Here is a 60,948-nt window from a genome sequence, read left to right on the forward strand (position 1 = left end):
ATCATCTGAGGACTGTATTAAGAATTCTGAGGGCTGAAAAGTTGTATGCGAAACTGTCAAAATGCGAATTTTGGTTGAAACAGGTAGTGTTTTTGGGTCACATTATATCAGGAGATGGTATATCTGTTGATCCTAGTAAGGTTGAAGCCGTGATTAGTTGGCCGAGACCTACGTCTGTACCAGAAATTCGCAGTTTTATGGGTTTGGCAGGGTATTACCGACGCTTTATTCAAGATTTTTCGAGTATTGCCAAACCAATTACTCAGCTAACGCAGAAGAATGCTCCGTTTATTTGGTCAGAAGACTGTGAATCCAGTTTTCTGGAATTGAAAAGGAGATTGACCAGTGCGCCTGTGTTAACGATTCCTTCAGGTACTGGTGACTTTGTAGTTTATTGTGATGCATCTCACCGAGGATTGGGTTGTGTTTTGATGCAGCGGGGGACATGTGATTGCTTATGCCTCGAGACAGCTGAAACCCCATGAAACTCGTTACCCAATTCATGATCTTGAATTGGCAGCTATTGTCTTTGCCTTGAAGATATGGCGACATTATCTATACGGTGAGGAATTCGAAATATATTCTGATCATAAAAGTTTGAAATATATGTTTTCACAATCTGAATTGAATATGAGACAGCGAAGATGGCTAGATTTACTGAAAGATTTCGATTGTGAGATCAAATATTATCCAGGGAAATCTAATGCAGCAGCTGATGCACTAAGTCGAAAGATGTGTTCTTTATCGACGATTGTTGTATCAAATTTGATTGAAGATTGCTGCTTGTCTGGATTAGTATTTGAGACAAATCGTCAGCCTCTGAGATTGTGTGCTATTCGGGCTGAACCAGAAATACTTTTGAAAATTAAAGAAGCTCAGAAAGTTGATCAGAATTTACAGAATTCGATTGCGATGGTCAGAGCTGGACATCGATCCGAATATCGAGTTTGTGACGGTATTTTGTATGTAAATAATCGTATTGTTGTGCCAAATGTTTCAGAGTTGAAACAGCGAATATTGATAGAGGCGCACAACAGTCGTTTTAGCATTAATCCTGGTGGCAGAAAAATGTATAATGATTTAAAGACACAGTATTGGTGGAAACAAATGAAGTCTGATGTGACTAAATTTGTAGCCAAGTGTCTGAATTGCCAACAGGTGCAAGCTGAAAGAAAAAAATCAGGAGGATTGTTGCGGAGTTTGTCCATTCCTGAATGGAAATGGGATCACATTTCCATGGATTTTGTGACGCAGTTACCAAGATCCTCCAAAGGTTGTGATGTGATTTGGGTCGTGATTGATCGATTGAACAAATCCGCATGTTTTATTCCATACAAAATGACATACAGATATGATCAGATGGCCAATGTCTATGTTAAGGAAGTGGTTAGACTGCACAGAGTGACGAAGTCGATTGTTTCAGATCGTGATCCTCGATTCACTTCGCACTTCTGGCAGAGTTTGCAAGCAAGCTCTAGGTACGAAGTTGCATCTTAGTACCGCATATCATCCACAGACTGACGGACAGTCAGAGCGGACGATTCAGACATTGGAAGATATGCTAAGAGCAGTAGTGCTTGATTTCAGCACTAATTGGCAAGATGCATTGCCTCTTTGTGAATTTTCGTACAACAACAACTATCAGACAAGTATTGAGATGGCCCCATTCGAAGCGTTGTACGGAAAGAAATGCAGATCCCCTCTGTATTGGGATGATATCTCTGAAGTTCCTGAGACTGGACCTGATATGATCAGAGATATGACTGAGAAAGTGAAATTAATTCAGAAGAAAATGAAGGCAGCTCAGGACCGACAAGCCAAATATGCCAACCTCAGACGACGACCGTTGGTATTTGAGGCTGGAGATCGAGTATTCCTGAAGATTTCTCCTTTCAGAGGTGTTGTCCGATTTGGCAAGAAAGGAAAATTATCTCCAAGATATGTGGGTCCTTATGAGATTCTCGAGAAGATAGGAGATCGTGCCTATCGACTTGCCTTGCCGCCTTCATTATCAGGAATACATGATGTTTTTCATGTATCTATGCTGCGGAAATATCTCCCCGATGATTCTCACGTGATTCCGACAGACGAGACCGAGCTGGATGAGACATTGAGTTATGTCGAGAAACCGATTCGGATTATCGATCGTAAAGAAAAACAGCTCAGAGCAAAAATGATTCCACTTGTGAAAGTGCAATGGACTCGTCATGGTGTAGAAGAAGCCACCTGGGAGACTGAATCTGATATGAGACAGGAATTCCCAGCATTATTCCACTGATGCGAGTTTCTTATTTCAGTTGCTGTTATTTTTTATATGACTGCTTGAGATTTCGAGGACGAAATCATGTCTCAGAGGGGGAGAGTTGTAAGGCCCGAGATTATATCATTTTAATTCGAGATTATTTAATTTACGAATTTTGGAATGATAAATTCGATTCCACGGTTTTTGTAATTAATTAGGATTGAAATGGGAGTAAAAAGAGTTGTGAGGACCAAATCGCAAATAGTGAAGATTTCAGGGGCTAAAGTGCAATTAGCACTTGAGTGACACTTGCCACACCATGCAATTGATATATATATACAATTGCAATTCACGAATTCAGAGCAACAACCGAGATTCCAGAGAAGATTTCCTCAAATTCTTGTGATCTTAGATTTGTGATTCCGTGTGAACCGTCTATCAGAATTTAAATCCGAACACGGTACCGAGCTCCTCTTGACACGAGCTACAACTGGACGTAAGTTTTGTTACGTTTTGACATGCTTTGAAATTATGCAATGGTCAGAATTTAATAGGATTCATATATGATGTTCTTGACATGTTAGACATCGTAGAATCGAAGTCAGATTGAGAAACGGACTGATTATGGAATGGTTATGGATTTTTAGGGTATATTGAGTTATACCGGACAGATTTGAATTATGACGGGATTACGGATTGTATTGGATATGAGTTATAGATTGTAATTGTTATCTGGTGAATTGGTATTGACGGGGATATTGAAATTATACCGTTATACCGTTAATTTGAATTAAATCCAGATTGATCAGATTGTTATGATATTGACTGGTATATTGATATGAGATTATTGATATTGTCAGTACCAGACAGATTGTGAGTTCAGGACTTCGACTGAGCCAAAAACCGACGAAGGAAAGGTATAAGTCAATGTGGTATTGGGAGATGGACTTGAGTCGGTTTAGACTTGGGTTTCCCTAAATCACATACTTTACTTTATTGCATTGATATTTGCATTGATTGATTGATATACTTGTTTTCTTGAGTTATAGATTACAGGTATTAGAAGAGTAATCTTATGACAGAAGTGCCGTTAGTGGTGGGATCACCACGGGCACATTGCACGATGTCATAAGATGGTGTATTGGCGGATGTGCCAAAGACTGTCACTGGATGTTTGGCTATCGATGTGGATAGGATGGTGGCTTTTTCTATTACTGTTAATCAGTATTGTATCGATGTGGATAGATTAGTAGCTCTTCTATTACTGTTAATCGATGTCATATCGATGTGGATAGAATTAGAGTTGCTTCTATTACTGTTAATCGGTACTATATTGATGTGGATAGAATAATAGCTTCCTCTATTACTGGTAATCGATACCGTATCGATGTGAATAGAACTGGAGTCTTTTCTATTACTGTTGATCGATACCATATCGGCGTGGATAGAACTGAAGTCTTTTCTATTACTGTTAGTCGATATATGCATGCCAACTTCTGGAATCGGGATCCCTAGACTAGGATTGAGTCTAGTCTGAATGATGTAGCTACGAGTATTGTTGACAGTTTGATAATGATTATGTTTCAGACTTTGTTACATATATCTGTTACCTGATTACATGCTTCATATTGTTTATATGATTGCATGTTTCGTTGATTTATACTGGGAGTATATTCTCACCGGTTTATCCGGCTGTTGTCTTGTCTGTATGTGTACTTGACAACAGGTGGGACAGGTTCAGGGTCGAGAAGATGAAGAGAGAGATCGTGATTAGAGTGGTGGCACCGGACTTGGATTAGAGATAGGATTGAACACTTGATAGTAGTTGTCAAACCCCAGTTTGAATAAATGTTTATGATACAGGACTTGTATTTTATATACTGATATGTATATATGTCTTGATTTCACTACGTTCCGCAATTTAAAAATAAAAATTTTTAGACCCTGTTTTATAATTGATTAATTAGTCCCAATGATGATTAAGAACTTGATTAGCGTCCGGGTCCCCACAACAGGTGGTATCAGAGCGATAGATCCCTTAGACTGAGATAGAAGCTAGTGAGCGGGGTAGATTGATTTTCTTTCCTGCTTTTGATTGCTAGCATGAATTCCTGTTTTAATACATATTTGCCTGAATATCTGATTTTGATATGGTATTGTATATTATTGGAATGGATCAGCTGTAAGATGATCCGAGGAGGCTTGAAACAGGATTATTGTTAGAATTGCTAACCCTTTTGGTTATCAAATATGCCTCCGAGAAGAATGCCAGAAGAAGGGAGTACCTCAAATCCTCCCATGGATGTGACACCTACAGCAATGGAGAAATTGCTGAAAAGATTTCAGTCATTCCATCCACCGACTTTGAAAGGAACGGAGAATTCCGTGGAATGTGAAAGTTGGTTGGACGATATTGAATCGTTGTTCGAATCTTTGGAATATACTGAGGAAAAGAGGGTGAAACTGATCGGACACCAGTTGCATGATGTTGCTAAACACTGGTGGAACACGACAAAACGGGCTTTGGAATTACGAGGTACGGCCATTACCTGGAATGTGTTTAAGACTGAATTTTATCTACGGTTCTTTCCAGTTTCATATAGGAAGGACAAGGGAGCCGAGTTTGCAAACTTGAGACAGGGCCAGTTAAACATTGAGGATTATGTGGCTAAGTTCTCTACTCTGCTCCGATTTGCCCCGCATGTGGCTGGGAGTGATGAGGCCGTTGCAGACCAGTTCATAAATGGTCTAAATCCTGAAATTTTTACCTTGGTGAATACCGGAAGGCCAAACAATTTCACTGATGCTCTGAACCGAGCTAAGAGAGCCGAAGCCGGACTGATAAGACAGAAAGAGGCTTCGTTTGTGCCTTCAGTACCGAGTTCACAGCTGCCTCCACCATTTCCTCGATTTGAAAGTGGTAGTGGAAGTGGGAAGAAAGACTTCCTGAAAGTTAAGGGGAAGAAATTTAAGAAAGCTGGAATGTAGTTCATCCAGTTCGAGTGGCTCTAGACAGACTGGTCAGGGCCAGAGTTACACAGGACCATACTGTAGCACCTGTGGAGGGAGGCATTCCACAGAGCAGTGCAAAGGAGTGTTCGGCAACTGCCGCATTTGTAAACAGCATGGACACTTTGCCCGAGTGTGTCCACAGCGTGGTGCCCAGGGATCTCAGGCTGCTGAGTCGTCTGGATCAGCGGCTCAGACAGGAAGACGATCTTCTGCCGTTCATTCCTTTCAGCCAGCACTGTCTATTCAGTCACAGCAGAGGCCGGGAGGGAGCCAGACAGCGAACCAGCCTCCTCGACAGCAGGCCCGACTATTTGCGTTGACTGAGGAGCAAGCACAGGATGCACCTGATGATGTCGTGGCAGGTAACTGTTTTATTTCTGGTTATCCTGCATATGTGCTGATTGACACTGGTGCATCGCATACTTTTATTTCCGAGAGATTTGCATTGAGTCATGCAATACCTATTGAGTCATTGTCTGCGGTAGTGTCTGTTTCTTCTCCGTTAGGAATAGGTTTGATATCAGTGAAATCTGTGAAACCTTGTAGACTGCAGTACGATGGACATACGATTGAGCTAGACTGTATTGTGCTTGGTTTATCTGATTTTGATTGCATTATCGGTATCGATATGTTGGCCAAGTATCGAGCTACAGTCAATTGTTTCCACTAGATTGTTCGATTCAGACCTGAAATAGCTGAGGAGTGGAAATTTTATGGTAAGGGTTCTCGTTCTAGAATTCCTTTGATATCTGCAATGAATATGAGCGGATGGATTCCTGGTATATTCAGTTGACTTACTGAAATCGAGCCCATCATTGGCGGATTTGCCAGTGGTGTGTGAGTTTGCTGATATCTTTCCAGATGAGATTCCTGGATTGCCTCCGATTCGAGAGATAGACTTCAGCATTGAGTTAATGCCAGGAACAGTTCCGATTTCGAGAACTCCATACCGGATGGCACCGATCGAGTTAAAAGAGTTGAAAGAAGAGTTGGAGGATTTACTGGCCAAGGGTTACATTAGACCTAGTGTATCTCCTTGGGGTGCTCCAGTATTGTTCATAAGGAAGAAAGATGGGTCGATGAGACTTTGTATCGACTACAGGCAATTGAACAAAGAAACAATAAAGAATAAATATCCGTTGCCACGGATTGACGATTTGTTTGATCAATTGCAAGGTTCATCTGTGTATTCCAAGATTGACTTGAGATCGGGATACCATCAATTGAGAGTCAGGGAGTCTGATATCTCAAAGACTGCATTTAGAACCAGGTATGGACATTATGAATTTATTGTCATGCCTTTCGGTTTGACTAATGAACCGGCGGTATTTATGGGATTGATGAACCGCGTCTTTCAGAAATACTTGGATGATTTTGTTATCATATTCATTGATGATATATTGATTTATTCGAAGAATATGATTGAGCATGTTGATCATCTGAGGACTGTATTAAGAATTCTGAGGGCTGAAAAGTTGTATGCGAAACTGTCAAAATGCGAATTTTGGTTGAAACAGGTAGTGTTTTTGGGTCACATTATATCAGGAGATGGTATATCTGTTGATCCTAGTAAGGTTGAAGCCGTGATTAGTTGGCCGAGACCTACGTCTGTACCAGAAATTCGCAGTTTTATGGGTTTGGCAGGGTATTACCGACGCTTTATTCAAGATTTTTCGAGTATTGCCAAACCAATTACTCAGCTAACGCAGAAGAATGCTCCGTTTATTTGGTCAGAAGACTGTGAATCCAGTTTTCTGGAATTGAAAAGGAGATTGACCAGTGCGCCTGTGTTAACGATTCCTTCAGGTACTGGTGACTTTGTAGTTTATTGTGATGCATCTCACCGAGGATTGGGTTGTGTTTTGATGCAGCGGGGGCATGTGATTGCTTATGCCTCGAGACAGCTGAAACCCCATGAAACTCGTTACCCAATTCATGATCTTGAATTGGCAGCTATTGTCTTTGCCTTGAAGATATGGCGACATTATCTATACGGTGAGGAATTCGAAATATATTCTGATCATAAAAGTTTGAAATATATGTTTTCACAATCTGAATTGAATATGAGACAGCGAAGATGGCTAGATTTACTGAAAGATTTCGATTGTGAGATCAAATATTATCCAGGGAAATCTAATGCAGCAGCTGATGCACTAAGTCGAAAGATGTGTTCTTTATCGACGATTGTTGTATCAAATTTGATTGAAGATTGCTGCTTGTCTGGATTAGTATTTGAGACAAATCGTCAGCCTCTGAGATTGTGTGCTATTCGGGCTGAACCAGAAATACTTTTGAAAATTAAAGAAGCTCAGAAAGTTGATCTGAATTTACAGAATTCGATTGCGATGGTCAGAGCTGGACATCGATCCGAATATCGAGTTTGTGACGGTATTTTGTATGTAAATAATCGTATTGTTGTGCCAAATGTTTCAGAGTTGAAACAGCGAATATTGATAGAGGCGCACAACAGTCGTTTTAGCATTAATCCTGGTGGCAGAAAAATGTATAATGATTTAAAGACACAGTATTGGTGGAAACAAATGAAGTCTGATGTGACTAAATTTGTAGCCAAGTGTCTGAATTGCCAACAGGTGCAAGCTGAAAGAAAAAAATCAGGAGGATTGTTGCGGAGTTTGTCCATTCCTGAATGGAAATGGGATCACATTTCCATGGATTTTGTGACGCAGTTACCAAGATCCTCCAAAGGTTGTGATGTGATTTGGGTCGTGATTGATCGATTGAACAAATCCGCATGTTTTATTCCATACAAAATGACATACAGATATGATCAGATGGCCAATGTCTATGTTAAGGAAGTGGTTAGACTGCACAGAGTGACGAAGTCGATTGTTTCAGATCGTGATCCTCGATTCACTTCGCACTTCTGGCAGAGTTTGCAGCAATCTCTAGGTACGAAGTTGCATCTTAGTACCGCATATCATCCACAGACTGACGGACAGTCAGAGCGGACGATTCAGACATTGGAAGATATGCTAAGAGCAGTAGTGCTTGATTTCAGCACTAATTGGCAAGATGCATTGCCTCTTTGTGAATTTTCGTACAACAACAACTATCAGACAAGTATTGAGATGGCCCCATTCGAAGCGTTGTACGGAAAGAAATGCAGATCCCCTCTGTATTGGGATGATATCTCTGAAGTTCCTGAGACTGGACCTGATATGATCAGAGATATGACTGAGAAAGTGAAATTAATTCAGAAGAAAATGAAGGCAGCTCAGGACCGACAAGCCAAATATGCCAACCTCAGACGACGACCGTTGGTATTTGAGGCTGGAGATCGAGTATTCCTGAAGATTTCTCCTTTCAGAGGTGTTGTCCGATTTGGCAAGAAAGGAAAATTATCTCCAAGATATGTGGGTCCTTATGAGATTCTCGAGAAGATAGGAGATCGTGCCTATCGACTTGCCTTGCCGCCTTCATTATCAGGAATACATGATGTTTTTCATGTATCTATGCTGCGGAAATATCTCCCCGATGATTCTCACGTGATTACGACAGACGAGACCGAGCTGGATGAGACATTGAGTTATGTCGAGAAACCGATTCGGATTATCGATCGTAAAGAAAAACAGCTCAGAGCAAAAATGATTCCACTTGTGAAAGTGCAATGGACTCGTCATGGTGTAGAAGAAGCCACCTGGGAGACTGAATCTGATATGAGACAGGAATTCCCAGCATTATTCCACTGATGCGAGTTTCTTATTTCAGTTGCTGTTATTTTTTATATGACTGCTTGAGATTTCGAGGACGAAATCATGTCTCAGAGGGGGAGAGTTGTAAGGCCCGAGATTATATCATTTTAATTCGAGATTATTTAATTTACGAATTTTGGAATGATAAATTCGATTCCACGGTTTTTGTAATTAATTAGGATTGAAATGGGAGTAAAAAGAGTTGTGAGGACCAAATCGCAAATAGTGAAGATTTCAGGGGCTAAAGTGCAATTAGCACTTGAGTGACACTTGCCACACCATGCAATTGATATATATATACAATTGCAATTCACGAATTCAGAGCAACAACCGAGATTCCAGAGAAGATTTCCTCAAATTCTTGTGATCTTAGATTTGTGATTCCGTGTGAACCGTCTATCAGAATTTAAATCCGAACACGGTACCGAGCTCCTCTTGACACGAGCTACAACTGGACGTAAGTTTTGTTACGTTTTGACATGCTTTGAAATTATGCAATGGTCAGAATTTAATAGGATTCATATATGATGTTCTTGACATGTTAGACATCGTAGAATCGAAGTCAGATTGAGAAACGGACTGATTATGGAATGGTTATGGATTTTTAGGGTATATTGAGTTATACCGGACAGATTTGAATTATGACGAGATTACGGATTGTATTGGATATGAGTTATAGATTGTAATTGTTATCTGGTGAATTGGTATTGACGGGGATATTGAAATTATACCGTTATACCGTTAATTTGAATTAAATCCAGATTGATCAGATTGTTATGATATTGACTGGTATATTGATATGAGATTATTGATATTGTCAGTACCAGACAGATTGTGAGTTCAGGACTTCGACTGAGCCAGAAACCGACGAAGGAAAGGTATAAGTCAATGTGGTATTGGGAGATGGACTTGAGTCGATTTAGACTTGGGTTTCCCTAAATCACATACTTTACTTTATTGCATTGATATTTGCATTGATTGATTGATATACTTGTTTTCTTGAGTTATAGATTACAGGTATTAGAAGAGTAATCTTATGACAGAAGTGCCGTTAGTGGTGGGATCACCACGGGCACATTGCACGATGTCATAAGATGGTGTATTGGCAGATGTGCCAAAGACTGTCACTGGATGTTTGGCTATCGATGTGGATAGGATGGTGGCTTTTTCTATTACTGTTAATCAGTATTGTATCGATGTGGATAGATTAGTAGCTCTTCTATTACTGTTAATCGATGTCATATCGATGTGGATAGAATTAGAGTTGCTTCTATTACTGTTAATCGGTACTATATTGATGTGGATAGAATAATAGCTTCCTCTATTACTGGTAATCGATACCGTATCGATGTGAATAGAACTGGAGTCTTTTCTATTACTGTTGATCGATACCATATCGGCGTGGATAGAACTGAAGTCTTTTCTATTACTGTTAGTCGATATATGCATGCCAACTTCTGGAATCGGGATCCCTATACTAGGATTGAGTCTAGTCTGAATGATGTAGCTACGAGTATTGTTGACAGTTTGATAATGATTATGTTTCAGACTTTGTTACATATATCTGTTACCTGATTACATGCTTCATATTGTTTATATGATTGCATGTTTCGTTGATTTATACTGGGAGTATATTCTCACCGGTTTATCCGGCTGTTGTCTTGTCTGTATGTGTACTTGACAACAGGTGGGACAGGTTCAGGGTCGAGAAGATGAAGAGAGAGATCGTGATTAGAGTGGTGGCACCGGACTTGGATTAGAGATAGGATTGAACACTTGATAGTAGTTGTCAAACCCCAGTTTGAATAAATGTTTATGATACAGGACTTGTATTTTATATACTGATATGTATATATGTCTTGATTTCACTACGTTCCGCAATTTAAAAATAAAAATTTTTAGACCCTGTTTTATAATTGATTAATTAGTCCCAATGATGATTAAGAACTTGATTAGCGTCCGGGTCCCCACAAAATCCATTAAGAAGTGTAGTGTTTTTTTCTAAATTTGTTCCTAGTCGATTCAGTTGTAAAAAACAAGGATAAAAGTCATTTGAACTCGAGACTAGCATTTATGATGTTAACGTTACGTTTCATTGGTATGAGCATGAAGATGTCCAATCATACAAGTAGGTGAACATATGATGATTGCATTAGACTAACCTCCATCAATAATTTACGTATGTCTTTGGAAACTCGATTGACATGATGTATATTTCTTATGTTATCTTTGAAATTTTTTTTATTCTATATTAGATATGATATTTGAAAACATATTTGAATTATTTCAATACACTATAATGATTCGAGTTAGAAATAAAAAATTCCAATGTTTGATTTGATTTGATTTGATTTGATATTCTCCTGATGTGGTGGGATACAATAACTGTCTATTAGGCCTCGTCCCTTAAATGAATAACATATTGGAGACTGATCAGTAAACCACAAAAAATGTTATGATTTTTAGTGTTATGTTTGTATTTTTCGTATTAGATTCAACATGCTTATAAACAAAATTCTAATTTTGTATATGTATATGTATCCTCGGTATTTGTTGTGCACGATCAGTCCTCATTTGCCGAATGTTTCCCAAAACACTCACTCTTTACTCTTTGTCCCTAGATAAGTATGAAGATCAGTTAAATGAGGAAGAGCAAGTCATGTTTTGGGGCTTGTGATAAAGGATTAGTTCAAGATCAAGCCTATTTAAATTATGTTATGTTGAGTTATAATTTGATTCTATATTTATGTATATTCATTGTAAAGATAATGGTTTATATTATGAAATAGACTAGTTTTGGCAAGATTTTTACTACAAAGCTTGTTATTTCAATGTGGAATTGATAAAAAAAGAAATGCCTATGTTCTACGCCTCGGTCTTGGAGCTTGGCATTAAGTGGTATAAAAGCCTTTCAGGTTTATAATCAGGTTGGAGAAATAGCTATAGGAAATTTGACAAATTTTGGCAAACTCCCAGTTATTCTTATTCCCATCTACCAACAATTTTGTAATCCTTACTCGTACTTCAATCTAAATAACGATCCCCTGATTTTCCATCCTTGGAAATTTAAACTTCATTTTATCTTCATATTACCATCTTTAAGTTGAAGACTACTAATTGTTTGATATTATTTAGTGATTCACATATTTTCATTTTTTAATATTCTAAGTTTTTTGATACGATCGGTTGAAAAGTTGAAATGTGTTTAGAAGGGAAGTTGAATAAACACACACGATTTTTGTAATATTTTCGAATGAAGTGTCAGTTCTGTGACAAACTGATACTAGGAATCTTGTCAGTCGATAACAATCAGTTTAACTGAATATAGTTGAGAAAATAAACTGACTGAAAGATAGAATAACTAACTGAACGAATAACACGAAGATTTATGGATGTTCGGAGATTAAATAACTCATACGTCGCCCTTCTATCACAAAGATAGGATATTCACTAAAATACTTTGATCAATACAAAAACTTGTACAGACCCACTTCAGTTTGGACTTAACACTGTCAAAACTGAAACTCTTAGTTTAATAACTTTTTCATAGTTCTCAACTGGACTTAGCACAACTGATCTAGTTAAGATCAAATACGTAATACAATGATTTGTACTAGTAAGCTCAAAAGGTAGCCCCAAATGCTATAGATAAATCGAATCAGAGTGAGCTTTTGATTCATTAGTGAGAGCTATAATTTTAGCAGGGTAACAGCAATCTTGAGAATATATATATCACTTAGTTGTTCAAGAGTTGTTTCTCAACTGCTCTCCTCACCTATTTATAGGTTTATCTTCAACGGTAGCATTAAATAATATTAGAATCTTTATATCCGTTGATTGCCACGTCAATATTCTTCTAACATTCGTACACTGTAAACTCTGAAATGCGGCGTTCCACTACGAGTAGTAGTCTGCTTAGTACTGTTGTCGGTTGAATGTCCTTTTCAACTGATGATGTGTACAGCTGATATGAAGACGCTGGTAAGCACTCACTGAAATATCAACTGATCAGTTTCCAACTGATCAGTAAGTTGACTCTGTAAATTCAGTTCTGTCCCAATCTCCTTCTTGACTTTTAAAAGTGCTCAGGAGATAATTACAGTTTTGGCTTTGGTAGCTGGACAATTTTGGCATTGAAAATCTTCATCTTTGATGACTTTTCCGAGTCATCAGTCACCATTCCTTTAACCTTCAGCACGTGGCTGAGCTGCACCGCAAAGTCCTTTGACTGCTTTGATGACTGAAACATATTCCTTAGAATTTTTAAGATTATGTTCCTCCAGTTCATCTTCTTCTCAGCTATGATTGCAGTCATAGCTTGAAACTTCTCAAGAGTGAGGGCAGCAAATGATCCTGTCTTTTCCTAGTGGCCCTTGGCTACAATATTAGCCAACAGTTGTAACTCTGGCTTCAGTTCTTCTTTGGATCAGAAACTTTGATCTTCTGACCAGCAGCAGAGAGGGTAGTTTGCATCTCCTCAATATTGGATGCCTTCACCTCAGAAAGATTAGCTAGCCCATCAGCAGGCAGTTGGAAGAGATTGCAGAAGAACTCTTCCTCAATGATCAGCAACTGACCATTTACAGTCGATGCAATACTGCCTTCTTGAGTGACATAGCCGCTGGCATAGAGTTCTTGAACCTCTTTAACATAAATTTCTTGGGAAGATAATCCCAGAAATTTCTTTATATCCTCACCTATTTATAGGTTTATCTTCAACGATAGCATTAAATAATATTAGAATCTTTATATCCGTTGATTGCCACGTCAATATTCTTCTGACATTCGTACACTGTAAACTCTGAAATGCGGCGTTCCACTACGAGTAGTAGTCTGCTTTGTACTGTTGTCGGTTGAATGTCCTTTTCAACTGATGATGTGTACAGCTGATATGAAGACGCTGGTAAGCACTCAACTGAATATATCAACTGATCAGTTTCCAACTGATTAGTAAGTTGACTCTGTAAATTCAGTTCGGCTGGTTTCAGATGGCTTTAATAAACTGCGCATTTAATTTTCAGTTAGGCAACTGTCAGTTCGTGATCAGTTAGTCCATTAAATTAGTCTCTTAGTTTGTCAAACCACCGAAATTAAGTTTCCAACAATTTCACCCTTTTTGGTGTTTGACAAAACTTGTAAAGAATGAACTGATCAACTAAACTTAAAATAATCTTCGATTTCATTTTATGTAAAATAACTCTTCTAATGTACAGATTCATACAAAGAATGAGGTAAGTATCTAATCCTATGTTCAGATTCTTACAAAGAATAAAGGAAAAAGAATCTTCAAATTTTCAACTATTAAACTGAAGTCAATTGATCTTCATACATTCTTCTTCTTTCCTTTGTCTTCTTCTGTCTCTGTAATAATTTCTCCCTTTTTGTCAAGCACATCCACTTTCCTTGTTAACATGCGGACATCTGCTGCAATATCTGATACTGCATTCATCAAAATGTTCTGTAGCAAATCAATCCTTTTAGTGACTTTTTCTTCAAGAAAGTCAAATCGCCTGCCGACTAATGCTTGATTTTGGAAGTGGGATTTAGTCGACAGTCTATCTTTCTTGATTTCTTCAGTTTGGAGATAGAGAGTAGTCACACTCTTGTTAAGTTGATTCAGTCTGTCCGTTGTAAACCCATAGTTCGAGTTGAGCTTCAAAGTATGTGCAAGCTGAGTAGACTATATAGCAGAAATAACAGTCATCATATTGGCAAGGTTCGTCTGAACGGTCTGAAGTTATTCAAATAGGGCATCAGTGTCTGAAATTCCAGGAGACATGGCTTCGGAAGTTTCTGGAATCTGTTCCCTTTCTTCTTGAGTAAATACAACCGTCGCACCGTCAGTTGGTTCTGTTTCATGCACTACTATTTCTGAGATACCTTCAGTTGTAGGTTCCTGGGGAGGAGACGAGACAGATGGGAGAGCAGAAGTAGAAGAAGGTTCTTCGGTTGATTCGACAACTGTTTCTTCAGTTGTTTCAACATCTGCTTCTTCAGTTGGTTCAACAACTGGTTCTTCAGTTGGTTGAGAGACTGCCTGTATAGTTTGGTCCAAAACTGCCTGTTCAATCATAACTTCTGAATGAACTGGCTCTTCAGGTTGTTCAAAAATGGGCTCCTCAGCTGGTTCTTCAAAAATGACAGCTTGAACAGCTGGTTCTTCAGTCATAATCACATCTTCAACTGATTTAGAACTGTCCAGCTGAATATCAGCTGTTACTGATTTGATGACCTCATCTAGATTTGCCAATGATAATTCATCTGCATTATATGGCGTTGGATCATCATTTGAAGATTGAGGTGCTGAAGAAGGAGATATTTGAGCAACTGATGTGGGATGATCAGTTGCCTTTTGATTAGCTTCAGCAGCTGAGTCTTTGGGTGGCTCTTGAACTGACTGTTCAGCTTGCTCTTCTTCAGATGATGAGTCTTGGGGAGCAGCTGAAATGATCAGTTCTTGATCCATTTCCCAGTTCTAGATTTCCATCTGTAAAGAGAAGAGATTCGAGTCCACCTGGTCATGCACAATTGTATCATTAAAAGCAGTTGTACTGGTAGGATCAAAATTCTCTCTCAATTCAGCAACTATCTTCTGAAGTTTCTTGGCTCTCAGCTGATTGAAGAAATAATTCTTGCGCTCTAGAGCCTGAACAACTGTTGATGCCTTGACTACCCTCATAACAACAGACTCCAGTTTAATAAATTTCTGCAGTTTAGATTTCTTCTGAAGATGTTTGGCGAAGAATTCTATTCTAAACTTCACCCATTCAGTGTAGGCCTTGAGCTTATTTGTTGCAAATTCATTGATCTCTTGCCAAATGAGATCAATGTGCGTTTGGATGGAATTAGTTGGCCTAGGCTCTTCTTGCATCTTTCCTTTGCATTTAGAATCAGTTAGGGCATGAGGAATGCTTAGCCCTGAGGTAGTCGCATCAATATTCTCTCTGATCACTATTCCCTTAGATCTTGCAGTAGGAAGGGAAGTGTATTCAGCAATAGTGATTAGTGGAGCTTTAACTCTAGCAAGCTTCTTCTTGTCACTAGATTCAATGACTTTCTTCTTTGGCAGGATGGCAGATAATGGCAATTGATCATCAGTTGAGGGTTCAGTTAGAATAGCCTTCAGCGGGATAGTCGATAGGCTGTTCAGCTCCTGACTGCATCAGTCGATCAGTTGGGATTTTTCCAACTGCAGCAGCAGGCTTGGTCTTCAAAGTTCGTGGCTTCTACACAACTTTGGGAGAAGGAGTCTTCTCAGAATCGGTTTCGCTGACAATCAGCTTGCGCTTGATTGTCTTCTTCTGAATAGTCTTCTTCTTTGAACTGAATTGGGATCCTCTTCTGTCCCAATCTCCTTCTTGACTTTTAAAAAGTGCTCAGGAGATAATTACAGTTTTGGCTTTGGTAGCTGGACAATTTTGGCATTGAAAATCTTCATCTTTGATGACTTTTCCGGGTCATCAGTCACCATTCCTTTAACCTTCAGCATGTGGCTGAGCTGCACCGCAAAGTCCTTTGACTGCTTTGATGACTGAAACATATTCCTTAGAATTTTTAAGATTATGTTCCTCCAGTTCATCTTCTTCTCAGCTATGATTGCAGTCATAGCTTGAAACTTCTCATGAGTGAGGGCAGCAAATGATCCTGTCTTTTCCTAGTGGCCCTTGGCTACAATATCAGCCAACAGTTGTAACTCTGGCTTCAGTTCCTTCTTTGGATCAGAAACTTTGATCTTCTGACCAGCAGCAGAGAGGGTAGTTTGCATCTCCTCAATATTGGATGCCTTCACCTCAGAAAGATTAGCTAGCCCATCAGCAGGCAGTTGGAAGAGATTGCAGAAGAACTCTTCCTCAATGATCAGCAACTGACCATTTACAGTCGATGCAATACTGCCTTCTTGAGTGACATAGCCGCTGGCATAGAGTTCTTGAACCTCTTTAACATAAATTTCTTGGGAAGATAATCCCAAAAATTTCTTCAAACCGGCTGCTTCCAGTTTCAGTATACAGTCCGGACTGAGACGAAGTCGATTGCCATAGTGTTCATGAGGTGAGCTGGAATCTGATTTGACATTTGATTGAGGAAAATCTGCTAAAAGGAGTATGTTGTGGATAGAATTTGCTTTGAATGCTTGAATGTGCGCGTAAGAAGAAAAACTGAATTGAATCGGGTATGGTACTAATGTAGATGACTGTTCAAATTATTGGAAACGTGTCAGTCCAGGAAAATTTGAATAGTAAACTGTGTGTACGTGTGGTAAAAACCTGTGTAAAATAATCTCTTCCGAAATACTATTCAATGGAAGAGAACATTTAATGCTTAGACAAACAGTCACATCATTTAATATAGAATATTAGTCAAATTATCAGTTAACATATTTGAAAATATTAGTTAGATCAGCAGCTGAATGACCAGTTGGGAACTCAGTCAGTTCAGTTGAAGACCAACTGACTATTGTCTTCTCAGTTAACTTTTCGAATTGAAATTCCCCCTTAATAAATGCATATAATTTAGAGAAAGGGTAATAAAAACTCAGTCTGAGAGAGTCAAACGACGGTTCGGTTGACTTGAGTCTCTTCATCTTCTTCAATATTAAATGAGGCATGTTTCTAAGTAAAATTAAAACAATATTAGATAATAACAGTTCAATATGTCGAGTGTATCTGGTTTGTCTAGTGAATCTGATTCGATCATCTCAGATGCCTACAGCAGCAATCATCACATATTGGAAATTTCACGTATTCACATCAATTATGACAGTGGAAGCCACAAATTTTTGGCGACCAAGCCTCTTCAATAATATGAGTTTGATAATGACTGCGGGTAGCATCAATCATGCAAACACCATTGATAGAATGTAAGAAAATATTAAACATTTTTAATTTTTCTTTTAATCAGCTTGATATAAAATTCGAATCTTATACAAAATGAAAAATTTTTATTTCAAAAATTTGTCTCATCATTTAATTTTAAATTATGTTATGTTTGTTTTGATGTTTGTCGGATTAATGCAACTCTTGATATTAAAATAATAATAAGTCACATATTGATTATTTATAATATATCACATACATTATAAATAATAAAACATGATCGATAACCGAGAGCTAATTGATCCATGAGAATCATACACTGATCCAAGTCCAAAACCTAGGTAAATGTAGGGATACATAAGCTTTCAATATTTTATATGTCTTCGATCTTCAAAAGCTTTTGATGATCTGGACCCACCATCTTCAAATATTGATCTTCCACTAAATCTAATATTTACATTAAATTTTCAAGAAACATTAGGATACAAATTCAAGGGATGAGAACGAGCCACAAACAAACTCACTTTAATGATTATCATATAATTAAAAAAAATATCAGAAATGTAAAATATCATAACATACACATAGCAAGTTATTCACAGCTGTCGATCATCATTTTACCATATAATACACATATTATCGACATAACAACACACATATTATCATTTAAATCATGTATCTTGTAAATTTATCACTAACTGCCATAAATAAAAATACATCAATAAATTAAATAAACATCTTTATTTAATTATCTAATTAATTTATTAATAATTAAAATTTATTATAAATTATAGTTTACCATAAATAATAAAAAATATTTCAATTATTTAAGAAAATTCTACAAACAATTATTTTCAAAGGTAAAATTGATCATTATTTTTTCATAAATATTAATTTAGCCCAAAATCTTGAAAAATTAGAAATCACCTTGTGGTCAAACTTTTTGCCCCGTAGGGCAGGTTGTCCGTGACAATATCGGGCACCTTGCCCTTGCGTTCTCCATTGCCCGAATGCCAGGTTTCCCGTATCCCCGAACTCTTTGGGCAGCAATCTGCCACACAGGGCTATGCTTGTCACCCTTTTTCTATTTTTAATAATAATTACTGTGCTGGTCTAAGAAGACGTTGTTGTTCAGATCTGCATGGGCTACCATAATTTTTCCCGAAAGCCGCTTGCAATTTTTTTAAAATATGATTTTAGATGTTGTTATTTTCTGAAAATTTCAAACGCGGTTAGAAACAATGTACTCGATATAATTTAAATAATAAACAACAATGAATGATACGATCTAGAACTTATGCTATGATATCACTGTTGTAGTACAATTTTCTCACACCTAAGGTGCAACAAAAGTTTAAAATTCTCAAATTAATTTTATTTTAATAATAAAAAATCCTTAAGTTTCGTATGATTTAAATCCATACATAGGATTTTTAGAATTATTTATCTTTATGTTCTAAAGACTGAACACCAAAATATTCCAAGATCAGCACAGATAGTCCTTCTTGTAAGTCCATACGAACAATCTAATCGAAGTGATCATCTTTTTCCAATCTCCAAGAATCAGGTCCACGATTGAAATCTTTGTTTCTTGCCTAGATTTCATTAGAAATGTAATGCCCTAGATTTTATATCATGTTAAGTGGAGATTATTGAGTATAAACTAATGTGATTATAGCCGGACCATTACGAGATCGAATTAAGCCAAACTTATGAATTACATAATGTGGGGACAGAACTAGTGGCGCCCGAGCGGTAGAAAACAACCGCCCGAGCGCCAATGTTTCGGTAATTCACGTTACGGGCAGAAGGTTCGGCGCCCGGGAGGTAGATTTTGACCGTCCGAGCGCCAAGGGTGCCTTCAGAAATTGTTGGACAGAAACTGTCGCGCTCGAGCGGTAGTTTTGCACCGCTCGAGCGCCGACCAAAATGCAAGAAAATATGCCACGTTCCATTAACATGAAAGGTGGATATATATACATACAAACGTGATATCCTTCAGAAATAAGGAGGAGACTTCCGAGAATAGCCTAGAATCTTTACGCCTTTATATTTCAATCCGTCCGTTAGATTTTAAATCCGACTTCGGTACCGTGTTCCTATCAACGTAGGCTTCAACTGAACGTAAGTTTTATTACGTTTTGACATGTTTTGGAATTATGATGTTGTTATAATTGAATACACGTCATATATGTTGTTCTTGACATGTTAGACAGCGTAGAATCGAAGTCAGATTAAGAAACGGACTGAATATGGAATTGTTATGAATTTCAGAATGACATTGACTAGAATTGATATCAGATTTGTACGGTGGTTGATTGTAAATGATTGGAATTGATATAGACTGATATAGTATTATCAGTATCGCAAGATTGTACTGTTGCACTGTCAGAATTTGATAAAACAGAGATGTTGTGATTTGATTAGATTATTGATACAGAATATATTGATATTGTCATTGCCAGATTGAACAGTGACAGACTTTGAATCGAGACATCGATTGTATCAGAGCGACAGCAAGAAAGGTATAAATTAATGTTGAGTTGGGATTGTACAACTCAAGTTAGGTTTGACTTGAGTTTCCCTAAATCACATACTTTATTTTATTGCATTGATATTTGCAGATTATCAGATTGATATTGCATTGATAGTTGTAGATTATCAGATTGATATGTGCATGTATTGACTTAGAACAAAGTCAGAGTCCGAGTCTAGGGCAGACAGCCTAGCTAGGGCAGAACCGCCGAGTCTTTCTCAGAACCGATAAGACTCTAGACTTACGGTGTATCGACGAGCTTCAGATGTAGATCGACGTCTATCTCAGACACACTCGATACAGCATACCAAAGTCTAAATTAGATTGGGATCCCTAGATTTGAGATAAGATAAGATTAGATCACGAGTCATTGATTCATGTAGTCAGATTAGATACATGCTTCGATGTTTGTTTATGCTTTTATATATGTTTTATATGATTGCATGTAATACATTGTTTATACTGGGATAGTCATATCTCACCGGAGTTATCCGGCTGTTGTCTTGTTTGTATGTGTGCATGACAACAGGTGGGACAGGTACAGGGTCACAGAGGTGAAGACAGACTGAGATTAGAGTGGTGATACCGGACTTGGACTAGAGCTAGGGTTTAAACACTTGATAGTAGTTGTTGAACCTGAGTATGTATTGAAGAACCTAAAGGGGGGGTGAATAGGTTCTTTTAGGCCCTTTAGCGTTTTTAAAACGAGTTTGCAAAAATTGCAAGCGGAAGACTTGAGGGACAATCACAAATAAAATGAATGCGTAAAGTAAGTGCGTAAAATAAATGCGTAGTAAAGTAAATGCGTAAAGTAAAGAGGGATAGAGATGTTTATGGAAGTTCGACGAAGAATCGTCTACGTCTCCCCTTCTCGATGAGGATCGAGGTATCACTATATCGACTTGGCTTTAGGAGCTCCAAGCTAGCTTTTACAACCACGCCTCGATGCGTCTACTTGGCCTTGAAGGCTCCAAGGATAGCCACGAACTTTACAACCCACTCGAGAGTATTACTTTCACTCTTTTTCTACAACTCTTTTGATATTACAACTCTTTTAATCAACGCACACAAGAGATAGTAGAAAGCTTTGTAAGAGACAAGAGAGTGGAGTGGGATGATTGAAAATGCATCCTCAAAGGCCTATTTATACTAGTCTTGGACGCCAAGGTTCGGATCTTCTGTTTATGCTTCGGAACGTCCGATGTGATTGAAATCAATTTCCGTAATTTTGGGATGACTTCGGATCGTCCGTTCTTGAGTTCGTAGGGTCCGAACATATGCTTCGGAGGAACCGATCAAACTTCGTTGCTTCCGAACAGTTCTTTCAGACCGTCTATGCACAGCTTCGGAAGGTCCGAACTCCAGTTCGTACCGTCCGAACATTCCCGCGTTTCCGGAGATTTGAAATCTTCAACACTTCGTAGCGTCCGAAATGTCCTTCGTAGCGTCCGAAATCTTACTCGATCAATCAGTCATATCAATTTGTCTCCGCATTGAAGTGATTTGATTGCTTGTGTTCGGAACGTCCGATCACGTCTTCGGAACGTCCGAACGCTCTCCTCGCAGCTTCCGAACAGCTTCTATTTTGCTTCTGAATTGCACAATTTCGGACCGTCCGAACCGAATGTCGGATCTTCCGAACGTAACCTGTTCTTAATTTCCTGCATGCCTCAATATAAAACATTAGTACATTTTTAATCCAAGTTTTGGTATCATCAAAACAAAAACTTTGGGATATGTTACAGCATTAAAAACATTAATCTCATCCTCGAGATTTGTATGCGTTTAAGGCGTAACAATCTCCCCCTTTTTGATGATCACAAAACTTGGTTAAAAAATGAGATAACAATAATCAACATAATCGAAATGGTTATTAAATAACTCCCCCTTAATCAAATAACAAGTCTAAGAGGTTGAATTAAGGCGAATTTATTTAATAACCAATTAACAGCAATTTTAACCAAATAAATTCTCCCCCTTTTTGTGATAAGCAAAAAGACATAAGCATAAAGAGAGACAAATAAACAGGTAAAATATCCACTAATAAATGCAAGTCTTTTATACAATGATGCATAAAGATAAAATAAACAAAAATAACAAAAACATAATCTAAGAATCCGCATCCCGCGACTCTCTATGTCTCCTCATCTCAGCCTCGATGGAATCCAGACGCGAAGAAGTCTCGGTATGATGGCGCTCTAAGGTAGACTCTAAAAGAGAAAAACGAGTGTCGAAACGAGTCTCCAATCGCTCGAGATACTCGAAAATCCGATCGTAGGGTCCAGAGGGAGCAGGCGGAGTGAAGCCATGAGGAAGGTCATCCATGGTCATCAAAGGAGTGCTAATAGGGTCGGGAACACGCTGATGGGATGAAGAGGGAATATCAACCGAAGGGGTAGGAGTGGTACCCGTAGTAGGGGGACCAGCGGGAAATCCTCTCGTCTGAACGTGAGGAGGAAGGAGACCGAAGGGAACATGAAAGTGTTCGGTCGGACGATAGGACGCAAAGATGCGATCCTTGTCGATGACCCAAGAGGATAAGACGGGATTCCAAGAGAGTCCCATCTTAACAACCGTATCATGGTCGATAGTCTCGCGAGGAGAAATAGATAAGGATTCTTCATCTGTAAAGTCAATGCCCAGATGGGCTAGAATCCGGTTAATGAACCGGCCAAATGGAAAAGAGACGCGAGTAGAAGAAGCCGCGTACTCCATGGCGTACATAAGAAAACGGGGAAGGTTAAAAGGACGCTGGGAGACTAAATAATAGAGAATGTACAGATCGAGATATTTGCAAGTGGAGAGGTCTCCACTGCGAGGAACAATAGAAGAAGTGATGAGCTTCAGAACAAGCTGAAGCTGAGGAGGAAGGTCCTTCGCATGAGGACGGTCATCGGCAGGAGTAGGCGGACGACCGAAGATGGTGGTCAAGGCAGTGACTCGATCAAAAGTAGGGTCATTCTCAGTCCAAGACTGAGAAAAGAACTCACTCGGTCCGTCTCGAGGAAGATCGAACCAAGTGGAGAGGTCGGCGGTAGAAAAAGAAATGAACCGACCCTGAACAATGGTAACAACACGAGTGTCATCACCACCAAGAACTAAGGAAAAGTTCGCATAGAACTGATGTATGAGAGAGGGGTAGATGATATCGGGTACGGAAGGTAGAAAGAAGTTTCCCCAACGTTGAGACTCAATAAGAGTAATCAACGTAAAGAAATTTGCACGAAGATAATCGGTGTGAAGGGTACGACCAGGCAGAATGTTACGGGTTTCGAATTCAGGTGGGATAGGACGAGGGTTGGGTGGTTGAGTAAGATCATGGTGAAAGGCACCGTGACGAGGGCGAACATTTCGGCCAGCTACGTTACGGCGCGGAGGCATAGTGAGTAGTGAGTGTTTTGTGTGGGGAAAGAAAGAAGGAGTGAATGAGCAAATAAATCAGAGGATCCGAACGCCTATTTATAGGCCATGTTCGGACGGTCCGAACATGAGTTCGGAAGGTCCGGAATTTGAACGGAACGGTTATCTGGCAGTCAGTTCGGACGATCCGATTCACAATCGGACAATCCGATCATAGAACGGAGGCTACGAAGCGTAAACGGAGAGTCCGAAGTCTGACAATCAGGCATGGGAAGGCGCGAACATTAAATGACATCGGAAGGAGTTCGGACGATCCGATGTGTGTTCGGATGGTCCGAAGAGGGAATCGGAGGTTCTGGAACCTATGGTCAGGTTTGGACGATCCGAACACGTTCGGTGGATCCGAGGTGAAACGGAGCATCCGAATAGGAGCGGTGATTCCGAAGTAGCCAAGATGAGGAACACCTAAAATTTAAAATATTTAGCACATAAATGAATGTTGAGCCATAATTATGGATAAATACAATTAATTTGTATTATCCGACATTATAATGCTCACATTAATAATACTCCCCCTCAATTTAACAAATATGTACGAGAGTATTCGACTAGTGTTTACAACTCAATCATGCCAAGTTCACCACGCAAACGAGTAAAAGTAGATTCATCTAGTGGTTTTGTAAAAATATCAGCAATTTGATTCTTGGTGTCAACATAGTGAAGTTCAACATCATTTTGCTCAATGTGATCACGAATGAAATGATGTCGAATGTCAATATGTTTAGTACGAGAATGTTGAACTGGATTCTTTGTTAGACATATGGTGCTTGTATTATCACAAAAGATTGGAATTTTTGAAAAAGTAACACCATAGTCGAGTAATTGATACTTCATCCAAAGAATTTGTGCACAACAACTACCGGCAGCCATATACTCGGCCTCGGTCGTTGAAAGTGCAACACAGTTTTGCTTTTTAGAAAACCATGACACCAAGCAATTTCCCAAAAAGAAACAAGTTCCACTAGTGCTCTTTCTATCCACCTTATATCCTCCAAAGTCGGCATCACAGTAAGCTTTTAAATCGAAAAATGAGTTCTTAGAATACCATAATCCGAGATTTGGAGTATTTGAAAGATATTTGAAAATGCGTTTTAAGGCGAATAAGTGTGATTCCTTTGGACATGATTGAAATCGTGCACACAAGCAAACACTAAACATAATGTCAGGTCTACTAGCAGTCGCATAGAGTAGGGAGCCAATCATGCTACGAAATAACTTTTGGTCAACAGGTTTACCTCCCTCATCTTTGTCGAGTCTGACTGTCGTGCTCATAGGTGTGGATGAGGCTTTGGAAGACTCCATCCCAAACTTTTTTAGCATATCCTTGATGTACTTCCCTTGGTTGACAAAGAAACCATCCTTGCATTGCTTGATTTGGAGACCAAGGAAGTAGTTGAGTTCGTCCATCATGCTCATCTCAAAGTGATCCTGCATAAGCTTAGAAAAATCTCTACACAAGTGTTCATTAGTAGCACCAAAAATAATATCATCTACATATATTTGTACTATCAGCAAATCATTATTTTTAGTCAAGGTAAATAAGGTAATATCAACTTTACCCCTACAAAAACCATTAGACAGCAAAAAAGTAGATAATTTCTCATACCAAGCTCTAGGAGCTTGTTTCAAACCATACAAAGCCTTATCAAGTTTATACACATAATCAGATAAGTGCACATCTTCAAAACCAACAGGTTGCTCAACATACACTTCTTCTTTCAAATCACCATTAAGAAAAGCACTTTTAACATCCATTTGAAACAATTTAAAGTCTCTAGAGCAAGCAAAAGCAAGTAGCATGCGAATGGATTCTAGTCTAGCAACAGGGGCATAAGTCTCATCATAATCAATTCCCTCTTCTTGACTATATCCTTTAGCTACTAGCCTAGCTTTATTTCTAGTGATTGTACCATGCTCATCTAACTTGTTCCTAAATACCCATTTAGTTCCTATGACAGGTCTATCAGTGGGTCTAGGTACAAGATTCCAAACTTTATTCCTTCTAAATTCATTTAGTTCATCTTGCATAGCAATAATCCAAGAATCATCAAGTAAAGCTTCTTCTATGTTCTTAGGCTCTATGTGAGAAAGAAAAGCAAGATAATTGCACATATTAGAAGAGCGAGTAGATACTCCCTTCGATGGGCTACCAATGATGAGGTCCATGGGATGATCCTTGTGTGTAGTCCACTCCTTCGGAAGAGGTGCGTCCTCTTGATCTTTAGGAACATCATCTAGGCTTGTGGACTCCAACTTTTCGCCAAGGATATCTATATCATCATCATCAGAAACAACAGTTCTAGGCAAGCAAGGGTTAGTTTCATCAAATATGACATGAATAGATTCTTCAACTAGTAAAGTACGTTTATTAAAGACTCTATATGCTTTGCTAGAAGTAGAGTAACCAAGAAAGATACCTTTGTCCGATTTAGCATCGAACTTACCCAGGTTGTCCTTACCATTGTTGTGGATGAAGCATTTTGATCCAAAAGCGCGGAAGTAAGAAATGTTAGGCTTTCTCCCTCTCCATAGTTCGTATGGAGTTTTCTTGAGAATTGGCCTTATTGATACGCGATTGATGATGTAACAAGCAGAACTCATTGCTTCAGCCCAAAAATATTTTGGTAGAGAATGCTCACATAGCATGGTCCTTGCAATCTCTACTAGGGTCCTATTCTTCCTCTCAACGACACCGTTTTGTTGAGGAGTTCTAGGACAAGAAAAGTTGTGACCAATGCCTTTGCTTTGACAAAAAATTGAAAAATTTTCATTTTGAAATTCCGTTCCGTGGTCACTACGGATTTGTTTGATCAAAAGATTTTTCTCATTTTCAACCTTTTTGACAAAAATTTTGAAATGATCAAAGGCATCATTTTTGTGGGCTAAAAACAATGTCCAAGTAAAACGTGAAAAATCATCTACAATGACAAAAGCATAAGATTTTCCTCCTAGACTAGTTGTCCTCGAGGGACCACATAAATCTAGGTGAAGTAATTCAAGGGGCATAGAAGTGGATACAAAATTTTTATTTTTGAAAGATTCCTTTGTGTGTTTACCAAGTTGACAAGCATCACAAAAAGAATCTAATTTTAAATTCAGCTTTGGCATTCCGGAAACTAGGTCAAGTTTTAAAAGTTTTTCTATGGTGCTCATCCCAACATGACCAAGTCGTCTATGCCAAAGAATGTTGTCATCAACATTTAATGTTACAAGGCTTTTTATTTTTGAAAAAGATGAAATCTTTAAATCGACCTTGTAAACATTTTCACTTCTATAACCTTTGAAACTAATGGTTTTGTCAGTTGTGAGTGATACAGTGCAATCGTGTGGTGTGAATTTGACTTCATAACCCCTATCGCACAATTGACTAATGCTTAGGAGGTTATGTTTAAGCCCTTTCACAAGAAGTACATCATCAATAATAGTAGAGTTAGATATACCTATTGAGCCGATGCCTTCTATGATCCCTTTGCTGTTGTCTCCGAAGGTCACCGATCCCTTTTCTTTTGGTCGAATGGATTGTAGCAACTTCTTTTCTCCCGTCATGTGTCGAGAGCATCCACTGTCAAGATACCAAGTGCTCGATGACTTGTCTCCCCTTTGTCCCTACAAGGTTGAGATACAGTTTGATAGTTGGTACCCGTTTCTTTGGGTCCTTTGGGGTTAGTAGTAGTTGGGGATTTGGGGATCCATTTCCAATAACTATTCTTGTTGTGTTGGTGTCTAAGTTTCTTGCATTTAGGTCTTATGTGGCCTATCTTACAACAGTAAGTACATGTTGGTGGTGTTCTTGGTTTTGCCTTTGCGATAAGACTAGCGAAGTTGACTGATTTCTTTTCATATCCTAGACCTCCTTTGTCGAAGTTACACCTTTGCATGCTCAAGAGGTTTTCTAGTTTACCGCTACTCACATTGAACTTGTTGAAGGCTTTCTCTAAGTCTCTTAGGTTTGTCTTGAGCTTAGTGTTGTCATGCATCCTAGCTTCTAGTTCAGTTTTAAGTTGCTTATTCTCATTTCTAAGTGACTTAGCCTTATTGTACATACTAGTGTAAGCGGAGAGTAATTCATCGTAAGAGGGTACCTCGTCGTCATCCGAGTCGGTCAGATGATCTTCCTTCACCATGAAGCATAGGGTAGACTCCTCTTCGTTGTCGCTGTCGCTCCACGTGGCTAGAAGGGCCTTTTTCTTGTCTTTGCCGGCCTTCTTCTTGGAGGGACACTCGTTTGCATAGTGACCCTTTTGTTGACAGTTGTAGCAGGTCACTTCCTTCTCAAACTTTTTGTCTTTCTTGTTGAAGTTGGAACTCCGCATGAATCTTTTGAACTTTCTAGTGAGGAGTGCCATTTCTTCATCGTCGCTATCTTCAAGTTGACTGGTCAAGGCGATCCCTTTCGCCTTTACTTTGTCGTCATCTTTCTTTGTCTCCTTCCGGGTAGATACTTCAAGTTCATGGGTCTTTAGGGTCCCATGAAGTTGATCAAGGTCGTAGGATGCCGCATCTCCCTTGTTGGATTCAATGATAGCCGTGCGCTTTGCATCCCATTCCGCCGGTAATGCTCGAAGGGCTCTCCTCCACACTTGTTTAGTTGGGTAGTTCTCACCAAGTTGGGCAAGCTCATTGATGATTTGGGTGAGCCGCCGGAACATGGTGTCGATATCCTCCTTGGGTTCCATCTCAAAGGTCTCGTACTTGAGTTGGAGAAGGTCTATCTTCGTTTCTTTGACTTGATTGGTTCCCTCGTGGCAAATCTCCAATTTGTCCCAAATCTCTTTGGCGGAGGTGCAAGCCGAGATTCGGTTGTATTCATTCATATCTAGAGAACAATGAAGAATATTCATAGCTTTAGCATTTTGAGAGATAAGTTTCATATCGTCCTTGGTGAAGTCATCCATTCCCTTAGGAATTTCCTTATTATCCACCGTTTTCATGGGGATATAGGGACCTTTCACCGTTATTTTCCAAAGGTCGTAATCGACGGATTGGATGTATAGAGATATTCTATTTTTCCAATATCCGTAATTTGTACCATTGAAAAGAGGGGGACGATTTGTGGATTGTCCTTGGGCATACTCGCTTGCTAGATTGGCCATTTAATAGATTTTGAAAAACCTTGCTCTGATACCACTTGAAGAACCTAAAAGGGGGGTGAATAGGTTCTTTTAGGCCCTTTAGCGTTTTTAAAACGAGTTTGCAAAAATTGCAAGCGGAAGACTTGAGGGACAATCACAAATAAAATGAATGCGTAAAGTAAGTGCGTAAAATAAATGCGTAGTAAAGTAAATGCGTAAAGTAAAGAGGGATAGAGATGTTTATGGAAGTTCGACGAAGAATCGTCTACGTCTCCCCTTCTCGATGAGGATCGAGGTATCACTATATCGACTTGGCTTTAGGAGCTCCAAGCTAGCTTTTACAACCACGCCTCGATGCGTCTACTTGGCCTTGAGGGCTCCAAGGATAGCCACGAACTTTACAACCCACTCGAGAGTATTACTTTCACTCTTTTTCTACAACTCTTTTGATATTACAACTCTTTTAATCAACGCACACAAGAGATAGTAGAAAGCTTTGTAAGAGACAAGAGAGTGGAGTGGGATGATTGAAAATGCATCCTCAAAGGCCTATTTATACTAGTCTTGGACGCCAAGGTTCGGATCTTCTGTTTATGCTTCGGAACGTCCGATGTGATTGAAATCAATTTCCGTAATTTTGGGATGACTTCGGATCGTCCGTTCTTGAGTTCGTAGGGTCCGAACATATGCTTCGGAGGAACCGATCAAACTTCGTTGCTTCCGAACAGTTCTTTCAGACCGTCTATGCACAGCTTCGGAAGGTCCGAACTCCAGTTCGTACCGTCCGAACATTCCCGCGTTTCCGGAGATTTGAAATCTTCAACACTTCGTAGCGTCCGAAATGTCCTTCGTAGCGTCCGAAATCTTACTCGATCAATCAGTCATATCAATTTGTCTCCGCATTGAAGTGATTTGATTGCTTGTGTTCGGAACGTCCGATCACGTCTTCGGAACGTCCGAACGCTCTCCTCGCAGCTTCCGAACAGCTTCTATTTTGCTTCTGAATTGCACAATTTCGGACCGTCCGAACCGAATGTCGGATCTTCCGAACGTAACCTGTTCTTAATTTCCTGCATGCCTCAATATAAAACATTAGTACATTTTTAATCCAAGTTTTGGTATCATCAAAACAAAAACTTTGGGATATGTTACAGCATTAAAAACATTAATCTCATCCTCGAGATTTGTATGCGTTTAAGGCGTAACATGTATTATTGTATATTTTATCAGATTTGTACTTTTATACTGATATGTATAGGAGTTTGATTCCATTACCTTCCGCATTTTAAAAAAAAAATTTAGACCATGTTTATTATAATTGATTAATTTGTCCCAATCATGATTAAAAGATGATTAGCGTCCGGGTCCCCACAACAGGTGGTATCAGAGCGATAGATCCTTTAGATTGATATAGTCAGAACTGTTAAATCCTTTAGATTGAGATAGAAGAGGCTAGTGAGCGGGGTAGATTGAGGTTTTCTTTCCTGCTTTTGAATGCTAGCATGTCTTACTGCTCTATTACATGTTACTTGTATATCTGATTTGATATAGTAATATGTTTTATTGAGATTGGATCAGTACTGATTCTAGATCAGCAGTAAGATGATCAGAGGAGGATTGAAACAGAATTGTGGTACTTGTTACTAATCTATTTGATTATTAGATATGCCTCCGAGACGAGCACCAGAACAGGGAAGTACATCCAATCCTCCAATGGATGTCACACCGACTCCAATGGAAACGTTACTGAAACAATTTCAGTCATTTCATCCGCCGACCTTGAAAGGAACAGAGAACGCTGCGGAATGCGAGAGTTGGCTCGATGATATTGAGATGCTGTTCGAATCCTTGGAGTATACAGATGAGAAGAGGGTGAAATTAATTGGACACCAGTTACACGACGTTGCAAAGGACTGGTGGATTACGGGAAAGAGAGCGATGGAGCATAGAGGTACGATGATTACCTGGAATATATTTATAACTGAATTTTATCAATGATTCTTTCCAGTGTCGTACCGGAAGGACAAGGGGGCGGAGTTTGCCAACCTCAAGCAAGGACAGATGAACATAGAAGAATACGTGTCCAAGTTCTCCTCCTTGCTGAAATTTGCTCCACATGTGGCTGACAGCGAAGAAGCTACTGCTGACCAGTTCATCAATGGCCTGAACCCCGACATTTTCACATTGGTGAACACAGGGCGACCGGATAATTTTACTGATGCCCTGAACAGAGCCAAGGGAGCAGAAGCCGGTCTGATGAGACAGAAAGGGGCTTCATTTGTACCTCCAGCACCGAGACCACAACAACAACCTCCCAGATTTGAGGGTGGCAGCAGTAGTGGAGGAAAGAAAGAATTTTTGAAAGCCAGGGGAAAGCAATTCAAGAAATCTGGCAGTAGTTCTTCCAGCTCCGGTGGTTCCAGACTGAGCCAGAGTTACACTGGAGTTTATTGCAAGACTTGCGGAGGAAGACATGCTACTGAGCAATGCCAGGGAGTGACTGGTAGCTGCAATTTCTGTAAACAGCCGGGACACTTTGCTAAAGTGTGTCCCCAGAGAGATTCCCAAAGATCGCAGGGGGCCGAGTCATCGGGATCAGCAGCACAGACTGAGAGACGATCCGCTGCTGTTCATACAATTCAGCCAGCGCTAGCTCAGTCCCAGCAGAGGCCAGGAGGAAGCCAGACAGTTGGTCAGCCTCCTAGACAGCAGGCCAGAGTTTTCGCTTTGACAGAGGAGCAGGCCCAGGAAGCACCAGATGTTGTGGTGGCAGGTAACTGTTCTTTATGTGGTTATCCTGCTTACGTATTAATTGATACCGGTGCTTCACACACATTTATTTCGGAACGATTTGCATTGAGTCATGCATTGCCTGTAGAGTCTTTAGCTACTGTAGTGTCGGTATCTTCGCCTTTGGGGATGGGTTTGATATCCGTAAATGCGGTTAACCATTGCGTACTACAGTATGACGGGCATGAGATTGAGTTAGATTGCATTGTACTTGGGTTGTCTGACTTTGACTGTATTATCGGTATTGATATGCTGACCAAGTACAGAGCGACAGTTGATTGTTTCCACAAGATAGTAAGATTCAGACCAGATATGGCTAAAGAGTGGAAATTTTACGGGAAGGGTTCTAGATCGAGAATTCCTTTAGTATCCGTATTATCTATGACTCGATTATTACAGAAAGGAGCAGAAGGATTCCTTGTATATTCAGTAGATTTACTGAAGTCGAGTCCAGCATTGGCAGATCTGCCAGTGGTGCGTGAGTTTGCTGACGTCTTCCCAGATGAGATCCCGGGATTACCTCCAGTTAGAGAGATAGACTTTACCATTGAACTGATGCCAGGTACAGTACCGATTTCTAGAGCTCCGTACAGAATGGCACCAGTTGAATTGAAAGAATTAAAAGACCAGCTTGAAGATTTACTGGCCAAGGGGTACATCAGACCGAGTGTTTCTCCTTGGGGTGCTCCAGTACTGTTTGTAAGAAAGAAGGATGGTTCCATGAGACTCTGCATCGACTATCGGCAACTGAACAAAGCAACGGTAAAGAATAAATATCCCTTGCCTCGCATAGATGATTTATTTGATCAGTTGCAGGGTTCTTCAGTATATTCCAAGATCGATTTGAGATCGGGATATCATCAGTTGAGAGTCAGAGATTCTGATATCTCAAAGACAGCATTCAGAACCAGGTATGGACACTATGAATTTATTGTCATGCCGTTTGGTCTGACGAATGCTCCAGCGGTATTCATGGGATTGATGAACCGGGTATTCCAGAAATATCTCGATGAATTTGTGATTATATTCATTGATGATATTTTGATTTATTCGAAGAATATGAGTGAGCATGCTGAGCATTTAAGAACTGTATTGCGAATTTTAAGAGCTGAGAAATTATATGCTAAACTTTCGAAATGTGAGTTTTGGCTAAGACAGGTAGTATTTCTGGGTCATATTATATCTAGAGATGGTATATCTGTTGATCCCAGTAAGGTGGAAGCCGTGATTTCTTGGCCAAGACCAACGTCAGTACCCGAAATTCGCAGTTTCATCGGTTTAGCAGGATACTACCGTCGTTTCATTAAAGATTTCTCGAGTATAGCTAAACCAATTACTCAGCTGACTCAGAAGAATGCTCCATTTGTTTGGTCTGAAGAATGTGAGACCAGTTTTCTGGAATTGAAGAAGAGGTTGACCAGTGCACCGGTGTTGACTATTCCATCGGGTACTGGTGATTTTGTGGTTTATTGCGACGCTTCTCACAGAGGATTGGGATGTGTGCTGATGCAGCGAGGGCATGTTATCGCTTATGCCTCAAGACAGCTTAAACCACATGAGACCCGTTATCCAATTCATGACCTAGAATTGGCAGCCATTGTCTTTGCATTAAAGATATGGCGATATTACCTATTCGGGGAGAAGTTTGAGATATATTCTGATCATAAGAGTTTGAAATATCTGTTTTCACAATCTGAATTGAATATGAGGCAACGAAGGTGGCTTGATTTGCTTAAAGATTTTGATTGTGAAATCAAATACTATCCAGGAAAGTCTAATGCAGCAGCAGATGCATTAAGTCGAAAGGTATGTTCCTTATCCTTATCGACGATTGGTGTTTCAAATTTGATAGAAGACTGTTGTTTGTCTAGATTAGAATTTGAAACTGATTATAGACCGTTGAGACTTTATACGGTGCAAGTAGAACCAGAGCTGATTATGAGAATTAAGGCAGCTCAGCGAAGTGATCAGAATATAAAGAAATCAGTAGCAATGGTCAGAACAGGACATCGATCAGAGTATCAGGTACGTGATAACGTCTTGTACGTGAATCATCGTCTGGTTGTGCCGAATGTTTCAAATTTGAGACGACAGATATTGTCAGAAGCGCACAACAGTCGATTCAGTATTCATCCTGGTGGCAGAAAGATGTACAATGATTTGAAAATACAGTTCTGGTGGAAACAAATGAAGACTGACATCGCCGAGTTTGTCTCCAAATGTCTGAATTGCCAGCAGGTGAAGGCAGAAAGAAAGAAACCAGGAGGTTTATTACAGAGCTTGTCCATTCCTGAATGGAAATGGGATCACATTTCCATGGATTTTGTGACACAGTTGCCACGTTCCTCCCGAGGTTGTGATGCGATTTGGGTCGTGATTGACAGATTGACCAAATCCGCATGTTTTATTCCGTACAAGATGACGTACAGATTTGACCAGATGGCAGAAATCTATGTCAGAGAAGTGGTCAGATTGCATGGAGTGCCGAAATCGATTGTATCAGATCGTGATCCTCGATTTACTTCGCACTTCTGGCAGAGTTTGCAGCAGGCTCTCGGTACGAAGTTACATCTGAGTACCGCATATCATCCACAGACCGACGGACAGTCAGAGCGGACTATCCAGACATTGGAGGATATGCTGAGAGCAGTAGTGCTAGATTTTAGCACTAATTGGCAAGATGCATTGCCTCTTTGTGAATTTTCGTACAACAACATCTATCAGACGAGTATTGAGATGGCACCATTTGAAGCGTTGTACGGAAAGAAGTGCAGATCCCCTCTGTATTGGGATGATATCTCTGAAGTACCTGAAATTGGACCATATATGATCAGAGATATGACAGAAAAAGTGAAACTAATTCGAAAGAAAATGAAGGCAGCACAAGACAGACAGGCCAAATATGCCAATGTTCGACGTAGACCGTTGGTATTTGAGACAGGAGACCGAGTATTTTTGAAGATTTCACCTTTCAGAGGAGTTGTCAGATTTGGCAAGAAAGGGAAACTGTCTCCAAGATACATTGGGCCTTATGAGATACTCGAGAAGATAGGAGATCGTGCCTATCGACTTGCCTTACCGCCTTCATTATCGGGGATACATGATGTCTTTCATGTATCGTTATTAAGGAAGTATCTTCCTGATGCTTCACATGCTATACAACCAGACGAGGCCGAGCTTGATGAATCTCTGAGCTATGTTGAAAAACCGATTCAGATTATTGATCGCAAAGAAAAACAGCTCAGAACGAAGACTATTCCACTTGTGAAAGTTCAATGGACTCGTCATGGCATGGAAGAAGCAACCTGGGAGACTGAATCAGATATGAGACAAGAATTCCCAGAGTTGTTTAGATGATGTAAAGTTTGTATACAGTTTTGTTTATATACTCCTTACTGATACGATTGAATGCTTGTGATTTCGAGGACGAAATCGTATCTTAGGGGGGGAGAAATGTAATGCCCTAGATTTTATATCATGTTAAGTGGAGATTATTGAGTATAAACTAATGTGATTATAGCCGGGCCATTACGAGATCGAATTAAGCCAAACTTATGAATTACATAATGTGGGGACAGAACTAGTGGCGCCCGAGCGGTAGAAAACAACCGCCCGAGCGCCAATGTTTCGGTAATTCACGTTACGGGCAGAAGGTTCGGCGCCCGGGCGGTAGATTTTGACCGCCCGAGCGCCAAGGGTGCCTTCAGAAATTGTTGGACAGAAACTGCCGCGCTCGAGCGGTAGTTTTGCACCGCTCGAGCGCCGACCAAAATGCAAGAAAATATGCCACGTTCCATTAACATGAAAGGTGGATATATATACATACAAACGTGATATCCTTCAGAAATAAGGAGGAGACTTCCGAGAATAGCCTAGAATCCTTACGCCTTTATATTTCAATCCGTCCGTTAGATTTTAAATCCGACTTCGGTACCGTGTTCCTATCAACGTAGGCTTCAACTGGACGTAAGTTTTATTACGTTTTGACATGTTTTGGAATTATGATGTTGTTAGAATTGAATACACGTCATATATGTTGTTCTTGACATGTTAGACAGCGTAGAATTGAAGTCAGATTAAGAAACGGACTGAATATGGAATTGTTATGAATTTCAGAATGACATTGACTAGAATTGATATCAGATTTGTACGGTGGTTGATTGTAAATGATTGGAATTGATATAGACTGATATAGTATTATCAGTATCGCAAGATTGTACTGTTGCACTGTCAGAATTTGATGAAACAGAGATGTTGTGATTTGATTAGATTATTGATACAGAATATATTGATATTGTCATTACCAGATTGAACAGTGACAGACTTTGAATCGAGACTTCGATTGTATCAGAGCGACAGCAAGAAAGGTATAAATTAATGTTGAGTTGGGATTGTACAACTCAAGTTAGGTTTGACTTGAGTTTCCCTAAATCACATACTTTATTTTATTGCATTGATATTTGCAGATTATCAGATTGATATTGCATTGATAGTTGTAGATTATCAGATTGATATGTGCATGTATTGACTTAGAACAAAGTCAGAGTCCGAGTCTAGGGCAGACAGCCTAGCTAGGGCAGAACCGCCGAGTCTTTCTCAGAACTGATAAGACTCTAGACTTACGGTGTATCGACGAGCTTCAGATGTAGATCGACGTCTATCTCAGACACACTCGATACAGCATACCAAAGTCTAAATTAGATTGGGATCCCTAGATTTGAGATAAGATAATATTAGATCACGAGTCATTGATTCATGTAGTCAGATTAGATACATGCTTCGATGTTTGTTTATGCTTTTATATATGTTTTATATGATTGCATGTAATACATTGTTTATACTGGGATAGTCATATCTCATCGGAGTTATCCGGCTGTTGTCTTGTTTGCATGTGTGCATGACAACAGGTGGGACAGGTACAAGGTCACAGAGGTGAAGACAGACTGAGATTAGAGTGGTGATACCGGACTTGGACTAGAGCTAGGGTTTAAACACTTGATAGTAGTTGTTGAACCTGAGTATGTATGATTGTATATTTTATCAGATTTGTACTTTTATACTGATATGTATAGGAGTTTGATTCCATTATCTTCCGCATTTAAAAAAAAAAAATTTAGACCCTGTTTATTATAATTGATTAATTAGTCTCAATCATGATTAAAAGATGATTAGCGTCCGGGTCCCCACAAGAAATCTAGACAAATTTGCATTGAGAATCAATCATTGGAACACGGTAGGATTCTGACAAAACCACGATGATGCAGCTGCGGACTTGTGGTGGTGCAGAGAGAAAATATCTAGCATGTAAATTTGATGTGTATTTTCATATTTATAATTTGCATGATTAAGTTAGAATCCTACTATAACTCTTAATTTAGAATCCTACTATAACTCTTAGGTTAGAATCATAATGTAACTCTTACTTGGGAGTTTTAACCTTATCAAAAATCTCCATTAGGTTTTATTATCTTACTATGACTCTTACTAATTAGAGTTATATTAGGATTATCTAATTCTATTAATCAAATTATTCATGGCTGATTTTTAATCTCATGTAATTAACTATTATTTAATTGATTATTCTATACTCTTCTAAAATTTCCATGAGAATTTTGCATAGTAGTCAAAACTATTAAATTAATATTTAATTAGTATATTCTAAATTTATTAATTAAATGATTGTGAGTCCATTATATTTTTGATCGACGATCAGACAAATTCGATGTAACAATGATACAAATCTCGTTATTATAATGAAAAGTTGAAATTTCGAAGATCAAAATTTTTAATTGACTCATTTTCTACATCTACATAATTTGTAAGTCCTTTACTAAATTAGTCAGTTGCACCACTTTAATTACAAAAGTATCAGTCAAGCTAACTCTCACAAATTTCAATATGGAACACAATTATAAAATCATTCGTAAGCATTATGTTTGATTTCCATCAAATTAAACTACTTGAATTTGGCTATATCAACGAAAACACAAAATTCAATATTTATGTGACAATTAATGGTTCAATGATACAACTAGCTGTGAGTTTACAACTTCATATGATTCAGGAAGACATTTGTCTTTATTTGGAATTACACTAATTAATCTCATTATTTCCATCAATCCTTTGATCAAGAACGTCAAAACTAAAGTCTGTTGCACCCATTAGATCATGGTAAGAACATCCAGTAGCATCATCCCATTATCCCCTATGCATCATTGATTGTGTTTGCAAGAACTAATATGTTATGATTAGCGTATAATATGATCCCTTCAACACATATATACCGATCAAATTTGCAATCATTTATATATCGAGAGTTGCAGATTCATTCAATAATGATGTGATGTATCTTTAAGTAATCATAGTGATATCATATATGCAACTAAGGAAATATTTTTCCATAATACAAATGTCTTATTCTGACCAGATATTCCTTGCATTATTAACTAATCAGATCACATAGGATATTCACATTTGTAGATGAGTAGTGAATCCATAACTATAATGCATCGGTTCCTATGTACGTCGAAACTACAACCAACCTTTCTACTATATTACCCTCATGGAGTTAGTAAACGAATCCAAGTATAATGCTAGTACGTAGAGCCTTCATGTTGTCTTGGGTCAAAAGACTAATCATATATAACCATAACCTTAAACTCATCCACTCGATAAGTGATAGCCACTTGAAATTCTCATTCAATTAGCACTCATCTGTATGAATGAACATTTTCATATCCTTAATAATGAAACGTGATGTTTACATCACATATTGTAGTATCAAGATCGATGGATCTTTATCATTTTTTGACGTAGCTGAATCGACTAGAAACGAATTTAGAATATATGATACATTTTTTTAAATGAATTTCATGATCTACGTTGTGGGATAGACATCTAATGTAGTATATTCAAGGATTTTATCTACGCAGCTTGCATTATATGCAAATAAAGTAAATGTCATAATTGGATAAAACCATTAAATATTCTTATTATTATTACATAAAATCAATAAATCTCAAGCCGTAAGTTGATTCATTGGATACTTAGACATAGTTTGGTACACATGATAGGATAAACATTTGATATATAATATAAAGATAAGTTAAGGATAAATAAAATATTGGATATTATATTTAATGTTTGGTATGATTTTAATAAGAGTGATTAAATTTATATATTAGATTGTAATGACAAAATTAACCTTATCATAATAAATTTTATAATTTCAAAGTTTTTGCTTGAGTTCATATTTCTTATCTGTTCATGCGCCGACAGTGCTTGCATGATTTATTTATTTGTATAATTTTATATATTATATAAATATGATAATTGATCCATTGATTTTTTGAATCAAGTCAAATATCAATTTTTAAGGTTAATCGAGTGATACTAATAATTTTATTGAGATTTATAAAAAGCATTTATATAATTATCTCGAGTTTATTTATATAATTATTATATAATATAATATATAAAAATAAATAAAATATTTATTTGATTTAAATTTTATATTAAAGTCGAAAGGCATGGACTTTTTACAAAAGAAAACTTTAAATATTTATAAAAATTATTTATATAATTATCTTGAGTTCAAAACACCATTATTTTGATAATATATAAAAATAAATAAAAATATTTGATAGGATTTAGGATTTTTATATATTAAAGGTAATTAAGTATATTTGATGTTTTTTATCATTAAATTTAAATTATCACATCTCATAAACGAGATATTTTATTATTGTATAAAATTATTTATCATCATGGACTTGCTAAAAAAGTACCAAACGTGAGATAATGAAGATTATTTATCAATCTCTCTTATTCAGTGTACCAAACTATACTTTACTCTAATACAAAAGAATTACAAGTAAATAACGAGGCACTTTAGAGTTTCTTTCTAATAACATATCACATGAAAATAATGTAAGATTTCCACAGAAATACTACGATTGAAAGGGGAACAATGGTGGGCTAATAATTAAGGTAGCTATCAAAGTTTAAAAAATTTATTTTATTTTAAAAGATAAGGAGGGAACCCCACACGCACATGCCACTGTTTTCATGAAAAAGACAACTGTGTTAGTTTTTTCAGCTGAAAATTATGTGACAAATGGACAATAGCCCTCCAAATAGCAAGGAAAAGCCCGCACAATTTTCTTTTTTATTTATCCTGTGAAAATTGTCTCATTTAACCAAATTAATGGTGCAGATCCACCGATGTATAAAATCACCCATGTTAAACCTTTTTATACGGAAACATTTAAATACAAATATTTAGAATAAAATATAAAAACTTGCTGCAGTAATTTAACCCTATTTGAGAAACCATTTGATGGAACTCAATATAATTTTTTCTTAGAGAGGCTCATGTTAATAAAATTTTGACATGATGATAATAAATAATAAGTACAAAACCGGCGATTATTCTTTTTTATACTTTATATATACTTATTATTTATTATCATGTTGTAAAAATTTAATTGATCTTCTTGAAGCTTACTGTGGATATTTATGTGACCACGGTTGAGGTAACATCTACCTATTTGATGTACAATTTCATCACATCCAATATGTGGATGTCGTCTCACTAATGCTATCATATATGTCTATAAAGAGTTTCTAGAAGATTAAAAATATATATTTAACATATTAAAAATATCCAATAACTGAAAGTAATAACTATAAATAGCGTGCGATAGCATAATGATACCGCAAGCTCGAATTGTGAATTATAAATAGATAATTTCAAATTGTGAATCAATTGTGTTTGTAATAATACTTTTAATCTGATTATATAAATATCAGTTGTTATATATTATACTCAAAGAGTTACACGGCAGGACTTCCCGCTAAACAAGTTGAAAGCATACAAGAAATGTACAAGGATTATTTAATTATACATATACATTATTACGGTAACAATCTACCTAATATATGAATATATTATTGTTCAAACTAATACCTCACTGTTCAGAATAGTAAAAAAATCCCAAGAAATGGACTACATGTCCATATTTACAGGCAAAAACACATCAGACTATCTAATCCTATTTATTCAATTTTCTTTGCATAAAATATATATATAGTAAAATCATGCTTACTAATTCAAATTATGCTTATTCAGCCATATGACATCATCATTAGTGACACATCCAACAATTTGCAATATCTAAAGCTCATCCTCTCCTCCATTATGCTTAGCTTCCTTTTGGATCAAGAAAAATAAACTCCAATATTTTATGTCATTTGACAGTTGATTGGATTTTGAATATTTCTCTTGGAATAGGAGATCAAAGACTTGATCCAAAAGGAAGCTAAGCATAATGGAGGAGAGGATGAGCTTTAGATATTGCAAATTGTTGGATGTGTCACTAATGATGATGTCATATGGCTGAATAAGCATAATTTGAAAGACTTGAAGAAAGTGTGAGTCAATTTCTAGTCATTTTTTATTAATTCATTTGGTAGTGTTTCATCAAAAATTGGGAAGAATAGTTTTATAGTCGATCAGAAGAACTGGGCTAACGTATAACATATTAGAAAATGAGATAAATTGGCATTAAATAAATTCCTAATGGCTAGTTTATATTTGACTCTAACATCAGGGTTAAGCTTTCTTCTAGGAATAAATCAAGATTATGAATTTATATACCAAGAAAAATTGATATTCTATGGTTGAATCCACATATAATACAAGCTAATGCAGAAAACTATCAAAACTAAATATTCAGTACAATGGTCCTTGCAGAGTGCCTTAATGTACAGATGATGACTTGGTATAATTTATCAATCAGCAAAGAGAACAGGGTGAAATTTTAAGGTCCAAATATGTTTGTTGATCGAGCACCTGTATCATAAAACCATGATAAAAGAAGAAAATCAAACCTCTAGTTTTTGTTGTTTGATCATATCATCACATTCAAAGAAAGATATCCAGGACAATCACGTTATATGGTGTATTTTGCCTATGTTGTAACAAGAACTCTGCATCTAAGGTTAACTAAAGTATTATGATCAGCTTAAAAATAGCAGAATATACAAAACTAGAACAGTCTTGCAAATTGTAGTGAACATTGTGGAGACGTAATCTTTGTCGAATTTGCGCCGTGAAATCTAGAAGGTATGCAACATTCGACCAATGGAGAGAATGTCATACCTTTACCATAGGGTCACTCTTCCAACATTTGTCTCCATGAACTAAAATCCCGTTTGCATGGAGATAAAGACACTCAACTCCATTGATGCATCAATTTCTGGAACCAAAATTTCTGTAAATGTACATGTATAGAGTCCAAGTAATCTTCAAGAAAATGGAATTGAATGCAAATGCCCAGAGGGCTTATGCAATTATGTGCAAGCTAAAACTTATAAATTGTGCAGTTTTCCTTTTCATCTTATTTTTATAAAACCGGTGTATGATCTTGAGATATTCTTGAAAGCTAGCAGAAATACAAAAGTATTTTACAAAGTGTTCTTACACTCAAAAGTAGCCCAGCGTGATGGAGGTACAACGGTTCGATCTTGTGTTGATTCCGAGACATAGAGCAGGCTGAAGAGATCTTGTGTGACCTCAGTATTAGGTTCGGAAGCGATCACCATGGGTGGAATTGGTATGACATCAGACATCAAATCTAAAGAAGCCTGTTGAGGTGGAAATTTTGATATCGTTTTCTTGGCAATTTAACAAATTGGACTTAATACGAGGCTGTGTAATTATGGAATACCACCTATTTCCTTTGTCTTTGTATATGAGGTACAGTTCCTTGCAAGGGGATTCCCTACTCAGTTTTCAGCTTCATGTCTAACATGTTATAGTATATTGTAGTACATACACACAAATCATACCCCAAATACGTTACAATAGTCCGAGATAAGTTTCCCCCTACGTGGTCATCCTAGTCATAATGTGAATTATTTTTGTACCCAAAACTTTATCTTAAATCTGATTTATTGTGGTTTCTCTGCGCTCATAGGTATTGCATTTTGTTGTTTTCTATAATCTAAATTCAAGACTAAGATCCCATCACTAGCATTTCCACTTGCTGCAACGTACAAAAGCACAAATAGTTCATATACCAGAAAGTAGATCCAAGAGTTGATTAAATACGAAGTATAAAAATAAACTATCAATATAGTATTAAGAGAGATTCACAGGATTAACAAAGAGCTAGAAATGCGCAGTGAATTCCTTTCAAGCAGATATTCATTAAGAGCAAATGATTAAAAGACTACCCCACGAGTTCGTGTTGTAGGAGGAACTTGTGACACGTGGTTAGTGAAAGCTTCATCTCCCAAAGAGTATTTTCTGGCTTTCTTTGGAATTCCTGATAAGGTGAGACATACAGATTTTTCACAACTCTGTTCAGTACTGACCACTTCTGATGGTGGCATGGCTGTCTTTGAAGCCCATCTTTTATCCACATACCTGGAATGGGGATAAAATTTACCAAATAGAACTTAAAGCTAAGAACCTACGCATTCCAAAACATTTGCAGATGAACTTACTTGGCATGAATAAAGTTGTCAATTGGAGTTCTCTCAAAGTTTGGAGGTAGTTCTGCTTCCCAATAATTATTGGACTTCTCATTTCCTGTCACTGCACAGAATAAAAGGATTGAGAATCCTTGAAATAGAGCCGCAATTGCCAACAAGAGGCATACATCTAAAGTGTAAAAAACAATATCCTCCCACTTCCCATCCAGTTCCCAACCTAGTGAAATATGTCAATGCCATAAAAAGGTTGCCACAGGACCAAGTACATACAAATGCGAGGTTTTACTCGCTAAAGGAGTGGTATCAGGCAAACTTACTTTGCATAAAAACAACCTGCTCTGGAAGCCATGTATCCAAAGTTGTAGATCTTACCTATTATTCCAAGAAAAAGACAAAAAAAGAAAGAATCAGGAAATGAAGATGCTATATTACAAACTTAAAACAGTCAAAAGTTGTTAGAGTTGAAATAAACACGCCCAATCCTGTTAAAAATCAAATAAATGGAGACTTCAAAATGACATGAATTACAACAACTTTGTCCCTCCACTGGATCAGATGGCAGAACTACTGCAGTTATGTTGCAAACAGCAAAGTTCTGAGGAGGCTATTGACTAAATACCCTGGAATTGTTACTAATTGACTATGCATTCATTGGAACAGTTGAGTGAGGATTGCGAACAAGTTTGAAGCCATCGATTTCACTTGAGCATAAAGTTTCCTAGCAGTCTATTAAGCCAAGATTGTAGAAGTGCAGAAGATTAGCATTCACCTCATGGTTCGTGTGAATTGAATCTATCAAATCACTGGACACATATGTCACATATAAAATCTCATTGTCAATAGTCAAGGTTAGCAATGCCATACATAATAAGCGAGATCAAGTAAACAAAGTAGGTGCCAAAAACACAGGGAATCATCAAACAAACAGAAACATAGGTGAATGTAAATGGAAATTACTAGGAAACAATATCCTTTAAAATCACCTGCATCTGTAGTTATCTATTTCATAAACCACTTTTTACGTTTTGAATAAAGGGAGATCGACAGATTGAATACATACAAACCTTTGAGATGTGTACTCCTAAACTTCGATGAATTCCCGAGCACTGCATGCATATAAATATTCCAAGGTTGATACTTGCCCATCGTGGGGCCCTGAAATACAGGTCCCAATAATTTTTATTGGAAATATATCAAACAAACCAGCTAGATGTCGAAAAACTATGAACAAATGATCATACTTGCTCAGGCAGTCTGCACATTGCCTGTTTTCTGGCAGCCTAAGAAGACCTTCCAAGATCTAAAATAATATATCGACACAGTGAAAAACAATATCAATCTCCTAGGAACAGAAATGTAAAAGAATGAGAATCAGTTATAGAATTTTGTAAATCGACAAAGACAGCGTAGTATTAATCCAATTGAAATTCATTCAAACATAACATGAGTGAGGTAAATTATCGCCAATTTACGCATAACATACGCACCAAGACCCTATTCTTACTCCTGATTTTTTCTTGATTCAAGGAAATTTGCCAGCTAAAGACATCGTATAAGAAATTCATTTTAACCAACGTTGTGCCTCCTTCTTTTGCTCCATTCCTTCACACATGTAAGATGCAAATCATCACCGGAACCAGACTAATTCCAGATATTTATCCTCTTGCGAGATGGGAACTACGAATAGAATGTAATAAAAAATAGCTGCAGAATTCGCTCGCAAAACACAGAATGAAGGGAACGCCTACGTCGATGAGAACCCAAAAATCAACACGAACAGATAGATATATACATTAACCCGAATTTATGTCGTTACCTTTGCATGCTTGGCATTAAGCTCCTTGGAAACAGACGCCTTTTCATTCATGGCTGCCGAAACAGAGATAGAGAAAAGGGGAGGTTCGTTCCTCTTAAGGGTTCTCTGTCTCTGTACTTTTTTATCTCTCTGAATTTGTGAAATTGAGGAAGATGAATGAATGGAATAAGGTAGCAAGAGCAAATATGGTGAATGGCTTAACTGATTCCAAGGATGGTATGAAGCTATCATCGTACGCTTCCTTAAACTGCGCTATGAGTACAAATCTTGGCGCCCATTATTGCTGCCTAATGCCCTTCACAACTTCGTATGACGATTCCTCGGCAACCTGAAATGGGGCGGGTTTGAGAATTCAATTTTGAGTTTGGATTCGGATTTCCAGGTTTTTAAATCTTCGAAATAGATCGGGAGGATGCTGTATTCATTCTCGAACTCGTCTCCGTAATAATATTTGAAAGAAAAATTAGTCTTGATTTCCAATATATAATTTACTTATTGAAATAATTTTTCTTTAAATATAATTTCTTCATAAGACTGTGTGAAATATTGAAGAAATTATAAACAAGAGAAGCAAGTTAAGGAAAGAGTTTCTTCGATTATTTTCTTCGACTTTGGACCTTTGGCATTTTGACTGAAAACGATCGACAACTGCTCACTTTTGCACTCTTGCACGCCGTAGATTTCAGAGAAAAAAATTTCACAAAGACGTTGCTGTTTTGAAGAGTACTGTTTCACGTGTTGCCGTGATTGTTGGAGACATCCGCAGACAACACGCGTGAAAGTGTTGGAAAAATTAGTTTTTATTAAAATCACTAGTGTTGGTTTTGTATACTGAAATTGGTTTTCTAATGATTATTTTACCCTTAGGCATCAGCAAGTATTTATTCTTATGCATAATTAATCTTGAGTTATTTTGGTTTAACTTATTTATTTGTGTATTAATTCTGCTGCGTGTTGTCACTAGGTGTTACAACATTTGAGACAACATTTAAATCTGTTACACACAAATTTTTATATCTTTTATACACTTTATGTTAAACAAAATACAACCCATATCAATAATTGGTATCAGAGCAGTCTCTTCATGATATACTAAATGTTGATCATGATTATTTTCTTTAACAGAGTTTTTAATGGAAGTGTCACCAGCAAAGGCAGCACTTCGATAACCTGTTTTGGATGGATCCAACTACAGTCTATGGAAGGTCAAGATCATAATATTTATTAAATTCATAGATGAACGAGCGTGGCGACTTGTTGTCAGCGGTTGATAAAACGTCTATTACTCGTTTTTCTTTAAAATGTACTAGATTTTTTTTTTCACCTAAGCTTTTCGGCCGAATATATACACATATATATTGTAAATATACTTTGCACCATTTAAAAATAATCCAAACAATCTTGTTAGGATCGGTTGAAGGGTCAAAGACTCTTTTTCGAAATAATGAATCATTTTAGTGACTAACTTATTTCAGAAATCTTCTTGTCGATATCAGTTAGTTAACTGGTTTAAGTTCAGAAATAAACTAACTGATAGATTGAATACTCAAAGGATAACTAAAATAATGAACACAAAGACTTTATGGATGTTCCAATACTTCAAATGCTCTTACGTCACTCTTTCTATCATAAAGATAGATTTTCACTACAAGACTTTGATTAAATACAAAAGCTGTAATAACCCACTTCAGTTTGAACTTAAACACTGCCAAACTGAAACTCTTAGTTTCTTACAGATTATTAGTACACAACTGATTAGTTTTCATAGCACATCCGATCTTTAGAAGATCAAATATTTTGATGTAATGTGCTAGTAATCTTAGCTCAAATGATAGCCTGAAAGCTATGAAATATCTTTGAAGTGTGAGCTTCTCTGTATGAATATCGTAACTCATAGTGTATAACTGAATTTCTCAAGTATTTTCAAAATCGATGTTAACGTCGTAAATCAATTTTCTTTGCTGAATTCCTCTGCTATTTATAGGCTTCCATCCCAACGGTAACATTGAATGCATTAAATGATTCATATCTGTTTGAATTGTTCAATCTGAGTGTGTCAACATTTTTCTGACAACAGTACGATGTTGTCGTCTGATATGCGGCGCTATTACTGTTAGTCATAGTCTGATGTATACGATTTGTCGGTTGTTGGCTGAGCTAGCTGATGACGTGTCAAACTGATATTAGTTGTTCGATTTATGACTTATCAGTTGAACTGACTTAGTGCGTCCTGTTCAGTTCTAACTGATAGATCAGTTGACTTTACTGATTCAGGTATCTTTGTTCAGTTCGATTTCATTCGATAATTTAATTTATTAATCTTCAGTTAGGGTTACTTCAGTTCGAGTAGGTTCAGTTATATGACCTCAATTCAGCAGGCTTCAGTTCAGCTAATCAGTTATCCAAATTTGTCAAATTCCGAAACCTTTTGAAACGTCTACTATTTAAAATACTGCTAGAATTTTTTTTTAAAAAAAGTTAAATCTCGAAAAATACATTTAAATTCATGCATGCAATAACATTCGTCAATCACACATTTAAAAATGAAAGTATTCCATTATTGATAAAAGTACTGCAGTTAAAAATAAGAGAAATCGTCAAACCCTAGACTGTCGTTTAAAATAAAACAAATGTGAAGCATGCAAAATCCTGACAAGACCATCAACGTGAAAAAACAAAATTGTATGAAATTATCCATGTTCACTCCTCACTCATAAACATAATGTGCAGAAAATTATGGTCCTCGGGTTAGCGTGTGCACATCTAACTCCGCTTACTCAGTCTTCGGCACCTCCAGTCTCTTCGTCAATATGCTCACCTGCATCATTCATACCTAGTGAGTATAAAGACTCAACACACCTGAATCATTTTAACAAGTACATACACATAACATGCAACAGTGAAAAGTACTGTAGTTAAAATAACTTCGTGATCTTAAAAGCATGAACTTAAACATATCGTGTCAAAGTATAACATGTACAAAACATGTCTCATCATATCAATGTATGCATGTTAATTTTCTTTATTTGAATTCAAATCATTAGTTGTGATTTTCGTATCAGCTCTATTTGATGGATTCATCAACGTATAACCGTGGTACGCGGAGGCGGGGACATCAGCGACGGTTTTACCCATCCACTGAGCCTTAGCCTTAGCCTTACATGTTCGTGTTCGTGTTCGTATTAGTTACAACCAACTCCCATCTTTTGAAACATATAATCATATTCGTCACTTATAAAAATCATGCATATACGTAATTTTTTTTAAAATCAAGCATACAACGTATTTTTTAAAATTTCAATAAAAAGTCATGTACGTGGTAACATGAACATTTAAAACATGTCAAATTGTGATCAGGACGCTGCTAGGACTGCTAACTCGACCGAGTGCAAAATGACCATTTTTCCCCTGGAAATCTTAATTGACGACCATTTTGCCCTTGGAAACCCTAATTGACCATTTTACCCATGGACCTCAACATTTCGACCCAAAGAAAACCACGCTTAAATGAAAATTCAAAGATTCCTAGTCAAGCCTCGTGTGGGCCAATCTAACCCTCATTAAACTCGGTCAGAACGACGTATCAACCTAAACGAGACAATAGCGCTAAAACTAAAGCCCCTCACACTCTAGACTAGCGCATAGGCACTGACACTATGGCGCTGCGGCGCTTGGTTAGCACCTAGGCGCCCGGCATCAGCACTGCAGCGCTACCAGCGTGGAAGACCAGGCGCTAACCCTATGACAGAAAAGTATCCCAAACACTTCGAAGCCATCTTCTACCCTACTCTCAACCAACTCTAACCAGCCTTGTACCAACCACTCCTAGCTCACCACTAAACACTCCTGGACCAACCTAGCCAAGGACCCTAGCCCCATGCATGATGTTGAGCCGTTTTACCCGAATGTCATGAAATCGAGCCCTAGTCGAGTTTACCCCTTTCGATCTACCTTTTGCCCGAGACCAACCATGCTTGGACTTCTCTAGACCACCCACCAAGGTCCGCACCACGGCCTGGTTCAGTTCTTCATGGCCGTACCCACCCTTTTCCCTTCACCATTGCACCATAAACTCTAGCCCTTCAAGAAAATCCGATCGGCCCTCACCCAAGCAGGATCACAACTCGAATCCAGCACCTTGACTTCCTAGTTCTTGATGTGGACGTCCCTATAACCCTATCCCTACCAACCCCTTGCAGAAGAATCATGAAAACGTGAGTTATATACAACAAGGTGAGCATATTTCACGACAAAATCGAATAAAACTTACACCACATGATAAATCAAATGCTTCTCATTCGAAAACATACAAACAACATAATATTGATGTGAATGATGTAAATAAATGAGATATAGGTGTGCCTTTGCGATTAAATGCTCAAAACAATTGCATAGAACGTGCACCGGAGAAGCGGGGAGGGATTTCTTCGAAAACTTTGAGTTTCGAAATTGAGGCTGCTGGAAATTCAGAATAATGCTACTGAATGGGAGAGGGACGGTCGTGTGGAGTGTGCTAGGTTTAGGGTTTTGATAATTGATGTTAGGTTAATATAATTATACACTAATGGTCCCCTAAAATTAAATCGGTTAAAAGGATTTAGGCCCTTTAAGCAATAAAATAATCCCATCAAACCCAATAACACTCTTGAAACATATTTCGTTTATGTATGTTTTTGAAAATATTGTCTGAACCCTCAAAAAGTCCTCCGACTCGCTAAAATTTGTGTATTGGTTTAAAATATGACCCGGCGAGTAAAAAATACTCCACCAAGGTCCATTTTTGAAATTATCCTCTACTTACACCATAAATTAAATAATTTAAAATAATTATTAATAATAAAATATTTTTCCTAATTATCCCCGATCTCCGTTCCTCGTTCGAGTGCGAAATACAACTTAAAGCTCTAATACATGAAATTTTAAATAAACAATGAACTAACCCACATATTCTTGGAATAAACATGCATTTAATGCATTAAAATAATTAAACACATATTTTAGTAAAAACCATAAGTTGCATACGGTCAAGTTACGTAGTTCGAATTTTTTAGACCGTACAATTCTCCATCCTTTAAACAAAATTTCGTCCTCGAAATTTAAGACGTATCGAATAACTCCGGGTAGCGACTCCTCATCTCGCTCTCAGTCTCCCAAGTAGCCTCCTCCTCGGAATGATTCAGCCACTTGACTTTGACCATGGGGATCACCTTGTTCCGGAGCCTCCTCTGCTGTCTATCCAATATCTGAGTGGGTCTCTCCTCGAAAGACAGATTCGGCATCAACTGCAGTGGCTCATAGTTCAGTAAATGTAAAGTGTTCTACATGTACTTCAGTAGCATAGAGACATGAAACATTATGAAATCCCCAGATTCGGCGGTAATGCGACTCTGTAAGCTAGTGTCCTCACTCTCTCTATGATCTCGAATGGCCCTACGAATCTAGGATTGAGCTTTCCCTTATTCCCGAATCTCATCACACCCTTCATCGTGGCGAATTTCACAAATACATGATCCCCTACTGCAAACTTGAGATCCCTACGCCGCTGAACTGCATAACTCTTCTATCGGCTCTGTGCGGTCTTCATCCTGTCTCGGATCTTGATCACTAACTCTGCTGTCTGAATGACAATATTTTTCCCCAACTTTGCTCTCTCCCCTATCTCATCCCAATAAATTGGCGACCAACACTTCCTCTCGTACAATGACTCATATGGAGCCATGTCGATAGATGCCTAGTAACTGTTGTTGTACGTGAACTCCACGAGAGGTAACTTTGGCTCCCAACTGCCCTGGATGTCAATCATACAAGCTCTGAGTAGGTCCTCCAATATTTGAATCACTCTCTCAGACTGACCGTCAGTCTGAGGATGGAAGACAGTACTGAATAGCAGCTTAGTACCTTATGCCTGATGCAGTCTCTTCCAGAATTCAGACGTGAACCTCGAATTTATGTCTGACACAATGGATACAGGAATCCCATGCAATCTAACTATCTCTCTGATATACATCTCTGCGTACTGAGTCATGGTGAACGTTTTCCTGATCGGTAAGAAGTGTGCATGAAACGTCCTCATCTTTTATTGCTTTAAAAGTACTAGTAAAAATTTTTTTTTTTAAATCTCTCACATTTTCGGTCATTGCATGCACATGCACATAAAAATAATCTTGCACCCTTTTAAAGTAAATCATCCAACTAGTATTTGAAAATTGAAAGGGGATAGTCAAACCAGAAATCGTAAAACGTTTTACCAAACCTAAAAAGCAATAAATGTTGAAAAGTGTAGCCCATACTAAACTCTCCAAAACCTCTCAAAAGCGTAAATAAATGGTCTTAAAATCTTTAAAAGAAATCATAAAACGTAATGCGGAAAATAATGCGCTGGTCCTCGGGTTGTGTGCGCCATCAGTCCAGTAGTATCACTCATCAAGACCTTCCTCAGAACCACCTGCATCCATCACACCTAGTGAGTCTAAAGACTCAACACACCATAATCTTTATAACGAGTAATACATAATACAGTTAACATATAACGGTGAAAAGTACTTGTACTTAAAATATCGTTTTCATGAAGATGCATAAACTTTAAACATAAACGTTTTCGTAAACATTTTCATGATGCATAAAAACATTTTCAAAAGGCATAAACATATCACTTAAACATATTCATATTCATGTCCATATTCGTATCCATATTCATATTCGTATTCATGTTCATGTTCGTGTTTGTTGAATTCAGATCGTTGATTGTGACTTTCATATACGTGTTAGGCGATGGATCCATCTACATGTAACCACAGTACTGGGCGGCGGGGGACACCAGCAACACTCTCACCGGTCAACTGGGCCCTGGCCTTACGTAATATCATATCATCATATACATATACATGTCCGTGTCCGAGGAAATACGATCGTCGGGCTCCCACTGGGACCATAACCCTCACGATATCTCCAACATATCATCGTGTTAGTCACAATCCATTCACATCATTCAACATTTTTCATTCACATCACTTTATAAAAATCATGCATAACATAACATTTTTCATTTTGAAACCAAGCATGCAACATGTCTTTTAAATGTCTTCTTAATTCATAAAAATCCTTTAGACAAATAAAAAAAACCATCAATTAATCATGAACCATTCATAAACATTTCAAAATAATCATATTTCAATAAAAACAGCATTTCGGGCACTGCCATGACCTTTACTAATTTCTCGGTGTAAAATGACTGTTTTACCCCTGGCTACGACATTTTACAAATTCGACTATTTTCTTGATTTCATGACTCTAAAATGTCCCAAATAATTATTTAAGCTTACGTGAATTTTCTCATATTTTTATTTGGCCTAAATCAATGACTTTTAATTTATTCTTTAAATGAGACGTACTAATGCGTTTTAATCCCGAAAAATCCCAAACCTCAACATAAAATTCCCAAATCAAAATCTTAGACTTATAATAATTATTTAAGCTTAAATCTAATTTTCCATGATTTTATGAAGCTTAAAACTAGACTTTTCAATTAACTCGTTAATTGACGTTTCGTGCGGCGATTAAATTCCTAAGAAATCCAAAACTCGTTATTTTGATCCCAAATTTTAAACATAGACTTTTTAATATTTATTCTACCCTTCCAAGTCATGAGCCACCCCCGTGGACCCTTGGATTAAATTTTTGTTCTTTAATTCGAACTAATGACACCTAATCGAAACCACCGAGCCATCTCCCAATTTACTCGAGCCACGCCCGAGCCACTTCGAGCCAATACCTAGCTAACTCATCTAGGGACCCTAATGTGCAAGCCCAGCCCAAAAAAACCGGCCCTGGCCCGCTCAAACACCTTCTGCCCCTCAACCCAATTTCTGCACAAGGCCTGCGCTCCACTCTTCTCACGGCTGCTGCTACTGTCACTTGGCGTGGATGCTTCTACTCATGCCACCACCGAGTCCAACCCTTTCTAACCCTCCCTAGACCATGGCCAGCCCCTACCCAGACCAGCCCATGCCCTGAGCCGCGCGCCTGAAGCACTGCACATGACAGCAGTTCTTGTGCAGCACAAGCCTCACTCACGTTTTCTTGATTTCTCTCGAGCCAACAGCTAGCCCTTCACTCCAGCCCCTATCCCAACCCTGGGCCACCTTCTCTAGACCCTAAAGGACCTATCATAACCCAGCCCTGCCCCCTGGCCGAGCCCCTCCTCCCTGCCAAAGTTTCTGAAACCAGCGCATGTTTCCTTGGGCTCTCGGGTGGAGTCCTCTTGTTTCAGGACTCCTCCCAGCCCTCAATCTCGAGTCCTAGCTTTGCTAGGACTCTATCCTAGACTCAACCAAGCCCCTAGCCAGCCCCGAAGCCAAGCCAAGGTCAGCCCTCCCCCTTATCCAAGAACCCGATCACCCCATGCACAAGACAGCAAATTGGCTTCTACGGGTGTTCTTGTTTTATTGTGCAGCGTTTCCTTGTGTATCTAGGATTCTAAAGCTTCGCATAAACATACTTTATTATCCTCCTAACATGGCAGCCCCCTTAGATACATAAATTTCATGAATTTGGAATAAACAAACACAAGTTTACCACATGTATATGAAATAGTCCGAAAATATTCATAAGAAAATCATAATTTTCATGCAAAGATAATTTAAACAATATTATGATGTGGTGGATGAGAAAAGGAGATTAGGGCGTGCCTTTGCGTTTTAAACGCACGAAAAACCGATGACGACGAAGAACGGAGGGACGACTTTGGCTTGCTTCTCTTTAGAACCCTTCGAAAATCTTAAAAAGAATTGTGCAAGTGTGCCGTGAGTTGCAAGGGAGGGGGAGAGGAGTTTTCAGAATTGAAAACCTTGTGGCCGATTGTTTTTGAGTCAAAGTGAAGGGTTTGAAGTGATTTTAACATATTATATACTAATTAATCCTTTAATTAGGCTTAAGCCCACTAAGCCCTCACATTAGGCCCACTAAGCCATAAATTAAAGCCCAATTAAATTAATTAGATTTTAAATAAAATATTAACAAAGTTTTCTTTTAAATAAAAATGTGAATTTAATAGCCGGAATACCCGAAAGCTCGAATTTTATTTGAAAATCCAATACCGATAAAAATTACGTTCCGGCGTATAAAATCACCTCACAACCTCTATTTTTCGAAAATAACTTTAAAACATCGACCGCATTTTAAATAATTAAAAATAACTATTTAATAAAAATCTTTTACATTTTTCAGCCCTCGATCCCCGTTCCTCGATCGTCACTTTGAATAATCCTAAAAATACCATTTTATGCAATCATGTAGAAAATATAATTTAAACATATCAATATGCACCACATAAATAATTAATGCAATTAAAACATTTAATTAGAATACAAAGGAATTTAATAATTGCGCGCATGCGTTTTGCGTGGACTTTAAATTTTCGGGGCGTTACAATCTTCCCCCCTTAAATTGAATTTCGTCCTCGAAATTCGCTTATCCTTAATAACCCAAAGTTTAGATTCAGTTCTAGTATCCCAAAAATCCACGCTTCCGCTGCGCTACTCTGATAGAACTTAAACTCTAGAATGTCCTTACGTCTCTTTATCCCAATAAATTTTTCTTCGAAATCCTTATTTTCAAATCGCAACTTAAAAAGACCCAAATATTTAGTGCTATTACTATTATAACCTCGAATTTCAATTTTTTCTTACGATTCCCAATATTAAAAGATGCATAACCATACTTATCGTTTATTATTTTCCTTATTTTAAACCCGAAATGTTTGTCGACTTATCCAATTTCAATCTTAAAATCCCAAACGCATCCGCTAACGCTTATAATTTCAAAAATCCTACAGTTAACCCATAAATTCTCGGTATTCTTAATTTTCTTCTACAGTTTTCCCATGACATAATTTCCAATAAACTTAAACTTATTTACCGAAAAATAAATTTCAATAACAAATCTTACTTTTCATCAACTTAAAATCCCAATTTATCTATTTTCCTATTCCCCAAGTCGTTGTAGTCCTCGAATAATTATTCCTTACGAGTAATTCCCAAAAATTAATTCAACTAATAACCATGAATCATAAATATTTTCTTAGAAATTCTACGATTCTGAAAAGCATTCATAATATTCGCTTAACTTATAGCCCACAAAGTAGAATGTCAATTCTAAAACCCAAAAAAAATCGACATAATCCAATTCCACCACAAACCAACATGCGTTAAAATAAAATAATTTTTCATTTCATATCGTATCACATATAAAAATTCAAAGCATATAAAACATACATTATCATAAAACTATTAAACATGAGACGTACATATTTAATTCAGGTACTTATGCAAGTAATATCATAAAATCACATAAAGCACGTAAAAACTTACAACTTCGAGGCTTGACGACTGATCTTCCCGGCGCTGATGGTGGCACAACCCTATACAGGAACCACCGCTCTGATACCAACTGAAACGTCCTCATCTTTTATTGCTTTAAAAGTACTAGTAAAAATTTTTTTTTTTAAATCTCTCACATTTTCGGTCATTGCATGCACATGCACATAAAAATAATCTTGCACCCTTTTAAAGTAAATCATCCAACTAGTATTTGAAAATTGAAAGGGGATAGTCAAACCAGAAATCGTAAAACGTTTTACCAAACCTAAAAAGCAATAAATGTTGAAAAGTGTAGCCCATACTAAACTCTCCAAAACCTCTCAAAAGCGTAAATAAATGGTCTTAAAATCTTTAAAAGAAATCATAAAACGTAATGCGGAAAATAATGCGCTGGTCCTCGGGTTGTGTGCGCCATCAGTCCAGTAGTATCACTCATCAAGACCTTCCTCAGAACCACCTGCATCCATCACACCTAGTGAGTCTAAAGACTCAACACACCATAATCTTTATAACGAGTAATACATAATACAGTTAACATATAACGGTGAAAAGTACTTGTACTTAAAATATCGTTTTCATGAAGATGCATAAACTTTAAACATAAACGTTTTCGTAAACATTTTCATGATGCATAAAAACATTTTCAAAAGGCATAAACATATCACTTAAACATATTCATATTCATGTCCATATTCGTATCCATATTCATATTCGTATTCATGTTCATGTTCGTGTTTGTTGAATTCAGATCGTTGATTGTGACTTTCATATACGTGTTAGGCGATGGATCCATCTACATGTAACCACAGTACTGGGCGGCGGGGGACACCAGCAACACTCTCACCGGTCAACTGGGCCCTGGCCTTACGTAATATCATATCATCATATACATATACATGTCCGTGTCCGAGGAAATACGATCGTCGGGCTCTCACTGGGACCATAACCCTCACGATATCTCCAACATATCATCGTGTTAGTCACAATCCATTCACATCATTCAACATTTTTCATTCACATCACTTTATAAAAATCATGCATAACATAACATTTTTCATTTTGAAACCAAGCATGCAACATGTCTTTTAAATGTCTTCTTAATTCATAAAAATCCTTTAGACATTTAAAAAAAACCATCAATTAATCATGAACCATTCATAAACATTTCAAAATAATCATATTTCAATAAAAACAGCATTTCGGGCACTGCCATGACCTTTACTAATTTCCCGGTGTAAAATGACTGTTTTACCCCTGGCTACGACATTTTACAAATTCGACTATTTTCTTGATTTCATGACTCTAAAATGTCCCAAATAATTATTTAAGCTTACGTGAATTTTCTCATATTTTTATTTGGCCTAAATCAATGACTTTTAATTTATTCTTTAAATGAGACGTACTAATGCGTTTTAATCCCGAAAAATCCCAAACCTCAACATAAAATTCCCAAATCAAAATCTTAGACTTATAATAATTATTTAAGCTTAAATCTAATTTTCCATGATTTTATGAAGCTTAAAACTAGACTTTTCAATTAACTCGTTAATTGACGTTTCGTGCGGCGATTAAATTCCTAAGAAATCCAAAACTCGTTATTTTGATCCCAAATTTTAAACATAGACTTTTTAATATTTATTCTACCCTTCCAAGTCATGAGCCACCCCCGTGGACCCTTGGATTAAATTTTTGTTCTTTAATTCGAACTAATGACACCTAATCGAAACCACCGAGCCATCTCCCAATTTACTCGAGCCACGCCCGAGCCACTTCGAGCCAATACCTAGCTAACTCATCTAGGGACCCTAATGTGCAAGCCCAGCCCAAAAAAACCGGCCCTGGCCCGCTCAAACACCTTCTGCCCCTCAACCCAATTTCTGCACAAGGCCTGCGCTCCACTCTTCTCACGGCTGCTGCTACTGTCACTTGGCGTGGATGCTTCTACTCATGCCACCACCGAGTCCAACCCTTTCTAACCCTCCCTAGACCATGGCCAGCCCCTACCCAGACCAGCCCATGCCCTGAGCCGCGCGCCTGAAGCACTGCACATGACAGCAGTTCTTGTGCAGCACAAGCCTCACTCACGTTTTCTTGATTTCTCTCGAGCCAACAGCTAGCCCTTCACTCCAGCCCCTATCCCAACCCTGGGCCACCTTCTCTAGACCCTAAAGGACCTATCATAACCCAGCCCTGCCCCCTGGCCGAGCCCCTCCTCCCTGCCAAAGTTTCTGAAACCAGCGCATGTTTCCTTGGGCTCTCGGGTGGAGTCCTCTTGTTTCAGGACTCCTCCCAGCCCTCAATCTCGAGTCCTAGCTTTGCTAGGACTCTATCCTAGACTCAACCAAGCCCCTAGCCAGCCCCGAAGCCAAGCCAAGGTCAGCCCTCCCCCTTATCCAAGAACCCGATCACCCCATGCACAAGACAGCAAATTGGCTTCTACGGGTGTTCTTGTTTTATTGTGCAGCGTTTCCTTGTGTATCTAGGATTCTAAAGCTTCGCGTAAACATACTTTATTATCCTCCTAACATGGCAGCCCCCTTAGATACATAAATTTCATGAATTTGGAATAAACAAACACAAGTTTACCACATGTATATGAAATAGTCCGAAAATATTCATAAGAAAATCATAATTTTCATGCAAAGATAATTTAAACAATATTATGATGTGGTGGATGAGAAAAGGAGATTAGGGCGTGCCTTTGCGTTTTAAACGCACGAAAAACCGATGACGACGAAGAACGGAGGGACGACTTTGGCTTGCTTCTCTTTAGAACCCTTCGAAAATCTTAAAAAGAATTGTGCAAGTGTGCCGTGAGTTGCAAGGGAGGGGGAGAGGAGTTTTCAGAATTGAAAACCTTGTGGCCGATTGTTTTTGAGTCAAAGTGAAGGGTTTGAAGTGATTTTAACATATTATATACTAATTAATCCTTTAATTAGGCTTAAGCCCACTAAGCCCTCACATTAGGCCCACTAAGCCATAAATTAAAGCCCAATTAAATTAATTAGATTTTAAATAAAATATTAACAAAGTTTTCTTTTAAATAAAAATGTGAATTTAATAGCCGGAATACCCGAAAGCTCGAATTTTATTTGAAAATCCAATACCGATAAAAATTACGTTCCGGCGTATAAAATCACCTCACAACCTCTATTTTTCGAAAATAACTTTAAAACATCGACCGCATTTTAAATAATTAAAAATAACTATTTAATAAAATCTTTTACATTTTTCAGCCCTCGATCCCCGTTCCTCGATCGTCACTTTGAATAATCCTAAAAATACCATTTTATGCAATCATGTAGAAAATATAATTTAAACATATCAATATGCACCACATAAATAATTAATGCAATTAAAACATTTAATTAGAATACAAAGGAATTTAATAATTGCGCGCATGCGTTTTGCGTGGACTTTAAATTTTCGGGGCGTTACAGTGCAGACTTAGTGAGCCGATCGAAACGACCTCGATTTTTTTTACTAATCATAAATCATAAACTCGAAAAACTAACTAAATAAAATAACTTAACATTTCTAATAATCATAATAAATTAACAATGGAAATCTCAAGTGCATAAAATAAATCCTAGATCATCCTAACCAAAATCCTATATCGACCTTCACAAAGATTAACTAACAATAAAATAAAGTATAAAATTCATTAACATAATTTCTTAAATCATAAATCTATCTAGCTAGTGTGGAAACGTAAAAGGCCTCGGGTGTGTACTGCTGTACTCGATCCACTCAATCGTCATCACCTCCATAAAATCATCAAATCCTGCATCATACAAACTTAGTGAGTCTAAAGACTTCAGCACGTTCTAAACATAGATAACAAATAATACATATACATTCACATGCATTTAAAAATCATATTTTTATTTAAAATAATCTTTTGAACATAATAATCATTTAAAATCATTTAAACATAATTAATAATAAATCGTAAAATTATTTTAAAATAACTTTAAGCATAAACAAATCCTTTAAAAAATCATTTAAAATAAGCTTTGAGCATAAATAAATCATTTTAAAAATAACTTTAATCATCATCACGAATCGTATATCATAAAATCATTTTTATCATAAGCTTTCAATCATATATCATTTTGAGTGAAGTTTCATCCTTAAAGTGACTAGCTTTTATCCTTCGGTCGACTGATCAGTCTTTAGCTCCACATAGCCCATGGGGGTGTGCAACAGGCTCCACCATGGAAATACGATCGTCAGGGCTCTCTCGAGGGCCTTGTTTTTACAGTATATGCCCTGCAAGCCAACTACTGGATAGGGAACATATTGACTCAAATGTAATAAACAATCTTTATTTTAATATAATTCATTATTTCATGGTTTTTTATTTCTTTATCTATATATCCATGTGAACAACATAGATAAAGACCTTGATTACACTTTAATACAAATGAATCGTAATTCGATGTTGAAACTCATTTGTAAACACTGTATGATCTAAATTCGTTCCTAGTCGATTCAGCCGCCTAAAACATGGATAAAGGTCGCTTGAGCTCGAGACCAGCATCTGTGATGTTAAGTACCACGTTTCTTGGTAAGGGCATAGAGATATCCAAACATGCAGATGGGTAGTCATATGATGATTATACCAAACAACCCTTCCTTGGAATTTCCAAGTGGTTATCATTCATCGAGAGGATAAGTCTGTGATTATGATTGTACACCATTAGTCCTTACGACCCGGGACAATGCTAGGGCTGTGCTTTGACTCGTTTACCTGCTCCAGGAGAGTTATCAGGTTGCGAGATTGGGTACAATTGCGACACATGTAGGAGCGAGTTCATTGTAGTCGGGAATTCACCAATGACCTACGGGTGTGGATATCCTATGTGATCTGATGAAATAATAGTGCATGGAATCTCTGTGTAACACCTCTAACCGTTTTCTTAAAATAACAGCGGAATTTTTCTAAAATTTACTTGAAGGGAGGAAGGATTTAAAAATTTTCTTGACATAAATACATTTTCCAATCAAAAGTATATACATGATCAATAAAGTGTGGCAACAAATTACAGAGATCATGTCAAAATGCTAGCAAAATATCTTTCCTCCTTCCATCTTTGTATGCATATGACCCCGGCTCCAATCAACGTCCCGGCTCGTCACTCTTATCTGCATCACAAGAAATAACTGAAATGAGTATAAAACTCAGCAAGTGGAACTCTTACATAGCAATGTATACATATCATACTTTGTAAAACATGGCTTTGAAATCATTGAATATCATCTAACTCGGGAAACATGAATAACATAGTACAACATAACAAAACAATGGTATTTCTCTTTTCTCTGTTGGATTGATGTCTAAATAGTATCTCTGTCTCTGTACCTATATCCCATCGATATAAATCGATTACTCTGTTGGGATATAAACTTATGGTCGTTGATCAACTAATTGCATGCAATCTCTGACTATGCATCTATCAATCCAATAAATCATTTGAACTCTCTTTTGGGCATTAAATCAAACACTTTGCATACTCTTTTCTTTTGTATTCTCTTTTACATAATTGAGACATATAAAAGCCTCTAATATACAACAAAGTGTATCTATACATAATATGAATCAAATGGAAGAGAATAACATGTTAAAACCATTGAAACACAATACATGTATTATCAT

The 60,948-nt window shown here is 37.7% G+C and overlaps 1 protein-coding gene across 3 annotated transcripts; it reads right to left on the minus strand.

The window, feature by feature from the left end:
* Window positions 1-41,230: 41,230 nt before the first annotated feature.
* On the minus strand, window positions 41,231-45,335 carry LOC140823024 (probable ADP-ribosylation factor GTPase-activating protein AGD15). 3 transcript variants are annotated; one of them, XM_073184086.1, is made up of 10 exons: window positions 45,116-45,334; window positions 44,914-45,042; window positions 44,339-44,397; window positions 44,162-44,252; window positions 43,415-43,469; window positions 43,110-43,200; window positions 42,837-43,029; window positions 42,083-42,245; window positions 41,761-41,857; window positions 41,231-41,451 (listed from the first exon to the last, which is right to left on the minus strand). In XM_073184086.1, coding segments are annotated over exons 2-9 (705 nt in total). In that variant the 5' UTR covers window positions 44,965-45,042; window positions 45,116-45,334; the 3' UTR covers window positions 41,231-41,451; window positions 41,761-41,855. The 3 variants fall into 3 exon arrangements, with proteins under 3 accessions (XP_073040187.1, XP_073040186.1, XP_073040185.1); XM_073184085.1 differs by having other exon boundaries at window positions 41,761-41,872; window positions 44,914-45,335; XM_073184084.1 differs by having other exon boundaries at window positions 44,914-45,334.
* Window positions 45,336-60,948: the final 15,613 nt, after the last annotated feature.

The sequence above is a fragment of the Primulina eburnea genome, chromosome 2, assembly GCF_022965805.1.
Source record: "Primulina eburnea isolate SZY01 chromosome 2, ASM2296580v1, whole genome shotgun sequence".
NCBI lineage: Eukaryota > Viridiplantae > Streptophyta > Magnoliopsida > Lamiales > Gesneriaceae > Primulina > Primulina eburnea.

What these genes read in the sequence shown, in the direction of transcription:
- LOC140823024 (XM_073184085.1), bottom strand. Translation starts at nt 45,144, where the DNA reads ATGATAGCTTCATACCATCCTTGGAATCAGTTAAGCCATTCACCATAT. An exon ending in TGTGCAGACTGCCTGAGCAA is followed by an intron (nt 44,253 to 44,338) that starts GTATGATCATTT and finishes CCTGTATTTCAG; the next exon opens with GGCCCCACGATGGGCAAGTA. An exon ending in TAGGAGTACACATCTCAAAG is followed by an intron (nt 43,470 to 44,161) that starts GTTTGTATGTAT and finishes TTGGAATAATAG; the next exon opens with GTAAGATCTACAACTTTGGA.